The following is a 72,089-nucleotide window of genomic DNA, read 5'->3' on the forward strand; positions in this document are numbered from 1 at the left end:
TGGGTTGCTGAAGACCAAGTTAAACCGGGATCATGTTGGATGGATCCCCCCATGTAAACCAACCACGTCATGACCCAGTCTCAACATTAATATTGACGGCATATTGACAAGTACTTTCTTGTATTGGTGGATGTGATAAAACTGTATGAAACCGATTGTAGTGTCAACGAACAGCGTGTTTACATCAAATATTTATGTGTTTTAAATTAACTTGAAGTTTCAGACTGACAATTTTTCCTTTGACGTTGAAAGACATTCCTGCACATGAAGCCCTTGTGTTCACATTTCAAAACTTTAGATACAACCGAACATTTTTTTTTCTTCTTTCAAGGTATAAGCAACCATTTCATGCAAGCAAAGTTTGATAACATTTTATTTGTAAAATATAATTTTCAAGTCTGCGCTTTCTTTAGCTGGGCCGTTAACACGTAGGTGAAGCTTCTTAAAGTGTGACCTAATTTCAACTCACTTTGCTATTTTTTGAGCCAATGTGCATTCGCGCGTAGCACAGCGAGTTGGTGAGTGAGTTTACCTATATGGCGGCGGTCTGTAAATGATTGAGTCTGGACCAGACAATCCAGTGATCAACAGCAAGAGCATCGTTCTACGATGTTGGGATACGATGCGATGACATGTGTCAAGTAAGTCAGCGAGCCTGACCACTCGATCACGTTAGTCGCTTCTTACGACAAGCATGGGTTACTGAAGATCAATTCTAACCCGGATCTTCTCTGGTTTCGCGTAGTACAGTCACATATCCAATTAAAATGGGAACCTTTAGTAACATGAGAGCAGTAACACATGGCGGACACGGTTCAATTGTTTTAAAAATTTGGTTTGTGTCTTTGTTTCACACTCAGCAACTTTGTAAGGTGCAAAGAAGAAATCCTTTCAGCAATGATTTACTGGAATAAAGTGCTGATGAGGATTTCCTTTTAGCAGTAGAAAATGTTAACACCACTATTTAGAAACTTGCATTGTCGCATGTGTTATATACATTGTATATAAACTGACGAACAAGAAAGTACACACCCGGTGCTTTTGGATTACTTTCCAAAAAGCGAGGTAAATGTTTTGAAAAGAGTTTTTACAGTGATATATGAGCCACACACTTTCCTAATATGTTGCCAAAACACCCCAGATATCGTGCCCAATTGCGAAGTTGCCAGTCAAAATCACAACACTTTTCAAATAATGCCAAAACACCAGGTGGGTACTTTCTTTTGTACGTCAGTTTATAATGGATTTCTATGGCGCCTGGCATCCAACTCGAAGCTGTTCGACGGCGCATCACAAAGTCTACCCGGATAACCCAAGCTGCCTGTGAGGCGGTAGAAGGTTATACTCACATGACTTATCCCACCGGGTACCCATTTCTCCTGGGTGAACAGATACAATTTTCAACAAAGCCACTTGCCTAAGGTGAGACCACATGTATCACATGTGCTTCGTGGGGGGGACTTAAAGTCCTAGAGACTCTCAGGAGTTAAGCTGTCTATAAGGTCACCCATCCAAGGACTCTCCGCGTACATCGTTGCTGAACCTCAACTGAGTTGTGACCTGAGCTGTATGCACAGTACCACACACCACCACATATACAGCAACGTACTGCAGTATAAGTCTGCCGTACATCGCCGACGACGACCTTTTCAGCGGACAACCGTGTTATTTGGGTTTGAAGAGGTCGTCGTCGGCAATGTTCTGCAGACATATACCCCTGGTACGTTCCTGTATATAGAGAAATGTACCCTAAACAAAGTCAAAATACAGAAACGTATCCAGTACCCTAAACGGCGGACGAGTCCATATTCGTCAGAAGGAACCAACACCGTGTGTACTTGTTCCCGTTCGCCTGAGTGCGATTGGTTGCAGAGCATGATGGGGGCGCGGTGGGCGAGCTGGCTAAGGCGCCAGGCTAGTGATCCAGCGAGGTTTAGGTGTCGGGATCGAGCCCACTTAAAAGAACCCACGAATTCGTTGGTATATGACCACATGGTGGCCACATGAATACTTGCAAAAACCTAGTTGTGGGTACAGCAACGTGCAGTAAACTTGGACAAAGTACTGTGACTATGTGTCCCAGTCCACCCAGCTGTGAATGGGTACCTCGTAAGGATGAGAAAGCCACAATAACTCAGTGTGCCTAGTGGCTGCAAGTGTTGTATACTCCCCAGGGAGTTGAGAATGATAATACGATGTGCCATTGAGATTGACCTCCAATGATCGAGGGAACAAATACCAGCGCCTTGAGCATGCCAGTTGCCTGGATATGTGCGCTATATAAATATCCTATAATTATATTATAATAATAATAATGATGAATGTGTAAACATTCAGAATCATATGAAATGCAGGACTTTACCGGCATACCTTATTTCGGAATTTCATGTGCAAAATATTTGGTTTGGTTCACACTTGCATGGCGGGTGGTTATATAGCCACAAATTTAACGTTATATCTGTTCTGCTTACGCGGCTATATAACCACTACTATACCTTCCCAATTCGTCAAACACAGTACTGTTATCCCATTCTAAATTCAACTCGTTTTACGCTTTTTCGTGAAAGAAATTCATTTTTAAACCAGGTCAAAGTTCCTCTAGGTCAAAGGTATCGCCAGAAAAAGTAGTTCCCTTTTCAGACTACACACGTTTATTATGTGCACAGACTAAATCTGACAATGATGAATAGATCATAGTATTACAATTAAAATGGACGGAATTATGATGAAACCGCCCTCTAGTTACAGAAATGAGCGGCCCGCTGATTCCTCAACTACAGGTCATTTTCAGTTCTGTTGTCAAATGACGTCACAGCAGGTGACGTCACGCTCCATAATGACGTCATAAATCTTGTTACATGATCTAACGGTGTTGGGGCAACAGCCCGTTGCGAGTAAGTTGTTTGAACTTATAATTAAATTAATGATACTGTTTTGTCTTTTTTAACACAAATTCCAGCCATTTTAGCTGGATAGGGGAGTTAATTGACCAATGGCTTCTGCAAATGATGTCCAATGTGCTGCAAAAGAGCGTTACCCAAATAGTGTAGGGATACATTCAAAGGTATTGGTTAATCGGGTTTTAAATTGCGACCGTATATGCTGATTATACGGTCGGAAAAATTTATAGCATTGACCAATCAGAACTCGTATTACATGACTGTATGACGTCGCGCAGTTATACTCCTGTCATGTTGGGAATCGAACCTGGGTCTTCAGCGTGACGAGCGAACGCTTTAACCACTAAGCTACCCCACCGGCCCCGCTGGCTGGTAGACAAACCAGACAATAAAGTGACAAACCAAACGATTTTGCTTGTTTGTTGTCACCGCACTCAGGAATAGGAATAGTAATCGTAATAGTAATAGTAATAGCAATAGTAATAGCAATAGTAATAGGAATAGGAATAGTCCGCTTATATGGCGCTCATATCCAGGGAGAATACAGCCATGCTGCCGGATAGACGCAATGAACTAAACACTCACATTGCCAGAACATCCTCACGGGTACCCATGTTACAGGTGAAATGAGACAATGTGGATCTAAATATTTTGTCCAAGGATACTACACAAATGAGCCCACCTCAGGACCCGAACCTTGGTGCCTCCACCGGGGATCAACCCAAGCCTTCAGCGTGATAGGCAGACGCCTTATCTATTTTCCGTCGGTCTGTAAATAATCGAGTCGGAACAGACAATCCAGTGATCAACAGCATAAACATAGATCTACGCATTTGGGAACCGATGACATGTGTCAACCAAGCCAGCGAGACTGACATCTGGATCCCGTTAGTCGCCTCTAATGACAATCATCTTTTGCTGGAGATTTACCCGGATCTTTACGGGTGGACGAAATGATATGACACTACACACAAGTCATCGTATCCTAACTTCGTAGATCGATGCTATTTCTGTTGATCACCGGATTGTCTTGTCCAAACTCGAATATTTACAGACCGCCACCACATAGCTGGAATATTGCTGAGTGCGGCGTTAAACAACAAACCAACCAACAATCACTCGCCAAACAGACCGTTAACCAAAACAAGAAAATCAGCTGTACATTGGAAAAGTAGGTTATGAATTATTTTCATTGAATATTTAATATGATTCTCATAAACTCTTCTCTTTCAGTAATATATTATTCACACCCTGCCAATTTGGTAGAGAGCGCTATCGGCGTGTGAAATCGCCCTGGCCGTATCTCTCGTAGATTACGCTGACAAGGCAAATGGGACATTGACTCATTGATTCCACGCGAGTCTCTTGTACAGGGAATGTTATTTACTTCCAGTTGCAAACATGGCGTTAGAAAAATGGCTCATAGTTTCTGTAGTTGTTTGCATCGTACGCGGGGACTGTTACATAAGAAATACGCACCTAAAACGCATCAGAAATGGAATGTCAAACGGATCTGTGTCTTCAGCTGCATGTGGTACCGAGCTTGGCTGTTTAACAGATACTTTGACGAAGGAAGAAGGACATACATTTGTCTATGGTCATACAGTGTAACTGCCAAAAGCCTTGGCACTGATCTCTACAAGAAGACTCGATGGAAAGTGATACATGAGCATGAAGGATCTTACTCTCAGGTGAAGAATTCGGGCTAAACATGTTCGAAATAACACATGAATGTTTAGATGAAGATCTAAGTTTCAATAAGTAGGCAAATTATTGTTTTGGAAACCAAAACTCATTCTTTATAGGTTTTGTTTGTTGTTTAAAACCGCGCTCAGAAATGTTCCAGCTAGATGCTGGCGGTTTGTAAATATTCCAGCTAGATGCTGGCGGTTTGTAAATATTCCAGCTAGATGCTGGCGGTTTGTAAATATTCCAGTCAATCCAGGGGTTGACGTCATGAGCATCGACAATTGGGAGGCGAGGACATGCATCAGTCGAATCTTAAGTCGCCTCTTAGGGACAAGTAGGAGGTGAAGAAAATTAATTTTAACTCGATTTTTACGGGTCCATTATTGTCAGGTCAGTCGTCGTGTTCAGTTCGAAATAGTTTAAAACTATGAGGTCAATGTCTATTGAAACTAACCAAGCATGGTCAAGTGTTGGAAATATAAAACATATCTGTACCTAGAACACCTAAAGTTGAGGAAGGCATCGTCATCGTGTAGGAAATATAACTTTGGAACGCGGTTAAATATCTGTTAATGTCGAACCTTTGCAAAATCGAGTTCAGGAGGCCAGAAGCAAAGAATAACGTTCCCGTCAACCCAGCATAATAGGTGTGGGTGGTTCACAGTAAATAATGGTTGTCTTGTATTGCTGAACCTGTTAGAATTGGCCTTCAGTAACCGATGCTCGTCGTAAAAGGCGACTAACGGGATCAATTGGTTGACACATGTCATCGTATCCCAGTTGGGTAGATAGATGCTCATGCTGTTGGTCACTGGATTGTCTGGACTCGATTATTTACAGATTATTTCCATATAGCTGGGATATATACAGAGTTTAACAACAAACAAACAAACAAACATTTATTGCTGCCATACATGTTGCTACCGGTCATCAGTCGTAACGCATTTGCATCACTGGACCACATCCGTGGTGTAGTGGTTAGAAACGCCCGCCGGAGCGGAAGGTCGCGGGTTCGATCCTCGGCTGCGTCATACCAAAATACTTTAAAAAATATGGTACTTGTTGGTCCGTGCCTGGCGCTCGGCATTTATGGGCACGACAAGGACTGGTCGTCCTCACCGAGTCTGTATGCATGCTTAACTGCGGTGTGGTATCTCAGTGAGCTAGCACTATAAAACCAGCTTAAGTCTGGGCTAGTACAAGCAGCCACACGCATGCACGTCGCCATTTCACCTCACCTCACCCATTACACCATTGTCCACCTGATGCTATCATGGGTGTTAGGTGAGGTGAGGTGAAATGAAATTTAACGTCGTACCTGAGAATATTTCGCTCATATGACGACGTGCATGCGTGTGTATGTGTAGCTGCTTGTACTAGCCACGACTTAAGCTGGTTTTATAGTGCTAGCTCACTGAGATACCATGCCGCAGTTAAGCTTGAATACCCCATTGAGACAGAGATTATACCATACCGAGCCGACCATTAATGCCGTGTGCCAGGCAGGGACCAACTAGTACCATATTTTAACGTCTTTTGGTATGACGCGGCCGGGGATCGAACCCGCGACCTTCCGCTCTCCGGGCGGACGCTCTAACCACTACACCACGGATGCGGTCTCATTGGTGCTAACCTTGGACCTTGGATCACATGGGTGAGTGATTGTGTCAGTTATAACACCTCTTCTATCGTTATTTCCATTACATCGCGACATTGCCCACCTAAGGTGGTATTCAGGGCGACTTTATGATTGTGGCTGGATGACTTACATTTCTGTTGTAGTGGAGTATATATAATGACTCCTAAACACTTCACAAGACAAGAACTGCCATACAAACACAGAATTACACGTGGCGAGATACAAGTAAGTTGAAAAATGAAGAACAAACAACTCTCTCTCTCTGTCTCTCTCTCTCTCTCTCTCTCTCTCTCTCTATCTCTCTCTCTTTCTCTCTCTTTCTCTCTCTCACACACACACACACACGTTCATCAATGTAACCCGTTTTACAACCATGGAAAAGCATTGTCTTCTATCTTAATTCTCAGCTATACTACTATTGTCTCATGAATCATGTTCAGTAATAAATCCATTTACTTAACCGCAGGGGTCCGGGTTAGAATTGATCTTCAGCAACCCATGCTTATCATAAGAGACGACTAACGGCAACGGGGTGGTCAGACTCGCTGAAATGGTTGACACATGTCATCGTATTCCAATTGCATAGATCGGTGCTCATGATGTTTATCTCTGGATTGTCTGATCAGACTCGATTATTACAGACCGCCGCCATATAATAATAATGTCTATTTATATTGCGCTGGGCTCCATCCACAGAGGTGCATGCTCAAGGCGCTACAATAGTCACAGATGAGAAGTTCACGGGAGGAGATAGTTCATGGGGATAGAACTTTCTAAAGAGAAAGGTTTTTAGGTTGGTTTCGAATGTCTCAAAGGGTGGGGGGATTCTTTAATGTTCTGAGGTAGTGAGTTCCATAACTGAGGTGCTGCTACTTGAAACGATCTGTTGCCGTAGGATTTTAGTTTTGAGTTTGGTACTGCAAGTAGGCATTGGTTTTCAGATCTTAGACGTCGTGAAGGCTGATATGGTGAGATCAGTTCTGATAGATAACTCGGTGCTGTACCATTCAAACAGTGGTAGGCAGAACACAAGATCTTGAAGTGGATCCGGGCTTCTATTGGTAACCAGTGTAGGGACATCAATACCCGTGTTATCTGGGATCTTTTGGTGCACGACTCACAATACGAGGCTGCCCTATTTTGTACCTTCTGGAGTTTGTTCAGCAGTTCCTGACTCAAACCATACAACAGACTGTTGCTGTAGTCAATGCGGGACATCACAAGTTGTTGGACTAGTGTTTTGTTACGTCTTTGGTAATAAGATGGCGGATATTACCAATACTTCTTAGATGGAAGTAGCAGGTCTGGCACACTTGATTAACTTGGGCTTCCATTGACAAGGGAGAATCAAAGATGACACCCAGGTTCTTTGCTTTGTCGGCGAATGGTATGAAAGAGAGTCTCCCACAGCCACTGACGTGATATTCAACTGTTGGATGCGCTGTCTGGGTCCAACAGTAAAGGCCTCGGATTTTCCATCATTCAGTTTTAATCTGTTTGACATCATCCATGTTTTATTGATTTAGTGCAGTCAGTAGTTCTTGCAAGTGCATCGACTGCTTCGCTTGCTTTGAAACCTTGATATAGCTGGGTGTTCTGATATTCACGATCCTTGTGATCACAGGCAGAAGTACATCTAAATACTTCAAAAGTAACTTAGTAGGAATAGGGTCCAGCGCACATGTAGTGGGTTTTGATTTTCCAATAACCTTGACAATGTCTTCCTCAGTGACCGGTTGGAAGTGTAAATCACCTGAGATCTCCAGGCACATGGAATCTGTTGTGTCACCAGTATCACTAGCCACATTATCGGAATTCCTCTTTGATTTTGTTTATCTTGTCCGTAAAATATGGAGCTAACATGTTCATATATATTTCACTCTAATAGTATCTCTGCTGTCGTATTTGGTAGGTTGTAGCTGCTATAGGATATATCTCGGCTGGAATACTAAGGATGTAGGGAATACTCCACAAAAACAACGCAGCTCTAAAAAGGTGAGTTAAACATCATTTTCTAATATGCTTACCTGATAGCAGTGACATGTAGGCTGTAATTCTTGTTTTTAGGCAAGATCTCTATATTTGGTGCCAGGATTGTGTATTGATCGAGATTTTATGAAAATAACTGTAGTGTTTATTTTGGTCGATTCAGATCTACAAGAAAAGCATTGGTGCTTTGATTATTCTGGACTTGAAGTTTGATTATTCTTTTCACATCATTTCTCAACTGGTTTACACAATTCCTTGATTCCATGTATTAACCATTATCGGCTGTTGTGAATGTACTGGAGACTACAGAACAAGCAAACAGAAACAAATGCAATTGTGTGCTATAGATCCGACAGTTCGAAACGTCTGTGATTGGCTCCCAAATTTGTTTTGGCATTCATAAAGTACACATACATAATGTACATATACAGTGTGTTCTCGTAGATAAAGGCATCTAAAGTGACATATTAATTAGCATGCAAGATCGAAAACAGAAACATAGCAGTGGTTTTGTAAGACGAACCAGCTTTAAGTTCTTTTCAAGTTGACACAGCCGCAAGGATTGTAATAAAGAACTACCTTTTCCAATATACGAGTTGGAACTGTTATTCCGTGTATGTTAGTGCTAACCTTAACATTTCAGGAAAGGAGAAAACTGTTGCTAAAAAGGGTCCTTCCTTGTTGGTCATGGCAGCTGAAAACAAAGCTGTTTACGAGTTCCAGCTGCCAAAACAAAGCAGCGCCATCCAGATCAGTTTTCCGAAGAAGAACAAACTTGTTGCTGTCGAATTTTGCCCATTTCATAATACGCTGAAATGGGTCGGCAAAAAAAGTGTGTTTTCATCATATCTGGCGGTTAAGGCTCCGAAAAGGTTAAGGGAGGTGTCCTGGCGACGAGGTATATATTTTAAGCAGTTGTTCTGTAGGATGTCGTTTTAGATGCTTGAATTAGTCGTCACAGCTTACCAATTCCACAGACACATGTTTGTGGCATTATCGGAATCGTGGTATGGAGATTCTTTTCATAACATAAATTTATTTCTTTTATTTCTTTTTATATATATTTGAATGGCGCCAATATCCAGCTCAGCTGCTCAAAGGCGCTTTGATTTTCCCCCGAGCATTGGATGTCAAACTCACATCGTATTATCCATCTCAACTCCCTGGGGATCATACATCTCTTGCAGACATTAGGCGAACCGAGTTTATGTGGCTTTCCCATAAAATGTTTTGTAACACCTATTTGACAACAGTGAGCACGCACCCCAACCCACCAATATATATGTGGAAGCCATGTTATTTCTTAATGACCTCTCGAATGTCGCAAATGCATACGTCTGTATCAGTTGCACGTTTTAGCACGTTAGGGCCGTGAAGATCTCGGTTACAATTGACCTTCAGCAACCCATGCTTATCATAAGAGGCGACTAAAGGGATCGGGTGGTCAGGTTCGCTGACTTGGTTCACACATGTCATTGTATCCCAATTGCGTAGTTAGATGCTCATGCTGTTGATCAGTGGATTGTCTGATCCATGCCCGATTATTTACAGACCGCCACTATATCGCTGTGTTAAACAAGAAACAAGGAAACAAACGTTAACCTGTTTCAACGAATGTAAAACTGTAAAATGTTAAACAGTTCCAGAATTAAACAATTGGCATACTGTTCATTGTAATTATCGTATGATTCAAGTTCTATTCTTGGTGCCGCTGTCCACCCTACTAGCATCTGCTGACTTGGTTCCTGCCGACTTGGTTACGCCTCTTTTAGCAATATTCCAGCAATATCACGGCGTACACACATTGTACTGATGTGGGGAATCGAACCTGGGTCTTCAGCGTGACGAGCGGACGCTTTAACCATTAGGCTACCCCACCGCCAACGGCGTTAAGGAACAACCAAACAAACACTCAAGAACCGAAGTGTGACAAGTTTTTTTTAATTGATTTATTTTTTAAATTTTTAAATGTGACATTTTAATTCCCCCAATTGTCAATGTGACCAAATTCTTGCGTTTCGTTTAAGGCAAGCTCGTCACTGTAAAGTATGACAAGAAAGCAAAGCTGATTTTCTACGTGACAACAAATGGCATAAACAGGATGAAATGGAAGAGTTCTGAGAAACCTCGGATCATTGCGAACAGAATCAAGCCAATGCATGTGGAACTTGACGAAGATAAAAGGTACGTTTTATAACCAATCTGATTTTGATCCATAACCTGGTCTGCTGTCCATCAAAGGATTTAACCATAAAGTGAGTGAGTTTATGGCACTTTTAGCAATGTTCCAGCAATATCACGACGGGGACACCACAAAATGGGCTTTATACATTATACCCATGTGGGGAATCGAACCCGGGTTTTCGCGAACGCTATGGCCACTATATAGCTAGCACCGAACGCTTTAGCCTACTAGGCTACCCCACCGCCCCAGTCATCGAAAGATGTCAAATATATATATATTATCCATAAAAAGAAACGCATAGGCATTTTGTATTTTTAAAGTCCATTAATTACCTATTGAGTTCAAACAATCGTCAAAATATGTAACAAAAGTGTTCAGAACATGATTTTACACAATTTTACAAGTGAAACATCGACATGACCTGAAAATGTTGATATCTTACAAGGATTAAAAAGGAACCGCCACAACGCAACAGAAGTCACCTTCCAGTTGAAATTGTGCAGCAAAGAGCATGCACTGTCTGGCTATAAATATCCAGATTACTTTCGGAAATCGTCATTCGTTTTGAAGGGGTTTCAAGGTCAAATCACTACGCCATGTCTTGACGCTGCGACACGGAACATCGCCATTGAAAGAATCTTCTGTTGCCAGGCGTCTGAATGTTAGTCTGAGCACGATATCACGGCTTGCAGCTCGTTACAACCAAACAGGTTTAACAAATGACCGTCCCCGTACAAGCAGACCTCGAGTCACCACTTCAGCCCAAGATCGGTACTTCTGGTTACTACATTTGCGTGATCGTCCTGCCTGCTGTGAGAGCACAGCAGCCAGGGTGCCTGGACTTCGGTGGATATCCGGTCAAACTGTACGGAACAGGTTAAGAGTGATTGGACTGAGAGCCAGGAGACCCGACGTCAGGACCGTCGCCATCGCGCTCAACGTCTCCGTCAACTAAAATTATCCACTTGGTTGTATAGACATTTCCTTTTTCTAAACTGATGTAAAAAATTCATGTACTAAACTCCATTTGTGGACGAGTTGTACATGTTTGTAAATACAACATTTGCGCAACAGATTTCTGGGTTATGCGTTTCTTTTTTGGAATAGTATACTTGGTCGTTTGTCAACTAATTGCCGATACTACCCCACACAGCTAAGTTAACCTGGTAGGTTTCGTGTCGTATGATTCTCTGGGGGCGGTGGGGTAGCCTAGTGGTTAAAGCGATCGCTTGTCACGCCGAAGACTGACTGAATGACTGAGTTTGTTTTTTACGCCGCTTTTAGCAATATTCTAGCAACATCACGGCGGGGGACACCAGAAATGGGCTTCGCACATTGTACCCATGTGGGGATTCGAACCCGGGTCTTCGGCGTGACGAGCCAAAGCTTTAACCACTAGGCTACCCCACCGCCCCGTCACGCCGAAGACCCGGGTTCCATTCCCAAAATGGGTACAAGGTGTGAAGTCCATTTCTGGTGTCCCCTGCCGTGATATTGCTGAAATATTGTTAAAGGTGGCGTAAAACCAAACTCACTGACTATTGGGTTCGAATTGAAGATTCGACACAGTTATTACTCTTAAGTCGGGAATAGGTGAACCGATTGAGCTACTGTCCATTGTCACGTCCAAGAGCTCATCCAGCTTGTTTCACTTAGATACATCTACTGGTCAGAAAAAAAGAAGCCGGCTCGGTGACGTTCAGAAGAGTAGATTATGCTGGTTCCAAGGAGGAAAGGATTGCTGTACTAAAAGGAAAAGAGGTGTACAGATTTAGCATTTTTGGTAAGTGTCCATCTTTTTGTGCACTTCTAACCTACTTATAAACAGGCACACTGCTGGTTGTACGGTCATGTAAATTAACTATCTGATAAGTTAAAGCTCTGGTAAATTTATATCTATTCAATGAACGCCTATTTAAATGTATAGCTAGTTTATGGACGCCCTATTAATGTGCATCTAGTGGATGAACGCCCTGGCAAATATGGTAAATATACGACTGTTAGATGTAGATGAATGCCCATTTAAATGTGTAGCTAGTTTATGAACGCCCTGGCAAATATACTAGTGTTAGATGAACTACCTGATAAATGTACATCTATTAGATGAATGCCCATTTAAATGTACATCTAGTGGATGAACGCCCTGGCAAATATACGACTGTTAGATGAACTACCTGATAAATATACATCTATTAGATGAATGCCCATTTAAATGTACATCTAGTGGATGAACGCCCTGGCAAATATACGACTGTTAGATGAACTACCTGATAAATGTACATCTATTAGATGAATGCCCATTTAAATGTACATCTAGTGGATGAATGCCCTATACATCTAGTGGATGAACGCCCTGGCAAATAAACGACTGTTAGATGAACTACCTGATAAATGTACATCTATTAGATGAATGCCCATTTAAATATACATCTAGTGGATGAACGCCCTGGCAAATATACGACTGTAAGATGAACTTCCTGATAAATGTACATCTATTAGATGAATGCCCATTTAAATGTACATCTAGTGGATGAATGCCCTATACATCTAGTGGATGAACGCCCTGGCAAATATACGACTGTTAGATGAACTACCTGATAAATGTACATCTATTAGATGAATGCCCATTTAAATGTACATCTAGTGGATGAACGCCCTGGCAAATATACGACTGTTAGATGAACTACCTGATAAATGTACATCTATTAGATGAATGCCCATTTAGCTAGTGGATGTACATCTATACGACTGGATGAATCTATTAGATGAATGGCAACATATGAACGCCCTGGCGACGACTGTTAGATGAACTACCTGATAAATGTACATCTATTAGATGAATGCCCATTTAAATGTACATCTAGTTTATGAACGCCCTGGCAAATATACGACTGTTAGATGAACTACCTGATAAATGTACATCTATTAGATGAATGCCCATTTAAATGTACAGCTAGTGGATGAACGCCCTGGCAAATATACGACTGTTAGATGAACTACCTGATAAATGTACATCTATTAGATGAATGCCCATTTAAATGTGTATCTAGTTTATGAACGCCCTGGCAAATATACGACTGTTAGATGAACTACCTGATAAATGTACATCTATTAGATGAATGCCCATTTAAATGTGTAGCTAGTTTATGAACGCCCTGGCAAATATACGACTGTTAGATGAACTACCTGATAAATATACATCTATTAGATGAATGCCCATTTAAATGTACATCTAGTGGATGAACGCCCTGGCAAATATACGACTGTTAGATGAACTACCTGATAAATATACATCTATTAGATGAATGCCCATTTAAATGTACATCTAGCATTTGGATGAACGCCCTGGCAAATATACGACTGTTAGATGAACTACCTGATAAATATACATCTATTAGATGAATGCCCATTTAAATGTACATCTAGTGGATGAACGCCCTGGCAAATATACGACTGTTAGATGAACTACCTGATAAATATACATCTATTAGATGAATGCCCATTTAAATGTACATCTAGTGGATGAACGCCCTGGCAAATATACGACTGTTAGATGAACTACCTGATAAATAAATACATCTATTAGATGAATGCCCATTTAAATGTACATCTAGTGGATGAACGCCCTGGCAAAATATACCTGATAAATGTACATCTATTAGATGAACTGTTAGATGAACTACCTGATAAATGTACATCTATTAGATGAATGCCCATTTAAATGTACATCTAGTGGATGAACGCCCTGGCAAATATACGACTGTTAGATGAACTACCTGATAAATGTACATCTATTAGATGAATGCCCATTTAAATGTACATCTAGTGGATGAACGCCCTGGCAAATATACGACTGTTAGATGAACTACCTGATAAATATACATCTATTAGATGAATGCCCATTTTTAAATGTACTTGGCAAATATAGATCTAGTACATCTAGTGGATGAACGCCCTGGCAAAATATACGACTGTTAGATGAACTACCTGATAAAATGTACATCTATTAGATGAATGCCCATTTAAATGTACATCTAGTGGATGATGTAAATGGCAAATAGCGACTGTCGGCAGGATAAAGCCAACGGATATTTTGCATCCATTGGGGTCACTTTGTAAAATTAGAGAAATCATATGCAGATTGTAGGGACTACTTTCACAATGTAAAACAACATCGTTTCCGGATTTATGGCCTTGTTTACGGTAATGTCAGTGCTTTGATCCAAGAAAATAGGCTCGCTAAATACAAAGTTTATTCCTAGTGCAGGATATTAACCATCTGATAAAAACACACTCGCGTGATAACCTATATATCTTGTCGATGAACGTTCTGCTGATACACCCTCTGACATATGTGAGTGAGTGAGTGAGTTTGGTTTTACACCTCTTAGAGCAATATTACAGCAATATCACAGCGGTGGACACCTGAATTGGGCTTCACACATTGTACCCATGTGGGAATCGAAGTGGATGTTCGGCCCTGACGAGCGAACGCTTTAACCACTAGATGAACCACCGCCCCTAAATGTAAATAAGCGATCATACTTGACACTAGGACTAGCAGATAGAGCTTGGCAAAATAATATTGGTCAAGTTATGTATACATGCTTATTCGTTCTTAACATCTAGTGGATAAACGCCTTGGCAAATATACGACTGTTAAATGAACTACCTGATAAATATACATCTATTAGATGAATGCCCATTTAAATGTACATCTAGTGGATGAACGCCCTGGCAAATATACGACTGTTAAATGAACTACCTGATAAATATACATCTATTAGATGAATGCCCATTTAAATGTACATCTAGTGGATGAACGCCCTGGCAAATATACGACTGTTAGATGAACTACCTGATAAATATACATCTATCAGATGAATGCCCATTGAAATGTACATCTAGTGGATGAACGCCCTGGCAAATAAACGACTGTTAGATGAACTACCTGATAAATGTACATCTATTAGATGAATGCCCATTTAAATGTACATCTAGTGGATGAACGCCCTGGCAAATATACGACTGTTAGATGAACTACCTGATAAATGTACATCTATTAGATGAATGCCCATTGAAATGTATAGCTAGTTTATGAACGCCCATTTAAATCTATGGCCAGTAGATGAAACTCCCTATTAAAAGTACATTTAGTGAATGAACGCCCTGATAGATGTACTTATCATACAATGAATAGCGTTGTCGGCAGGATAAAGCCAACGGATATTTTCGGCATCCATTGGGGTCATATGCGGATAACGATGTAAATTAGAGAAATCATATGCAGATTGTAGGGACTACTTTCACAATGTAAAACAACATCGTTTCCGGATTTATGGCCTTGTTTACGGTAATGTCAGTGCTTTGATCCAAGAAAATAGGCTCGCTAAATACAAAGTTTATTCCTAGTGCAGGATATTAACCATCCCAAAACACACTCGCGTGATAACCTATATATCTTGTCGATGAACGTTCTGCTGATACACCCTCTGACATATGTGAGAGAGTGAGTGAGTGAGTGAGTTTGGTTTTGCACCTCTTAGAGCAATATTACAGCAATATCACAGCGGTGGACACCTGAATTGGGCTTCACACATTGTACCCATGTGGGGAATCGAACCCGGGTGTTCGGCGTGACGAGCGAACGCTTTAACCACTAGACTTGCCCACCGCCCCTACTGACCAAATAAGCGATCATACTTGACACTAGGACTAGCAGATAGAGCTTGGCAAAATAATATTGGTCAAGTTATGTATACATGCTTATTCGTTCTTAACATTTAGTGGATGATATTGGTCAAGTTATGTATACATGCTTATTCGTTCTTAACATCTAGTGGATAAACGCCCTGGCAAATATACGACTGTTAAATGAACTACCTGATAAATATACATCTATTAGATGAATGCCCATTGAAATGTACATCTAGTGGATGAACGCCCTGGCAAATATACGACTGTTAAATGAACTACCTGATAAATGTACATCTATAAGATGAATGCCCATTGAAATGTACATCTAGTGGATGACCGCCCTGGTAAATAGATGTTTGCATAAGCTACATACAATTTGCTGTCGGCAATCTTGGTTGATACTACATAACTACGTTACTACTGAATCGAGATGTTCTTAATTCCAATGTGTTTACTTCATCCTGATGACACGATAATAAAACAAGCAGCTAGTCATATAATGAGTGATCATCAAATATCTTTCTATGTACCTATTTAAAGTTGATTTCACATTAATTGATTTTTGCTTTTGTCGTATTGAATTTTGGGGGATTTTTTTGGTTTTTTATTTTATATTTGTTGAACGGGTGCTTGAAGAGACCTAGTCTAAATATTACCGCCCCTCTGACATATGTAAATAATGAAGATAAACGCCCTGGTTCTATTGGTACATGTAAGTTCTGGTAATTCACGCCCTGGCAAATATTGCCAAATGGAAAAATGAACATTATTCTTATTGGAAGTGGTAAATATGCCTCCGATAGATGTAGGAGTGGGCGCTTCATACAATACAACAAAGTATGTACTGTGACGTAACAACAAGAATCATAGCTTTGCGTCATTTAGTATGACGTACCAAGGAGGAGGGAACCACATACCTCCCGCTCTGTGTAGACCTCTGTCTAACAACTATTCAGTGTAGATATGGTAAGGGGCATTAATAGCTGCAAATATGATGGACATTATCATTCTAGATTAATCCTGACAACTACTTCTCCTATTTATTTGGGGACATCCCCGTCCGGCATAACCGGTTTCATTCTATTTAATGTTTTTGTTACATATGCTATATTTGGGATTACACTTTCTCAGTAAAGTACAGATTCTAGAACTTTTGTTGAGTTGAGTCCCAATTCGGGATTCGAACCCACACCCTCAGACAGGCACCTAATCGCCAGCTCACAAAGTCAGCCGCCTAACCCGCTCAGCCACCGCTGCTACATTTGACCACTTTCAAAATGGCACTTTGTATTCATGTTTTCGGTTGTTTTTTAGAGAAATATATCTATTACTGTGGGCCTACACCTCGAGCGATGCATCACGAGAAAACAATGAAAGTCATGGACCAGAAAGAGAAATGCTTTCATATCATCCGTCACAGGGCTGTCGTGTATTATGTCACACATTCATCGTAAGTGTTAAAGAACTTGTTCAGTGGAATATTAGTTAAAGAACTTGTTCAGTGGAATGTTTGTTAAAGAACTTATTCAGTGGAATGTTTGTTGAAGAACTTGTTCAGTAGAAAGTTTGTTAATGAACTTGTTCAGTGGGCAGGTTGTTAAAAAACGTGTTCAATGGGCAGGTTGTTAAAAAACGTGTTCAGTGGAATGTTTGTTAAAGAAGGTACTCAGTGGAATGTTTGTTAAATAACGTGTTCAGTGGAATGTTTGTTAAAGAAGGTACTCAGTGGAATGTTTGTTAAATAACGTGTTCAGTGGAATGTTTGTTAAAGAAAGTACTCAGTGGAATGGTTGTAAAGGAGCTTGTTCAGTGGAATGTTTGTTAAAGAACATGTTCAATGGAATGTTTGTTAAAGAACTTGTTCAGTGGAATGTTTGTTAAAGAACGTGTTCAATGGAATGTTTGTTAAAGAACTTATTCCGCGGAGGGTTTGTTAAACAAACCATTCAGTGGAATGTTTATTAAAGAATTTGTTTAGTGGAGGGTTCGCCGAGCCCCGTTGTAGAGAATGTATTATAAAACTGATAATGCAATCGATGTGAAAAATCAATATAATAAACTTATCACAACAATCGAATAATCATGAAAAATAGTTCACGAAGCAGGCACCACGTTCGATCTTCACACATTTTTTCAATGTCTGCTTGCTCTATATACTGCTGACGAACTTTCTGTATCACTATGGGATAGGGATTTTCCGATATGGATGATTATGAATGTATTGCTGGTAATATGGCTGCAAAGTATTTGCCAAAATCACTTAATCAAATTTCTGATACAGGGTTACTTCATTGCGAGAACGTATGGGTAAGAGAGTGAGTTTAGTCTAACGGCATTTCTAACAGTACTCTAGGTATGTCATGGCGTGCCCTCTTTATATAGGCAGTGTACGAACTAAGCCAAAACAACAGCCAGACATCAGGGCTAGTAACTTCCAAATGTTACCAGTCCAAAATGGATTTAACCAGACCTGACAATCCAAAGAAAAATATCTCACGTTTTTGTTACAATGAATAATGAGCCTGAGACATGTATTTACGGTCTATTCACAACAGTCATTGTCAGAGAAATCCGTCTCCGAGTTTTATGCCGCACTCTTTAGTCTTTAGTTTCGGGCCGCACTCAGCAATATTCCAGCTAAATAATCGAGTCTGGGCCAGACAATCGAGTGATCAACAGCATTAGCATCGTTCTACACAATTGGGAGACGGTGACATGTGTCAACCAAGTCAGCGAGCCTGACCACCCGATCCCGTTAGTCGCCTCTTACGACAAGCATGGGTTACTGAAGATCAATTCTAACCCGGATTTTCACGGGTATAGTCAGAGTCGAAGGGATGGAACATGTTATCTATTTTTTAACTAGACTAGCTGGCTAGCTATAAATTTAGACTGTCCGTCAGATATCTAGCCCGTCTCGGGCGGTCGGACGGGCCTTATTTCATACACTGATGTAGGATATACATTAAACATTTCAAACGTTTTCTACGAACACCATAATGGTGCTGGCAAACCTAGTAACATAATCGAGGAGAACCTCAGTTCGAAACCACGATCAGAGCTTCCTGGCGTAACAAAGGCACGCAATTCTGTTCAGCAAAATATGACTTTAACATCAATTATCATAAGAACGACATCATATGAGCAGAGGATCATAACCCCAGTTTCTTTCGTGTCGCATTTATCAAATTTTCAGAATAAAAGTATATTCCATGTTCGTCACAGGTTCGCGTAATACAAATTATGTTCAAACTGTGAATGAATGAGTGAATGAACTGTAAAATGATGGTTACGATACGAAGCCACAGAGCTTATAACATCAATATACTTTCTGAACATTTCGCTTTCTAAGTAATGCATATTTATGCCACCTAAGATAAGACCATTATTCATGATCAATGTTTATTAGCTTTTACTTTTCAGTAAAGTGATAGTTTTGAATATGAACACTAACCAAAGAGAATCGTGGTCACTACCTCGGGACATCACCACAGGTCATCTTCACGTGAGTACACGTTAAATATTGAATATTCTTAAAATTATAATTTTAAGAAATGTCACTGCTTCCATAAAGGACGGTAGGGTAGCCTAGTGGTTAAAGCGTTCGCTTGTCACACCGAAAACCCGGGTTCGATTCTGAAAGGTATTGGCAGTTTCAGCTATACTACTAATGTCTTGAACATGATTCATGTTTAGTAATAAAACCCATTTACTTAACCGCAGGGTCAGGGTTAGAATTGATCTTCAGCAACCCATGCTTGTCGTAAGAGACGACTAACGGGATCGGGTGGTCAGACTCGCTGATTTGGTTGACACGTGTCGTCGTATCCCAATAGCGTAGATCGATGCTCATGATGTTGATCAATGGACTGTCTGGTCCAGACTCGATAATTTACAGACCGCCATCATATAGCTTGACGAGTACTGAGTGCGGCGTGAAACAAAAATAGTCATTAAAATATGACTCTTTTTTATTACACATGATCGTGACTTGTATTGCTCGCAAATTGCAATTCATTAATAGGGGAGACAAAACCCTTTCCATCATCCATAAGAAATCTTAGTCAGTTTCCGTCTATACTAGGAAATGAACATGTGTTTTTGCTGAGTGTTTAATGTCCCTAAACTCCAATTTACTTTCATGCATGTCAGATAGTGATGTTTAAAGCTATGGCCAAATCACCAACCAATTTACCTTCATGTCTGATAGTGATGCTTAAAGCTATGGCCAAAACGCCAACCAATTTACCTTCATGTCAGATAGTGATGCTTAAAGCTATGGCCAAATCACCAACCAATATACTTACATGTCTGATAGTGATGCTTAAAGCTATGGTCAAATCACCAACCAATATACTTACATGTCTGATAGTGATGCTTAAAGCTATGGCCAAAACACCAACCAATTTACCTTCATGTCAGATAGTGATGCTTAAAGCTATGGCCAAAACACCAACCAATATACCTTCATGTCTGATAGTGATGCTTAAAGCTATGGCCAAATCACCAACCGACTTACCTACAGGTCAGATAGTGATGCTTAAAGCTATGGCCAAATCACCAACCGATATACTTACATGTCTGATAGTGATGTTTAAAGCTATGGCCAAAACACCAACCAATTTACCTTCATGTCTGATAGTGATGTTTAAAGCTATGGCCAAAACACCAACCAATTTACTTACATGTCTGATAGTGATGCTTAAAGCTATGGCCAAAACACCAACCAATTTACCTTCATGTCTGATAGTGATGTTTAAAGCTATGGCCAAAACACCAACCAATTTACCTTCATGTCTGATAGTGATGTTTAAAGCTATGGCAAAAACACCAACCAATATACTTACATGTCTGATAGTGATGCTTAAAGCTATGGCCAAAACACCAACCAATTTACCTTCATGTCAGATAGTGATGCTTAAAGCTATGGCCAAAACACCAACCAATATACCTTCATGTCAGATAGTGATGCTTAAAGCTATGGCCAAAACACCAACCAATTTACCTACATGTCTGATAGTGATGCTTAAAGCTATGGGTAAATCACCAACCAATTTACCTTCATGTCAGATAGTGATGCTTAAAGCTATGGCCAAAACACCAACCAATTTACCTTCATGTCTGATAGTGATGCTTAAAGCTATGGCCAAATCACCAACCGACTTACCTACAGGTCAGATAGTGATGCTTAAAGCTATGGCCAAATCACCAACCGATATACTTACATGTCTGATAGTGATGTTTAAAGCTATGGCCAAAACACCAACCAATTTACCTTCATGTCTGATAGTGATGTTTAAAGCTATGGCCAAAACACCAACCAATTTACTTGCATGTCTGATAGTGATGCTTAAAGCTATGGCCAAAACACCAACCAATTTACCTTCATGTCTGATAGTGATGTTTAAAGCTATGGCCAAATCACCAACCAATTTACCTTCATGTCTGATAGTGATGTTTAAAGCTATGGCAAAAACACCAACCAATATACTTACATGTCTGATAGTGATGCTTAAAGCTATGGCCAAAACACCAACCAATTTACCTTCATGTCAGATAGTGATGCTTAAAGCTATGGCCAAAACACCAACCAATATACCTTCATGTCAGATAGTGATTCTTAAAGCTATGGCCAAAACACCAACCAATTTACCTACATGTCTGATAGTGATGCTTAAAGCTATGGGTAAATCACCAACCAATTTACCTTCATGTCAGATAGTGATGCTTAAAGCTATGGCCAAATCACCAACCAATATACCTTCATGTCTGATAGTGATGCTTAAAGCTATGGCCAAATCACCAACCAATATACTTACATGTCTGATAGTGATGCTTAAAGCTATGGCCAAATCACCAACCAATATACTTACATGTCTGATAGTGATGCTTAAAGCTATGGCCAAATCACCAACCAATTTACCTTCATGTCTGATAGTGATGCCTAAAGCAATTGCCAAAACGCCAACCAATTTACCTACATGTCTGATAGTGATGTTTAAAGCTATGGCCAAAACACCAACCAATTTACCTTCATGTCAGATAGTGATGCTTAAAGCTATGGCCAAAACACTGGCTAACATACTTACATGTGAGACAGTGTCCCCAAGCTCCCAAAATACGAAGAACTTGTGAAATAAAATTGAAGGTACAATGACTATAAATTTGTATTTTGAATATGTTGATTTATTTGCGTCTAGTAGCCCTTGTTATTTCCCACCATTGCGCCAGAAGATCTCGCTCAAGCTGGACCATGTTGCCTACTGTTATGTCTATGGCGCACACATTCCGCCCTAGAACATCACATAAATGCACTGTTAGGAAAGTGTCAATGGATGTTGTGGGTCTGTTAAATGTCCGTATTACTTCCTATCGGAAAAAAACTGGGGCAAAACCTGGGCTCGATGTGGTTTGACATTGTCATCAAGCATTTGAAACTTCCAGCCTATAATATGTAACGACATTTCGTAAACATGTCTTCTGTCCGTCAGTTGTCCACCATAATAACACACTCAGTTCCAAATGTGTGATCCCCCTCTAAACAATGACCCTCCCTCCTCCATACCGATCATATGCATGCATTGTTGACCTGGCCAACCAACTACCGCTACATCGCCGACAAAATGTTCTGTCATCTGAGAATCGGAGGCAAAACCTTGGTTTGTGTGTTTGCTTGACCTTCAGCCCGTGCCTGGCGATGGCGAGTTCATCATAAGCTTTGCTGCCTATGTTTTGGTCACATCATTCACAGGACGCCTTCTTTTCAGGGAGGTTGCATAGAACCGGTAGATGTTGAAAAATATCCTTGCAGATATTGTACGGAAATCTCTATTAATAACATGAAGATTTGAATCTTTTTCTCAGTGTAATTAATAAAATGAGACGGTCTTGTGTAGGTGACGGTTTAAGGCCCTGCATTTCTTTGTCTCACTGCAATCCCACCCATTTGGTCTTCACGTTTAGATAATGTCTGAGAGGCATTTTAAGCATGGACTTAGTCCAACTGAATTAGTGATTGTGGGTTCCTCTTAAGCGTCTGTGTGCACGTCTAGTCCATGCATGATGTGAGTGAGTTTGGTTTTACGCCGCTTTTAGCAATATTCCAGCAATATCACGGCGGGGAACACCAGAAATGGGCTTCACACATTGTACCCATGTAGGGAATCGAACTCGGGTCTTCGGAGTGACGAGCAAACGCTTTAACCACTAGGCTACCCTACCGTTCCTGCATGATGTGAAGTTTCGTCGCTATAAAAAAGTGTTCAGATGTAATAGCCAATTGTAACTCGTTAATTTCCTTAATTTTGGTCTGTAGAATATAAACTGACGATCAAAAGAAAGTAACGCTAACGAACGCTCAAGTTATGTTGATGTAAGCAAATAATTATATTTCATAAATGTGTTATCAATCTTGCACAATATCGAGGTGATGTCGTTTGTTTCACACAACCTGGAAAAGCAACTGTGTCCAATAGTTAGTGAACCCTGTGACTGGGGACTTGAGAGACACCATCAATACCTCGTGGGACTTCCTCTGGCAAAGACTGCATGCTCCACAACGCTTTCTCATGGATGACGTCAGATGACGTAAGCCGGTATGCGTTGCCAAGTATCATTTAAGGCCTGAAGATTAGTTGGCTGGGGACGTCTCCTCAGCTCTCTACAAAGATGATCCGATAGGTGTTCTGTGGGAGACTTGTTGTGGAGAACGTGAGGGCCATGACAAGACGGCTACATTGACGTTAATGAGAAAGTTCTGAGTGATCCTTGCTGTGTTGGGACGTGCATAGTCTTATTGCAACAGGGTCCCCCTTGGTTGTTGCTGCAAAAATGGCACTATATTTACCGTTGTGCATTCAGGTTGCCACGGATAACAACCTGTTCCGTCTTTTGGTTTTCGACACAAGTTGGAGCCAGTCTTTCGTTTCTACGGCAGTACACACGAACTCTCCCGTCTGCATGGACCATATTAAATCTACTCTCATCAGTGGACAGAATACGTTGCCGTTCTCGCCGCTGCCACCGTCGTACACCTCGGGCCCATTGTAGTCTGGCGAGGCGTTGTTGGGCGATCAGCGCCATCCCGCGTGAGGGTCGGTAGGCCCTGATACCGACATGACGCAATCGTCTCCTCAGTGTTTGTCGCCTTACCCGGTCACCCAATGCCATTGCTGCAGATTCCGTCACTGTCAGGAACCGATTGCGTAGATATCTATCTTGTCCGGGTGTTGTGACGTGTGGTCTGCCACTCCGAGGTCTGTCACACGTTCTGCCAGTCTGGTGCTACCGCTGGAACAACTTAGTGATGGTCTGACGTGAGCATCCAAAGGTTCTTTGGCGTCCCCGTCATGGCCATGCCAATGGCTCTCTCCCTCTCTTCTGCACTTAAACGTGGCATCGCTCTGATGTTTTTTTTGGTTGATGTGACAGTGTGTGACCATTTGGATTGAAATATATAGTGGTATCTGCATGGAGATTCCATGGAAAAACGAAACACGTATTTTTGGTTTTAGGGTCGCAGCACGTGCATTGACGGGTGCATGAGCTGGGTTGTTTGCAAATTGTGTTCGCATGCAGTGTTTCCATAAGTGACTAACATGTGTTATAACCCGTTTTGGGATTATTCGCAATTTTAAGGTGACAACTTTCTTTTGATCGTCAGTTTATGTGGGCCTGTAAAGGTCCTTTCCTTATGCATTTGTATTTCTATGTAATGTACAAAAAAGACGATATTTGTACAACTTTACTGGACTTCTAAATGTACAGTTCGTTGGAGACAAAACGCAAAAGGCAAAAAGCAAACCGAAGGACAGACATAAACCGACCACGAAGACGTCAAGAAAAAAGAAACCGAAAAGAGACTCGTCCAGAAGATCCAAAGATTCACGTTCCAGCAGCTATGGTGGTTCTAGCAGCTCGAGAGGGTCACGTTCCAACAGCTATGGTGGGTCTAGCAGCTCGAGAGCGTCACGTCTCAACAACTATGATCGTTCTGGCAGGTCGAGAGGGTCACGTTCCAACAGCTATGGTGGGTCTAGCAGCTCGAGAGCGTCACGTCTCAACAACTATGATCGTTCTAGCAGGTCGAGAGGGTCACGTTCCAACAGCTATGGTGGGTCTAGCAGGTCGACAGCGTCACGTCCCAACAACTATGATCGTTCTAGGTCGAGAGCGTCACGTCCCAACAACTATGATCGTTCTAGCAGTTCCAGAGCGTCAGTTCCCAGCAGCTACGATGATTATGGGTGGACCACATGGTCACGTGCCAGTAGCTCCGGTATGTTACCCACAAAAAGTGTCCATATGAAAAATCGCTTTATATGTGTCATGTGTAAATCGCAACCAGGAATATATACTGAATGCTCCCCTTTGTAGATTAGATAGTGTATATTGTTACAAGTGAACCCTTTATCCACTTCGCCATCTTGTCGCCTTAACAGATTTTGTTTTTTATAGACAATTTGACAAGTAAACGTGTATGTATATGTGTGTATGTTACTGTCTGTATTATTATATACTCATAAAAACGAATAAGGGAACACATGAAAGTGCAAGCGTTCCTTTCATTCTTTTACAGATTTCTTCACCAGGTATGTATTAATGAGTGAAATTCTGGAAATGAATAAAGGAACACTTGTACTTTCATGTGTTCCCTTATTCGTTTCTATGAGTATATATAGAAATGAAGTCGTACCATCTATTTTATTAGAATTTAATGCATTCTAAATAAATCATACAAGGGAAACTGCAGATCACGGATTTCTTTCGGATATATTATGGAAGTATGTGAATAGACATTGCCAGCCACTGACAGATTATAGGATCAGAGTAAATCCCAAAATTACGCAGTTCAAGGATGTTTACCACTTTGTGGAACTACTGACTGACTGACTGAGTTTAGTTTTACGCCGCATTTAGCAATATTCCAGCAACATCACGGCGGGGGACACCAGAAATGGGCTTCACACATTGTACCCATGTGGGGAATCGAACCCGGGTCTTCGGCGTGACGAGCCAACGCTTTAACCATTAGGCTACTCCACCGCCCCTTTGTGGAACTAACAAGCACATCCTGGTGGTGACTTGCAGTCAAGCCGAATCTGACAGACCAAACTGAAAACTACAGGATCCTGGTTCACCTTAGCGAGGCAACCTTGACAACAAACTGTGGCGTATTAGACAACCCAGACCCATTTCGATCCCTGACGATTTTACATGTATCATAAGATTCACTGGGCAAATTATGATTAAATTTGCTCCATGTTATTTTGTTTACCAGAGCACCTGTTGGTGATGGACCCGAACAACAGATTGGTGTGGAAGATAAATCTGTTAGACTTCAATCTAAAGTACGAAATACGCCTACCCGGAGACGATCTGATAAGGGACATTGAATATTCTGAGTCAGAGTGGAAATTGCTGTGGATACGTTCATTTCAGATCATAAAAACACCTCTAAAGAGACTTCGGAAGTCAGACATGTCCATAACGCCGTGGGTGAAAAGTGGTAAGGAGCATGTGGAAAAAGTATAACTTGCAGACTCCGTAAGGAGTATAAGTACGAGATATGGTATTTTACAGCATTAAAGATGAGCAATGTTTCAGCCCCTATTGAATTGCTGAAATGAAAGCTATCGGAGATAAGCAATATTTCAGCCCCTATTGAAATGCTGAAATGAAAGCTATCGGAGATGAGCAATGATTTAGCCCCTATTGCATTGCTGAAATGAAAGCTATCGGAGATGAGCAATGTTTCATCCCCTATTGAAATGCTGAAATGAAAGCTATCGGAGATGAGCAATGTTTCATCCCCTATTGAATATCTGAAATGAAAGCTATCGGAGATGAGCAATATTTCAATCCCTACTGAATTACTAAAATAAAGCTATTGAAGATGAGCAATGTTTCAGTCCCTACTGAATTACTAAACTATAGGTATTGGAGATTTGCAATGTTTCAGTCCCTATTGAATTACTAAAATTAAAGCTATCGGAGATGAGCAATGTTTCAGTCCCTACTGAATTGCTGCAATGGAAGCTATCGGAGATGAGCAATATTTCAGCCCCTATTGAATTACTAAAATAAAGCTATCGGAGATGAGCAAAGTTTCAGCCCCTACTGAATAACTAAAATGAAAGCTATCGGAGATGAGCAATGTTTCAGCCCCTATTGAATTGCTGAAATGAAAGGTATCGGAGATGAGCAATGTTTCAATCCCTACTGAATTACTAAAATAAAGCTATTGAAGATGAGCAATGTTTCAGTCCCTACTGAATTACTAAACTATAGGTATTGGAGATTTGCAATGTTTCAGTCCCTACTGAATTACTAAAATAGAGCTATTGGAGATGATCAATGTTTCAATCCCTACTGAATTACTAAAACAAAGCTATCGGAGATGAGCAATGTTTCAGTCCCTATTGAATTACTAAAATGAAAGCTATCGGAGATGAGCAATGTTTCAGTCCCTACTGAATTGCTGCAATGGAAGTTATCGGAGATGAGCAATATTTCAGCCCCTATTGAATTACTAAAATAAAGCTATCGGAGATGAGCAAAGTTTCAGCCCCTACTGAATTACTAAAATGAAAGCTATCGGAGATGAGCAATGTTTCAGCCCCTATTGAATTGCTGAAATGAAAGGTATCGGAGATGAGCAATGTTTCAATCCCTACTGAATTACTAAAATAAAGCTATTGAAGATGAGCAATGTTTCAGTCCCTACTGAATTACTAAACTATAGGTATTGGAGATTTGCAATGTTTCAGTCCCTACTGAATTACTAAAATAGAGCTATTGGAGATGATCAATGTTTCAATCCCTACTGAATTACTAAAACAAAGCTATCGGAGATGAGCAATGTTTCAGTCCCTATTGAATTACTAAAATGAAAGCTATCGGAGATGAGCAATGTTTCAGTCCCTACTGAATTGCTGCAATGGAAGTTATCGGAGATGAGCAATATTTCAGCCCCTATTGAATTACTAAAATAAAGCTATCGGAGATGAGCAAAGTTTCAGCCCCTACTGAATTACTAAAATGAAAGCTATCGGAGATGAGCAATGTTTCAGCCCCTATTGAATTGCTGAAATGAAAGGTATCGGAGATGAGCAATGTTTCAATCCCTACTGAATTACTAAAATAAAGCTATTGAAGATGAGCAATGTTTCAGTCCCTACTGAATTACTAAACTATAGGTATTGGAGATTTGCAATGTTTCAGTCCCTACTGAATTACTAAAATAGAGCTATTGGAGATGATCAATGTTTCAATCCCTACTGAATTACTAAAACAAAGCTATCGGAGATGAGCAATGTTTCAGTCCCTATTGAATTACTAAAATGAAAGCTATCGGAGATGATCAATGTTTCAGTCCCTACTGAATTGCTGCAATGGAAGTTATCGGAGATGAGCAATGTTTCAGCCCCTACTGAATTACTAAAATGAAAGCTATCGGAGATGAGCAATGTTTCAGTCCCAATTGAATTACTCATACGAAAGCTATCGGAATTGTACATATACAGTATGACCAGAAATTATTAAGAATTTTAGGAATATGTTTAATTGGATTTCTAGTATAAGACAACCTTGACCAGCTATCAAGTGTTTGGTTTCATTCTAGAAAGACATCTCCCTTAATCCTTTTTCATTAGTTTGTGAAGAGTTATCCCCCTTTGTTTACTTGCTAGCAGACGACATTTTCAGTTATCCTCAGTATGGATGATTTAGAGAAGAGGAAGTTGATTTTAGAGTATAATAACAAGGACATCAGATCAGCTAAACTGATTTCAAGTAGAACGGGCATCCCTTTGTCTACTGTTTATCGTGTTTTGCAAAATATTGAAAATGGATATGGCATTGAGCACCAGGGAGGCGCAGGTAGGTCCAGACAATTGACTGTCGGTGACAGGAGGCGGCTTGGTATTCTTGTTTCTAAAAACAAACGAAGGAGTTTAGAAAACTTAAGGCTTGATATGACTGATATAGGAACTGTGGCTGTCTGTAATTAGAACTGAGCTGAATGCAATGGGCTGGCAGAAAAGTCGAGGAATTCCTTCACCGATCATGAAACCTGAACAAAAGGAGCGAAGGTTGAACTGGTGCTTACAGCATAGAAATATTAACTGGGACAATGTGATTTTCTCAGATGAAAGTTCTGTGTGGCTGTTTCCTAATACACTGAAATTCTGGACCAAACAAACTGAAAAACCTTTGTATCAGCGCCCAAAGTACAGTCCGAAATTTAACGTGTGGGGTGGCATATCTGTGTTAGGGGCAACGCTTCTCCGTGTATTTGAAGGGGATATGAACAGTGCGAGGTACACATATATTCTCGAGGGACATTTACTTCCATCTGCTCACGTGCTCAATGGAAATGTTTGGATTTTCCAGCAGGACAACGACCCATAACATTATTCAAAGCATTCACAGGCCTGGTTTTGGACCCAAAATATGACATTATTATATTGGCCAAGCTATAGCCCTGACCTAAAATCCAAATCCAATAGAAAATGTTTGGGGACTTGCGAAGGAAAGTGTCAATAAGAAAAATCTGACAAATATTGCTGAAATGAAAGAAGAGGTGGTCCGATATTTTCTGAAATAAGCCACCAATTTCTAATGAGGGAAAAATACGTTTTTTACTCATGATAAGACATAATTATGACCATCTTCTTCTGACATCTTCGTTCAGCTTGTGCCAGCACTGTCAGAAATAATTCAGTCTATACTTTTCATTTACAACATTATTTGAGCCCCTAAAGGCTCTTTGCTTGTCGTAAGAGGTGGCTAACGGGATCAGGTGGTCAGGCTCGCTGGCTTGGTTGTAAATCGATGCTCAAGCTGTTCATCACTGGATTGTCTGGTCCGGTCTCGATTATTTACAGACCGAACATTAGCTGGGTTTAAACTTTCAGTGATTATGGCATTAATCAGAGTACGTCACACTTATCATGTGTGATACGTGTTCATTTTAATCTGGTTCCTTGATTTGCAGAGAAGCTCCTGAAAGTTAAAACTGACAACCGTCGGATATTTTTCATTACGGTCAAGAACATATACAAGGCATACATTCCATTCAATAAGAAGTCTCACGTGCAGCGCGTTACCAGAGTCCATTTGCCTACAGATGCTACACTGGACACAAAAAACGAGCAAGTATATCTGTATCTTCAATGCATGTTTAATCCAAAGTCTAAAATGTTGACGCATAGTGAAATAATTATATTTTTTAAAAACTGGCGTTATGTCATGTTTTGCTTTAGACGTGATTTTTTGCCAAATTTCGATATGTTTGTCTCGTCAAGTAGTTTGTTACATTTTGATTAGTATATGTTTATTTCAATTTTGTTTTTAAAAAAAAAGTTTTTAGAGAAAATACTTGAAGTGTGAAACAGTATGCCACCAAGGTGCTGATATACCACACCGCTGCTATAATCAACGGTTTCTTTTTCCTGTATATGAACGCCAACAAGATACGAATTTTGTGCATTCCTTAAGTTCATGGAAGGTGTACTGGAAACATGAAATAGGTTATCTGAATCTTACATTATTTCTGTCGGTTTTAAGTCAGATGTCACACTACAGAAGTCATATCTCATATTTGTAAAAATGAAGTTTCAAGGTTGAACAGTTTTTCACACAATCCCGCATTTTTTAAGTGAAAGAATTTGAGCAATTGTGAAGGGTCGTGGGGCTGTAGGTGGCTGTTAAGAAGCTGCGTACTTCTATTTCTGTGATGCTTCATCTTTGAGGTATGACTTCATGAATCATGTGTCTATCATTGAGTGAGACGCACAGTGGCTCGGAACCGTGAAGATCTGGTTTAGAATTGATCTTCAGCAACCTATGCTTGTCCTAAGAGGCGACTAAAGGCATCGGGTGTCAGGCTCGCTGACTTGGTTGACACATGTCATCGTATCCCAATTGCGTAGATCGATACTCATGATGACGATCACTGGATAAGATTTGATTATTTACAGACCGCTGCCATATAACTGGAATATTGCTGAGTGTGGATCTCAACAACACAGAAACCAAATAAAACCGTGTTACTCTATTTTGTAGGTGTGTGCTTTGGATTGAACTGAGCCGTGAACTCTACTCTGTTAACCGGGTTCCGTATTCTGGTGGCAACAGCGTAGCGGTCGCGCACTTCAAAGCTTTGACTGGTTTTACTATTGGTCCAAACGGTAAGGACGCTTGACAAACATGTGAAGGACAGCTTTGGTAAACTATCAGAAATGATTGTTCAATGATATGAAAACATGACTTAATTTCCTTTTAAGACTTCTGTTTCGGGTAATTTCGTGTTGAGAACCTACGATGGTCGTAAAAGGCGACTTTATGTATGGGATGACCTTGTCGGGCTGGATGCCTGCCACCCCAAAGGCATTGCTCGTTTCCTCATTTGTCTGATGAAGACTGAATATTTTCCCCGACATGTAGCTAAAATGTTGTTAAGTGCAGAGTTGAAACTATGAATTGAGGGCAATGATTGTTCGTTCACAATGATCAGTGGTGTTCATTGCTGCCACAAATTCCTCCTGAACGCTACCTGCCGCTGTTTGTTCTCCCCATCGGTGCTTAACACGCTGGTTTTCCATCAGCTATTAACCGACGGAACCTGATTTAGTCAGTGAAGACAACCTTCTACCAGTCACGTCGCTGCCCGTCTCAATGTCAGACGACGATACTGCACTGTCAAAATAGTTCCTCTGCATGCCATAATTCCTTCAGCCTTGAGTCGCTTGAGCACTTTCTGACGACTAGAGACAAGCCATAATCGCAAGAATGGGTAGCAAGAATGGGTTACTGTAGATTAATCTTTAGCAACCCATGCTCCCATTTTGGTATACCCATACGGTATTTCGTACCACACGAGTTATGGCGTGGTGGCCGAGCTGTCTAAGGCGCCAGGCTAGTGATCCAGCGAACTTGAGGTGTCGGGATCGAGCCCACCTGTGACCGGGTGTAAAACCTTGGAGTCAACTTTGTGTGCAGACTCTTTCAGTGTTGTCACAACCCCTAGTGTACAGTACACAACCCTGTGCACTTAAAAGAACCCACGAATCCGTTGGTATATGACCAGATGGTGGCCACATGAATACATGCAAACACCTAGTTGCGGGTACAGCAACATGCAGTAAACTTGGACAAAGTACTGTGTCCCAGTCCACCCAGCTGTTAATGGGTACCTCGTAAGGATGGGAAAGCCATATTAACTCTATGCGTCTAGTCGCTGCAAGAGTTGTATACTCCCCAGGGAGTTCAGATTGATAATACGAAGTGCCATTGAGATTGACATCCTATGATCGAGGGAAAAACAAAGCGCCTGGAACTCGGCACTATATCAATACATTATAATAATAATAAGAAGAAGAATAATGATGATGACGTTTGTTTGATCTTTTGGCAGGAATTATGTACCTGTGTTCACCATATCCGGCTAAATTAGTCATGAAATCAAATTCAAGGCCAGAGTATTTAGGGAGTCGAAACAAATGCAGTGATATCGCTTCGGATGGTGACAAAGTCTACATCTTGGAGCCAGCAGCGTAAGTATCACTATGTTTAGGTGTAGATAATAACACAAACTTCGAAACTTCGGAAAAACAATATAAAAACAAAACGGCCCATCTATCGTGTTGCATCTAGTATGTATGTGTGTGTGGATGTATGTATGTATGCATGCATGCATGAATGCATGTGTGTGGATGTATGTATGTATGCATGCATGCATGTATCTATGTGTGTGGATGTATGTATATATGTACATGTATGTATGTATGTGCGTGTGCGTGCGTGTGTGTGCTTGCGTGCGTGCGTGTGCGCGTGTGTGTGAGATGGAGAGTATGTATGAGTGTCGTTAAACTGCGCATTCAGCATTATTTCATAATCGATGGGTCAGACAATCTAGTCACTGACATCGACCTACGCATTCGGGGAACTATGACATGCATCAACCATGTCAGGGAGTCTGATCACCCGATCATGTCTGTCATTCGTTACGACAAGCATGGGTTGCTGAAGACAATTCCAACCATTATCTTCACATGCAGCGACTCCATAAGTCAGGTAGGGGCAAAAGGGTAGCCTAGAGGTTAATGCGTTCACTCGTCACGCCGAAGACCCGGGTTCGATTCCCTACATGGGTACAATGTGGAAGCCCATTTCTGGTGTCCCCCGCCGTGATATTGCTGGAATATTTCTATACTCACTCACTCATGAATCAGATGTTAACGTAGTATGTGTCCCTGTGGTTTTGTATTAATCCATAGCCTGGTCTAGACTGGTTCATTTACATGTCTTGTCATATAGCTGGAACCCGTGACGATCCGGGTTAGAATTGATCTTAAGTAACTCATACTTGTCGTAAGAGGCGACTAACGGGATCGGGTAATCAGGCTCGCTGAATTGGTTGACACATGTCATCGTGATCCAGTTGCGTAGATCGATGCTCCTGCTTTTGATCACTGGATTGTCTGGTCCAGACTCGATTACTTACAGACCGCCGCCATATAGCTGGAATATTGCTGAGTACGGCGTAAAACTAAAGTCACTCACTCACTCATCAAGCTTCCATATCATGTTTTCAGTTTCTTCAGCACAGCGACGAAATTATTGTTATATTCTGTATCGTGGACATGTAACCAAATTCTTTAATCAGTACTCCTGAATGTTTGAATGTTTTTCAAATGCAGAGCAATAGTCGTGGCCCGGGCAAACGGAGACAACCCGACCAATAGAAGGCGTTATGATTTGGATAGTAACATCTACAGAGGTTTCCTTAAAGTGAGTTCAGAACATGGCCTCATCTCGATTGGATCTAAAACGTTGATTCTATATTAAGATCAAGACACTCTTGAAGATACGGGTTAGAATTGATCTGCGTCGTAAGAGGCGACTAACGGGATCGCTGACTTGATGGATTTGTGTCGTCGTATCCCGGTTGATCAATGCTCATGATGTCAGTTACTTGTCTGTATCGGATTAGATAATTTACAGACAGGCATCCGAATGCTGAATGCGGCGGTGAGCAAAAAAGATAACACAAAACAACGATCCAACGGTATAAAACGCTTTGGCATCATGTTACGTCAATACCGTATAAATTCTCAAAACGTAAGGGGATAATATTTAAATGCGGTGATAAAACACTTGACCTTCTCTGCTAATATTCTTGAATAGAGAGTATCAATGTACACCATTAACTTTTGTCTCGCTTGTCATCGCTTAACGTATTTTTTTTCTTCTCTGATTTTTCAGATCATTTATTGAGACTCCACCACACTTCATCCGTCATAAATGCAGATGTATTATAACATACAAAGGGATGCATTTTTACGAACTCTTTATTACTTAAGAATGTAGGACACTTGCCAAGGTGATCAGTCAGCGCTGCCGGGCCAAATAAGAGATACCCCCATGTTTAACATTGGCTGATGCTGAATCACACAAGGAATACTTTCGATGATGATGCATTTGGTACTTGTGTCAATGTTATACTTCAAACTTTAAGTTTACATATGTTGATAACATTATTAACTTTTTGGTCACATCCAATGTTAAAGCATATGCTTTCTTTTGTCTGACATTTTACACATGTAATGCATTCTATATAACAATATAAATAACAAGTCAGCTTGGATCTTTTATAAATAATTTGTATCATAATAACACAAATCAAGCGGTTCAGGTTTAGCTTTATTTGTTGATATTAATGGTATATTGTATTCGATACATTAGGAAGTGAAATTTATTAGGCATTTTCCAGAATGGAGACATATTTGTTTCCGCATTTTCATTGCGGAAATGTCATATGATAAGATTTTTCTCATTAATCTCCTTATCGTCAGCTTTCTTCAAGAAATCAAAACGGGTATAATAAAAACTCATTTAGCCCGGTGAGATAGTGTTTAGTTTGACGTTTTATATCAGATTGAACACAAGAAGTGCGGGAAAGTTTATGATGCCAACTACAATGTATGGTGTGTGTTCAACCTGCCAATGAATGTTTAATTTCGGATCAATGTTCATGTTGGTACTACTGAATGTTTAATTTCGGATCTATCTTCAACTTGTGCTAATGAATGGTTAATTTCGGATCAATGTTCATCTTGTACTAATGAATGTTTAATTTCGGATCAATGTTCAGCTTGGTACTACTGAATGTTTAATTTCGGATCTATCTTCAACTTGGTACTTATGAATGTTCAACTTCAGGTCAATAATGCTATATATCAATGCACAATTTCGTATATGGGTTCAACTTTGTTTCGATGTTAAATTTCGTATCAGTGTTTGATTTCGTAATAACGATAAGTCTAATTATTTGGCACTGTTTTCTACAGACAGTAAGACAGAATACCTTATTTCAAAGATACATCTTGAGTTTGGCATTAGTAACAGAAAGGGAATGAGAAGGGTTTAGTTCAGGCGACAGAGTGTCACACACGAAAAGGGCACAATGAGGCAAAGGCTTGTGACCTGACATTTGGAGGAGAGGTCAGTTATTGGATTTCATGATTTCCCTTTCTTCTATATACATCTTTCAACATAAACCGTGTCAATAAAGCCGTTGCTGCTCTACAGGTGATATGTCGTCATTGTTTGGAACACCGCGTTTGACGTTTGGATTATGCCCTCCCAACAGATGTCCATCTAAACTGCAGGTCAAAGAAAGTACCATGTACACACTGAAAAATGAGAAACAATCCAAACAATCCAGTGATCAACATCATGATAATCGATCTGCGCAATTGGGATACGATGACATGTGTCAACCAAGTCAGCGAGCCTGAGCCGCCTCGTACGACAAGCATGGGTTGCTGAAGACCAATTGTAACCCGGATCTTCACAGGTCTTGCCAGAAAGTAATCATTCATTCATGCTAGTTGTAACCACTCATATTCTTATTGAGGAAAGTAAAGGTGGGTTAGCAAATGAGGTCAAGAAGCAGATTGGATGCTGTAGTCAGATGTGTACAGGGAATGAACGTATTTGAGTGTATGGCATTGTGTACATGAATACTTCCTTGAGGAGGTAAGTAGAACAAATAGAAGCGGCAAAACCCTTTCCAAATCCACAAGACATTTCTGCTCAAAGCAGAGTCGATTGTACAGTTGTGACTATATCATGAGATCATATTTGTTTCAGCAGTATTACAGCTGTACGATGTTGTTTATAAACAAATCGAGTCTAAACCAGACAATCCAGTGATTGTCACCATGCGATACGATGACTGAGCACGTTTTTGAATCACTATGAAATAGATACCAGGTGTTCGCGAAAAGGTGAGCGTATCCTGCCCCACCGGTGGCACCCGTCATACACATATGCTAAGTCTAGTCATTTGTTCACCTTAAATAATTCGGGAACGTGTGGTATAAGTCAAAACAGGAAATTGCATCGGACATAATTTTTTGTCACTGATGCATCAAGTTTGGAAATTCCACATGTTTAACCGTTACGCTAAATTTGACTGATCTACTGAAGTAGAAGTAAAACTAGTCGTCTGGAAGGTATGACTCAGATTTGGCACCAGAATAAAAATAACGGTATGTTTTAACGGTAAAGTATTAATAAAATATATTATTTGAAACGTAATCCCATAAGAACCTACGCCTATGGATCATGGTCATTTCAAAGATTTGAAGCAAATAGTTTTCAACATTAAGCCATGTATGTTCAAATCAGAGGTATATTACTGCGACCAGTTTCCCTGTATCATATATTATAAATAGCCAGAAAGTCTTCAAATCCATCGGAGGATTCTAGTATAGGTTTAATTTGCATGCACGATAAGGGCATTTATGATCGAGTGAGTCTCAGTTGACGACAGAAACGGTTATAATATGGTGTGTGGAAAATTTAAGTAGAGAACCGGTTAATATTGCTGCTAAATCCAAATTTAGCAACAATAAACGAACAGATTAGTATTTGAATAAATTCCATTGAGACGAACATTACAGATTTTGAATGAAACAGAACTACCAAAAAGTGCATTGTCAGTTTAGGCGGAATATAGGAAACATTCTCCATGAATAAAATTCGTACAGACCAGCTCAGAAGACGAAGCATGAATGCAAATATTGTTAGCACTGTGTACCTCGTCATGCTTATAAGACACTGGATGTATGCAAGAAAATGTAAGTAGAACCCTTCTAGATATGTTTCCCGATGAGTTATTAAATTTAGAACATAATTTGAAATGGCGTGCATGAAAATTGCCAACTTCAAATTTGTATAATTTATCCAATTAATTTCCCGTCGCCTGTGTTTTTAATGCCTTAAAAATCAATTTTATCACCATGTCTCAATTACTAGTATTCTGTTTTCCTTCCATGGTCATTGGCTTTGAAATTTTGAAAATGAATATTATCATTACTATTTCTAAAGTACATAATGCACACTGTTTATGTCATTAAGCCTTATGAAACATGTTTTGCATAAATGAGAAAATTCACCTTAGATATTCAACACCGAAACTATTTTGAACCCAAGAAATTGGAAAGGAAAAATGGACTACAATGTTTTTAACGGTTTCTAACATTTCATGAATGACTGGAACGTAAGCACATTTTTGTGCAAAAGAATACTTTGTTTCTTTTAAAGATGTAATTATAAGCCACGTCGCTCAAGCAACTGGAATATTAGGATGTGAGGAGCAGTGCCTGTTACACGTGGACTGTGTTGGTGTCAGCATGTACGACGTTCCGACGTTACGTTGTGTGTTGCACCTGGAGGCGGGCGTACACCCTGTCCGTGACGGCATCAAGCTCTTTACTTACCGGTCCGACTTTCAAATGGTATGTTTTATTGGTATGTTTTATTGGTGTGTTTTATTGGTATGTTTTCTCTGATAGGCTGCTTGTACAGAAACAGACCATGTATACCTTTTAAATGTCGATACTTGAGTGAGTGAGTGAGATAGTGAGTGAGTTCATGGGCTTCACACATTGTATGTGGGGGAATCGATCCCGGGTCTCACTTACACTGACACGGTTAACGTTCGTTAAACATGTATGTGTGAATGTTAAACCTGTGTGTGTGCGTGCGTGCGTTTGCGTACGTGCGTGCGTGCGTGCGTGCGTGCGTGCGTGCGTGCGTGCGAATTTTCAGTGATTCATTCATTTGGGTGCCAGCAGCACCTTCCTGGTAGTGTTTCCTTCAATGTTTTCTAAGTGACAGTTATATATACGATCTATTTCAATTTTCCACAATGTATGTCAATTGCAACTGTGCAATTGTGAGCTTTTGAACACAGGTCTTCGTGTCTTAATGATTTAAAAAAATGTTTTTGAGATTACCCCTTACTCGAAATGCTTCCCATAATTTATTGTACGGGGAAGCATTTCCAGTCAGGGGTCATCTGTTTTGGATTTTCTTTAATCTTTAATCCTCGCAAAGACACTAGGGTCTTTGCTTTGGGGCGGCACGTTCAAATTAACTCATTTCGTTATTTTCGAACCCAGTCAATGAAACGGTCACAAATCGTCGACCAAATTGTCCCGGAATGACGTTCACGAATGGAACAGCACCGTTATAAGAGTCAACATAAAGTGTCCATTGGACGCTAATTAAATTAAGAATAGTGAATATTTCCTTGCCAACAAAACTTTCCCATAATAATTGCAGTCTTGAACAAACATTTACTGATGGTGCTAAATTGTGTTTTCAGACCCTAACCGAACCTTGCCGTTCTACAGTATGTGATGCATCCAAAAGATGTCTCACTGATAGGCATGGAAGGCCTTGTTGCGTGACGCATGGTAGGTGTTTCACGGTTTACGCCGTGAATAACTCTCTGGTTTCACGATAAACGTCTGTAGGGCTGGCTATCGATATAGATAATAGACATCGATAATCGTTAACTAAATATCGATCAATTTTGATAAATATCGATAAAATAAGAACCTGAATGAAACTGATATGCTTCACATCACTGGTGAGTGGTGGCCTGTTTACACATAGGTTACTAACAAAAAGTCCTTAACATATTTTAGAAGTATTAAATTTTAATAATTGTTTAACTTTATGTATTGTTTGAGTAAATTAAAGCTTGATTCTGTCACAAAAGTTTATGAACGATATTATGGATGTCACTATTTTCATATCAATAATGATTAATACTTTTATCTATCGACGATGTTTCCGATTATCCATCTTATCAGCCAGTCCGAAACGCCTGAGACATCAGGGGTGGTGATATAGCCTCGTGGGAAAAGCGCTCTCTCATGGCGCCTAATGTCTGGGTTCGATACACAGTAACACAGCACATGGGTAAAATGTTTTAAATGCTATCTATAGAATTCCCTGTAATATTCCCTGTAACCCACTAATACCTTCATCACTTGGTGTTTCTGAGGAGCAGCAAGCTGTGGCGCTTTGACAAATCTGAAACTGTTCCATACGACGTTTAATCCAATTAAAATAATTCAATACATATTACTATTTCATCTATATAGACACCTTGCAATTTTATTCTCACCTTATTTAACTTTCATTTGAATAGCATTTTAAAAAGTAAGTATAACAGTAAAGATAAGAGCATTTTTTATCGATGGCAATTCTTTTGTTGTATTATGATGCGACGTTATACGACCCGTGAAGATCTGGGTTAGAATTGGTCTTCAGCGCCTAACTGGATCGGGAGGTCAGGCTCGCCGACTTGGTGACACATGTCATTGTATCCCAATTGCGTAGATTTATTCTCATGCTGTTGATCACTGGATTGTCTGGTCCAGAATAGCTGGATTGCTGGGTGCGGCGTTAAACAACAAACCAAGCCTGCATTCTTGTAGCGTTACCACTAGATGGACGAGGGCTTGCTGCTCACTGGATGTCATTGGGGACACTTCACAACAAGAGCCTAAAGGCGTTGTCTACTAAATCAGTTATGACTGCGGCAACGCCTAAGTAGGTGAAACTTTCCGACACATAAACGTCAGAATAAATTAACGTTAAACATCTAATTGGCGAGTGTTTATCGCTGTCAACTATATTATTTCGAGGAACATACTTATATAACCATCTATTTTTATTCATTAATTTTGATTTTGATTTATATATTTTTTTGTGGTGGTGGTGGGGTAGCCTTGTGGTTAAGGCGTTCGCTCGTCACGCTGAAGACCCGGATTCGATTCCCCGCATGGGCACAATGTGTGAAGCCCATTTCTGGTGTCCCCCCGCCGTGATATTGCTGGAATATTGCTCAAATATTGCGTAAAACTAAACTCACTCACTCAATCCATGAAACCTGACCTTGTTTATCGTTATCTGATAATGCGATAATACCGAGTGGAGGATCATTCGATATTTTGGGAATGGTCCAAGTATATGACCGTCGTTTTGACAGTTTTGTAACGTCATTGAGCGATGAGACGATGACGAAAAGAAGAAGTGAAAGGAAGGACGAAGGAAAGGGATGAGGTGAGCGAAACCATGAAGCTGAAGGATACGATGAAACAATGAAGCGAAGATATGATCCAGTGGAAGGATGAAGTGATGCTTTGGAACATTAAAAAAGAGTGATGTGATACTTTGGCGAAATGACGTGATGCAATGGAGCGCTGGCCTCATGCGGATGGACCATTGAAATGCAATGATACAATACCATGGAACAACGACACGATGCATAGGAGCGCTGACCTTTTCGGATAGACCATTAGCTTTTGACCATTAAAGATTCAGTGATGGGATATGAAGGAGCTCTGACCTTTTGCTATAGACCATTAAAATTTCAGTGATGGGATATGAAGGAGCTCTGACCTTTTGCTATAGATCATTACAAATTCAGTGATGGGATATGAAGGAGCTCTGACCTTTTGCTATAGATCATTAAATATTCAGTGATGGGATATGAAGGAGCTCTGACCTTTTAGCTATAGATCATTACAAATTCAGTGATGGGATATGAAGGAGCTCTGACCTTTAGCTATAGATCATTACAAATTCAGTGATGGGATATGAAGGAGCTCTGACCATTTGCTATAGATCATTACAAATTCAGTGATGGGATATGAAGGAGCTCTGACCTTTTGCTATAGATCATTACAAATTCAGTGATGGGATATGAAGGAGCTCTGACCTTTTGCTATAGACAATAGAAAGGGCAGTGATGGGATATGAAGGAGCTCTGACCTTTGCTATAGATCATTAAAAATTCAGTGATGGGATATGAAGGAGCTCTGACCTTTAGCTATAGATCATTAAAAATTCAGTGATGGGATATGAAGGAGCTCTGACCTTTTGCTATAGATCATTAAAAATTCAGTAATGGGATATGAAGGAGCTCTGACCTTTAGCTATAGACAATAAAAAGGCAGTGATGGGATATGAAGGAGCTCTGACCTTTTGCTATAGATCATTACAAATTCAGTGATGGGATCTGAAGGAGCTCTGACCTTTGCTATAGACAATAGAAAGGGCAGTGATGGGATATGAAGGAGCTCTGACCTTTTGCTATAGATCATTAAAAATTCAGTGATGGGATATGAAGGAGCTCTGACCTTTAGCTATAGACCATTAAAAATTCAGTGATGGGATATGAAGGAGCTCTGACCTTTTGCTATAGATCATTAAAAATTCAGTGATGGGATATGAAGGAGCTCTGACCTTTTGCTATAGATCATTAAAAATTCAGTGATGGGATATGAAGGAGCTCTGACCTTTTGCTATAGACCATTAAAAATTCAGTGATGGGATATGAAGGAGCTCTGACCTTTAGCTATAGATCATTAAAAATTCAGTGATTGGATATGAAGGAGCTCTGACCTTTGCTATAGATCATTAAAAATTCAGTGATGGGATATGAAGGAGCTCTGACCTTTGCTATAGACCATTAAGAATTCAGTGATGGGATATGAAGGAGCTCTGACCTTTTGCTATAGATCATTAAATATTCAGTGATGGGATATGAAGGAGCTCTGACCTTTTGCTATAGATCATTAAAAATTCAGTGATGGGATATGAAGGAGCTCTGACCTTTGCTATAGACCATTAAAATTCAGTGATGGGATATGAAGGAGCTCTGACCTTTTGCTATAGATCATTAAAAATTCAGTGATGGGATATGGAGCAGCTCTGATTTTTAGCTATAGATCATTAAAACTTCAGTGATGGGATATGAAGGAGCTCTTACCTTAAGCGATAGACCATTAAAAATATAGCAGTGATTGGATATGAAGAAGCTCTGACCTTTTGCTGTAGACCATTAAAAATTCAGTGATGGGATATGAAGGAGCTCTGACCTTTTGCTATAGACCATTAAGAATTCAGTGATGGGATATGAAGGAGCTCTGAACCTTTTGCTATAGATCATAAATATTCAGTGATGGGATATGAAGGAGCTCTGACCTCTTTGCTATATATCATTACAAATTCAGTGATAGGATATGAAGGAGCTCTGACCTTTTGCTATAGATCATTAAAAATTCAGTGATGGGATATGAAGGAGCTCTGACCTTTTGCTATAGATCATTAGAAATTCAGTGATTGGATTTGAAGGAGCTCTGACCTTTGCTATAGAACATTAAAATTCAGTGATGGATATGAAGGAGCTCTGACCTTTGCTAAGATCATATAACAGCGATGGAGCTATGGTGGGATATGACCAATTCATTGTAGCTCTTACCTTAAGCGATAGACCATTGAAAAGGGAGTGGTGGGATATGAAGGAGCTTTGACCTTTTGCTCTATACCACTAAAGAGGCAGTGATGGGATATGAAGGAGCTCTAACCTTTTGCTCTATACCATTAAAGAGGCAGTGATGGGACATGGAGGAGCTCTGAGCTTTTGCCATAGACCATTAACAAGTCAGTGAAACGCTAACATGAAGCAATGACGCTATGTAACATTGAAACCATGCGATGGAGCACTGACGCCATGTTAGAGCGTTGAAGTGATATAACGCGATGGAGCTATGAAGCAATAACCAATGGATTGTACTCTTTAATAAACACTGGAACCTCAGAAGCAATGTTTTTGTCTTTTATTTCTTTACAATGACCACATTTGTGAATACATTTTAATAGTTTTCAAACTGAATTTTAGTCGAACGTTACATTTTCTTGTTAAAATATAACAATATAGTGTAGAAAGTTATTTTTAACTGTTTGAGGAAGAAAAAGATGAAAAAGGTACTTACAGTGTTTGTATCGAACCCACGCAATTGTAATTTATATTACAAAATACCTATTAAATTGGATCTTAAAAATCTTGCTGGTATTCTCTTAGGATCAACATTTCGAGTGAGTGGGGACATTAAACACAGCGTTGGCAATATTAAGTCTAGGTTTCTTCATGTACTCCATGCACCCGTTCAATAAATATAAAATTTACAAAACCAAAGTCAATATGACAAAGCAAAGATCAATTAATGTAAAATCAACTTTAAAAAGATACATAGATTAATATTTGATGATCAGTCTTTATATGAGTAGCTACTTGTTTTATTATCGTGTCATAAGGAACAGGATGAAGTAAACACATTTGAATTAAGAACTTCTCGATGCAGCAGTATCGTAGTCATGGAGTATCAACCAACATTGCCCACAGCAAATTGTATGGAGCTTATGCAAACACGTCCGTAAATGTTAAGAACAGCTTATAAAACAAATTGTATGTAGCTTATGCAAACACGTCCGTAAATGTTAAGAACGATAAAACGTGCAAACACGTCAGTAAATGTTAAGAACGATAAAACAAATTGTATGTAGCTTATGCAAACACGTCCGTAAATGTTAAGAACGATAAAACAAATTGTATGTAGCTTATGCAAACACGTCCGTAAATGTTAAGAACGATAAAACAAATTGTATGTAGCTTATGCAAACACGTCCGTAAATGTTAAGAACGATAAAACAAATTGTATGTAGCTTATGCAAACACGTCCGTAAATGTTAAGAACGAATAAGCATGTATACATAACTTGACAAATATTATTTTGCCATGCTCTATCTGCTAGTCCTAGTGTCAAGTATGATCGCTTATTTGGTCAGTAGGGGCGGTGGGGTAGCCTAGTGGTTAAAGCGTTCGCTCGTCACGCCGAACACCCGGGTTCGATTCCCAAAATGGGTACAATGTGTGAAGTTCATATGTTTGCTTTTCTAGCGATATTATAGCCATATTAAAAGACCTACGGTCCAGGCATACTCTGGAAAATCTTTCCCGACTCAGGGATATTCTAGGCCATCCGGCTCAATGGTATTATAGGAAGGACACCCTAACCAGGAACATGCAATAGAAAGAGCCTCCGGTTCACTGATATGCTAGAAAGGACCTAGGGTCCAGGCATTTTCTACCGCCGCCAAAGTATTCCCGACTCAGGGATATTCTAGGGCAGCCGGCTCAATGGTATTATAGGAAGGACACCCTAACCAGGAACATGCAATAGAAAGAGCCTCCGGTTCACTGATATGCTAGAAAGGACCTAGGGTCCAGGCATATTCTATAAAGTATTCCCGACTCAGGGATATTCTAGGGCAGCCGGCTCAATGGTATTATAGAAAGGACATCCAGACTACGAATATGCAATAGAAAGGGCCTCTGGTATGCTGGAAAGGACCTACGTTCCAGGGATATTTATTAAAGTACTCCTGACTCAGGATGTTCCAAGAAGGACCTCCGGCACGGGGATATTCTAGACGAGACCTCAGGACCCGAAATATGTAATAGAAAGGACGTCCGGGTCACGGATATTCTAAAAAGGATCACGGGCTCACGGATATTCTGGAAAGGACCTTCGATTCAGAAGCATTCTAGGAAATACCTACTGCTCAGAGATGTTCCAGAAAGTACCTCCGAACCGGGGATCTTCTGAAGACATTACAGTGGAATCTGTCAAATCCAGACTCTTTGTAAACCGTTTTTCGCGATAATCTGGACTACTCTCTTAGTCCCGGCAAAATCATTCTATATTTATGATTAATCAATATCATCAGTGTACGAAATAAGGCCCGTCCGACCGCCCGAGACGGGCTAGATATCTGACGGACGGTCTATATTTACAGCTAGCCAGCCCGTTGATCTGGTAAGAATTTAAGATATGTTCCATCCCTTCGACTCTGATTATACCCGTGAAGATCCGGGCTAGAACTGATCTTCAGTAACCCATGCTTGTCGTAAGAAGGCGACTAACGGGATCGGGTGGTCAGGCTCGCTGACTTGGTTGACACATGTCATCGGACCTCAGTTGCGTAGATCGATGCTCATGCTGTTAATCACTGGATTGTCTTGTCCAGACTCGATTATTTACAGACCGCCGCCATATAGCTGGGATATATTGAGTGCGCCGTAAATCGTAACTAACTTACTCACTCACGTACTTCTTTGAAGATCTATTTTCGATAACATGTTCGCCAGCAAGACATATTTTACGTCCGTTTCCTTAGGGTCATGCATGTGCGTTGTTAGTTTTTTGGTTTTACATTTGGTTTATTTGAGGAAGAAAACACGTTCTCTCTGGTTCGTGAACATGAGATATATCATCTTTATCCTCAGGAATTAGATTTTAGATCCCATAAAATCCTCAGAGGACGTATCTTTCCCTGCACGTAATCAGTGTAGAGCACCTCACCTAAAGTCACCTCACTACAGCGTGTCACATCCATGCTAATTGCTTGCATGTTTGTTTAACTGGCTCGCATCTAAATGGGACATCTCTCATACTTTACATCTCTTCCTTGCATCACTCCGCTAGACACTCTGCCCGTTAAGATCCGGGTTAGAATTGATCTTCAGTAACCCATGCTTGTCGTTAGAGGCGACAAACGGGATCGGGTGGTCAGGCTGCTGACTTGGTTCACACATGTCATCGTATCCCAGTTGCGTAGAACGATGCTCATGCTGTTGATCGCTGCATTGTCTGGTCCAGACTCGATTATTTTTACAGACCGCCGCCATATATTGGAATATTGCTGCTTGCGGCGTAAAACTAAACTCACGCGCCGCTGGACACTCATAAGTGTACACCGGGGAAAACAATATCATCCTTCTCGGCGATAGGTCGGTTTGGGGTAGGGGTGTGGGTCGCCGAGGGGGTGGGGCTGGGTGGATCGGTGTGAATTTTGGAATTTGGTTGTGTTAGGGAAGAGTGTGAGGATTTGGGTGTCGTTGTTTTGATAAATGTGGTGTGGGGTAAGGATATCCAAGGCCTGGGTCGGGGTGGCTTCGTTTCTTATTCGCTGTTGTTTTGTTGTTGTTGTTTTTGTTTTGTTTGTGTTTTTTTTGTGTTTTGTTTTTGGGGGGTGTGTTTTTGGTGTGTGTTTTGTTTTTTGGGTGGTTTTTTTTCTTTAGTTGTTTTGTGAGCGTGCTCTGTCTGTGTGTCTATGTGTGTATGTGTGTGTTTAGGTGTGTGTGTGTAAAAGTGTGTATGTCTGTGTGAGTGTGGTGTGTGTGTCTGTGTCTGAGTGTGTATATATCTCTCTCTATCTATCTGTTTATATATATCTCTCTCTCTGTGTTGCGTGGAGGGGGAGATGGCATATTATGAATATATACTTATATTTCAGGTGTAACAGGTTGCTTACCACTGCGATTTGACAATGTGAACTTTATATTCGGAACAACAAGATCAACGACTCACATGGCATGCCAGATAATCTCAGTGGCTCTCGTTTACATCACTCGCCCAACAATTCACACCATGACGTGCAACGGAGGACGCTGGAGTAAAGATGTGCGCGTGTGCAAGTTTGTCCGAGCAGTCGACATCCAGGTGTGTTGAAACCCGCGAAGATCCGGGTTATAATTGGTCTTCAGCAACCCATGCTTGTCGTAAGAGGCGACTAACGGGATCGGGTGGTCAGGCTTGCTGACTTGGTTGACATATATCATCGTATCCCAATTGTGTAGATCGATGCTCATGCTGTTGACCACTGGTCTAGACGTATTTACAGACCGCCGCCATATAGCTGGAATATTGGCTGAGAACTGTGTTAACAATAACCAAACCAGGTGTGTTGTTCAGGCACCTGCTTCCCCATTTAAACAATATGGCTGCTGGACCGGTAACTTGTCCAACAGCTGCAGGAATGTTATTGTGTTGTTTATGTTAACGTCAAGAAATGAGGTCACCACACCATTGTGAGAGAGTGAGTGAGTTTAAGTTAACGCCACTTTGAACAATATTCCAGCAATATCACGGTGGGGAACACCACATTGTACCTATGTGGGGAATCGAACCCGGGTCTTTGGCGTGACCAGCGAACGCTTTAACCACTAGACTAGCCCAACCGTAGTATGTACATACATGTATAAAGTTTCCATGTGACTGATTCATCTGATAAGAGGGGCGGTGGGGTACCCTAGTGGTTAAAGCGTTCGCTTATCACACCGAAGACCCGAGTTCTTTTTCCCACATGGGTACAATGTGTGAAGCCCATTTCTGGTATCGCCCGCCGTGATATTGCTGGAATTGTGCTAAAAGCGGCGTCAAACTAAACTCACTCACTCATCTGAAAACACGTTAAATGTGTCCCATTTTACTTCAGGAAATGAAGACTCCAGAATTCGGTGCTCTTTTACCTCTTCCATTCGAAATAGACCGTACAATCATCCTCGAGGGTCAGCAAATCTCCGAATTCCAGTAAGTTTATTTGCTGCTATGTTTAGATTAACGCCGCCCTCAGCACTATTCCAGGTGGCGAATACATGTAAGTATACTGAACCACAAAACAAATGTCGCACCGATAGCGGTTTCTTAAAGCACACACTTTAATTCACTCTAATTAACAATCAAAACGGAGGATTGAGTCCAAACTTGACAATTATGGTTAACACATTTTCGGGAATCACATTTAGAGTTCACACAAACAAAATCACCAAAAATGGTACCATTAAGATACCCCAAAGTCAGTATTGTGTGTGACCTCTATGGGCATCGATGAAAGCGTTGCGTCGTCTGTACATGGAATGAACTAGCCGGTCGATGAAGGCCATAGGCACTTAGGTTCCATACTCTGTGAAATGCCTGATCGAGTCCAGCAACAGTTGTCGGCCTTGGGTGGCGGTCATTCAGTCTTCTTTGAATCTCGTCTCAAAGATGTTCTATTGGACTCAAATCAAGAATGAGTGCAGGCTATTGTAGAGTTTGGATGCCATGTTGTTTTAGGAAATTCAATGTTACTCAGGCAGTGTGGGCACGAGCGTTGTCTTGCTGGAAGATGTGATTTCTGTAACGTCCAAAATGTGGTACAACGTGGGGTCTTATGACTTGGTCAAAATAGCGAGCAGCTGTCGAGTCATGTCCTCATCCTGGACCGAGATTCCGGAACACCACGGTGCCAACTATCTGGTTCAGACCGATTGCACCTCACACCATGATGCTTGGACCACCCCACGAGTCTCTTTCAACAATAAACTCACTGGAAAACAGTTTACCACGCCTTCACCATACTCTCACTCTGCCATCGACTGTTGAAACACAATATCGGCTTTCATGAGAAAAAGCACAGTTCTCCATTGTCGATAACGCCAATTTCGATGCTGAGTTGCCCATTTTGCAGTCGGTTTTGATCAACCCGGCGATCAACAGAGATCAAGGTTATTACATCCCCAAGCCTAATCAAGAATAACCCACCCTTTGTCTACTGGCTTCAATCATTTCTTATCACAACAAGTCTCATGTCACACACCGTACATCAACCTCCTCTGTTTATAAACACAATACCCACCATGTAAAAAATTTATATATTTCTCCTTGTGCAAATGTTGAGTATCATTTGCTTGATAACGGTGTTAGGGTCTACACCGAAACGTCGCAATTACTGCATCAAAGAAGTTGTCTATCCATAAAAAGTGTTCCACTTCATCATACCAGCTTATAAATGCCACTTAAGGAAGTTTTGTGGTTCAGTATAGTAAGAAGCATCTCATGAATAGACAAAGGCTTCAGGCCTTGTTTTGGGTTGGGTTTGTTTTCTTTAATTTTGTTTTTGTTTGTTTTTATTTGGTGTGTTTGGTTTTGATATTTTTGTTTTCTTTTTCATTCTTCTAAACTTTGTTACACTCATCTATTACGACCACTTAGCCATAAATCCAAGTCGTTTGAGTGTACTATGGAGATAAAACCAATCATATAATACCTACTTGTAATTTCATCCTCTGCAAGAAAAGCTGTCTGAGTGAGTGAGTTTAGTTTTACGCCGCAAGCAGCAATATTCCAGCTATATGGCGGCGATCTGCGCAATTGGGAACCGATGACATGTCTCAACCAAGTCAGCGAGCCTGACCACCCGATCCCGTTAGTCGCCTCTTACGACAAGCATGGGTTACTGAAGGCCAATATTTTAACCCGGACTTTCACGGGTAACAAAAGCTGTCTGCTAGCCATTTGCTTTTATTTTATAAAAAAAATTCTCATACAAACTGATAATGTGCATGTAAGTCTTAATTAATTAAACAATACAAAACTCCATTACAACAGGCATTATTTTCTTGTAAAAACAATGGTTTAAGTGTTATTAAATATATTTTAAGAATACCTCATGTCATTAGCTTTGCTTTGATTCCCCACATGGGTACAATGTGTGAAGCCCATTTCTGGTGTCCCCCGCTGTGTGATATTGCTGGAATATTGCTAAAAGCGGCGTAAACACAAACTCACTCACTCAGTCATAAGCTTTATCATACAATGGATAGTGTTTTCGACAGGATAAAGTCAACGGATATTTTTGGTATAATCAGTTGGGGTCATATACGGATATCGATGCAAATTAGAGAGGTCATATGCAAATTTCAGGGACTACTTTCACAGTGTAAACAAACATGGCGTCAAGGGTCGGCGGTCGTGTCCGGATTAACGGCCGTGGTTACGGTACTGTCAGTGCTTTGTTCCCAGAAAATCCATGCCTGGTTATGATAGATGGAGTAGATTACAAAGCGAAGATAGAAATTCACAGGCTTACGAAGATACCAACATCAGTTCCCCGACCGACTGTCAGTGTTAGCGAAAGAACGGCATAGGAATCCAGGTGCACAATGTCACGCGAACATTAAAGCGTATTTTGTTGTTCAAAAGGTTAATTGAAGGTTTCTGAAGTTCCGCGCGAGTTTGTTGTTATTTTTCAAACGTAAGCTAAGATTTGTTGACAACAATACGTGCTTTAGCATAAACGATTACTGGGAACTAGATGACCTAACGCAGTCAGCGGAGTGATCAGGAGAAAATTATGTCACCGGGCTTGTGACGTAACGTATTACTCCGCACATATTTGTGACGTCGTAGACATTTCACGAAGTTTAGTTTCATGATTTATGGCATTTGAAATCGCATTTTTCAAATTATAAATCAAAAATGACATTGTATGATAAATAGGTTAATACACTCGTGTGTTTTGGGATGGTTAATATCCTGCATTAGGAATAAACACTATGTATTCAGCTCGCCAAAGCATCGCTAAATACAATGTTTATTCCTAATGCAGGATATTAACCATCCCAAAACACACTCGCGTGATAACCTATATTTATGTGTTAACATTCAGTTCAGATAATTATTCATTATTTGTGTCTGATGTCATGCATAAACCACTTCTACTATAACAACTGGAGCTCAAATTTGATATTTTGGACACTTTTCGTCACTTTTGGCCACCCAGTTACTCAGAGCCTTTTCATGAAACAGCTGCACTCCACAGAAGTCTATCTCAACATGTCGCACTAGTAGGTTGACCTACATAGAATATATCATGATGTCAGGTCCCTCTAGGTGATACACTGCCCCCTTTTGGCCCACGGACTATATATGGCATATTCGAGACTTATTATTCTACCTTTTGAGAGTATATACTTTTACGTGTTGATTCCCAGTGATCAACAGCATGAGCACCGATCTACGCAAATGAGATACGATGACATGTGCCAATCAAGTCAGCCTGCCTGACCAATAGACCAATACCTGGAATATTGCTGAGTGCGGCGTTAAAAAACAAAACAACGCATGTTCTATCTGGGACTTCACTTTCTCAGTAAAGTACAGATTCTAGTACTTTTTGGGTTGAGTCCCATCCGGGATTCGATCCCACACCCTCAGAGTCAGGCACCTTATCGCCAGCGCACAAAGTCAGACGCCTAGACCGCTCAGCCACCGCGGCTTCTGTACTTTACTAAGAAAGTGTAATCCCAGATAGAACATATGTTACATTGACCACTTTCTAAAATGGCATTGTGTTTTTCATTAAAAACAAACAATGTATTTCTGTACTTAACGAACACAAACAAACTTACTCTCTTTCAAGGTTCGGCTTCAGCCTACTGGCGATGAATGACACGATGTTATACTTCAACCCTCGGTCCAAGGTGAAGGACAGACAGGGGAAGTTACACGATGAAGTGCTTTTGTTGCACAAGATCCAAGGCCACAATATGACTTCAATCACATACAAGAACAATCCTTTCACCTTTATGGGTCAGTTTGTCCTAAAGGTGGTCCACGATGAAGACAGATATACGGTAAGACTTAACGGTGTGTCTTAAATGTGTTTGGGGCAGAAAATATATGTGGGACTATGCTTAGACGTCTTGTCACCACATTCTTTTTTAGCGCCACACTCGGCGATATTCCAGGAGTAAAACAAATCCAGTCAGGCGCAGACAATCCAGTGATTAGCATCATGAGCATCGATCTTCGCAGTTAGGATATATAAAAGTACATTAACCAAGTGAGCAAGCCTGACCACCCATCCCGTTAGTGGTCCCTTATGATAGGCATGAGTTGCATGGTTGGTTATTTGGTTGGTTAATATTTTACGCCGCACTCAGCAGTTTTGCATCTGTATGGCGGCGGTCTTCAAATAATCGAGTCTGGATCAGACTATCCAGTGATCAACAGCTTGAGCATCGATTTACACAGCTGGGATACGATGACATTTGTCAACCAAGTCAGCGAGCCTCACCACCCGATCCCGTTAGTCGCCTCTTATGACAAGCATGGGTTACGGAAGACCAATACTAAACAGCGTCTTCAGAGAACGAAATACATTCTCTGACCCATACCAGGCCTGTATGCATTGATCGTGACTTCAGATCAGATTACAATCTGAAGTCGCCTATTTCTCAGCAAATGTCTAATAGAGAGAGTTATAAATTAAAATAAATACAAAATCACTGGATGGCTTGGTCCAGACTCGATTATCTACAGAACGCAGGAAAATAGCTCAGTGCGATCAAACAGCAAACAAACAATGCATATTACAAACATAAAGAAACGTTTAACACAAGTCTCACATGTTTTCAGTTTGACACATATTTTAGTTCTTGACACCGATGTTGTTTTTCAGGTATCGTCGGGGAAATTCAACTGGACTTTAAGAGACGTCACCGGATTACCTCCAATGCAGATATTCATGTTTGGTGTCAATATGACCTCGATCGTGACCTATTAGGACGAGAAAAACGAGTCCTATGTCCTAAAACTATACACTGTACTTGAACACACTCATTGTACGAGAGTGTGAGAGATAGTTTAAGTTTTACGCCGGTTTTTGCAATATTCCAGCAATATCACAGCGGTGAACACCAGAAATGGGCTTCAGACATTGTACCCATGTGGGGAATCGAACCCGGGTATTCAGCGTGACGAGCGAACGCTTTAACCACTGGGCTACCCCGCCGTCCCTCACTGTACGAGAACACACATAGCTCAAAACGACTATTTTACGAAAGACAACTTAACTCCATGAACAATAAAGATTGCTTTCCATCATGTGAAATGTTTAATCCAGGTTTATATTTTTTCTTTTAGTTTCTCCTTTCTCAGCTTACACATCTTGGGATAAAAGTACGTGTTAAGAGCAGATAACTCGAACGATACAATTCGCGGTAATTGACCCAAGTTAGCCCTAAACTAATCTTACCACTTCCACATCAAATACTAACTACTTGTAAATATGCATATTATATGATAGATCACTGTGTGAAATCTTAGGAAATCACTAAAACATAGATTCTGAAAAGCGCCCATTTTCCCAAACGATGAACAAAACTGTTGAAAATTGGAACTTGATTAAAAACAAACCAAGTTGAATTAAAATTATATTTTAATTAAACCTTACAGCTCTTCAAAGTTGACATTTTGTATTTATCAGACCTTGCGAGATTTATGGATGGTCTTCTTTACTGTGAATAACACGACGCCTATGCTTGATCCTTCATTAGGTGGATTTCTTATGCATTCCACTTCTAAACGCCCTTCAAAGATTTTATGAGAACTTCTTTTTTTTCTACCGTAATTCAGACGTTTCGGTAAATACCCAAATACAGTTGCCCTGGAAACGCCCCTATCACAATGTAACAAAGAAGTTTATATCCATAAACTCTTGTCTCCTTGTCATCCGTTGACGTCAAAGAAACCAACCACGTCACACCTCCAATAAACATGGTATGTTACTTCTAATGACAATTTTAGTCCCCGAGAAAAGAATATCAAAACAGCGGCCAATGAATACTTCCGTGTGACGTTAAATTTTCTCGAGAAACCACTAATTATTTCTCTGTACTTGGATCTGTCACGAATTTTAATTTGTTTGTTGCTTTCTGTTAGATGGTTGGTTGTTAAATAACGCCGCACTCAACAGTATTCCTGCTATGTGGCGGCGGTCTGTAAATAATCGAGTCTGGACCAGACAAACAAGTGATGAGCATCGACGCAATTGGGATACGACGACATGTGTCAATCAAGTCAGCTAGCCTGACCACCCGATCCCGTTAGTGGCTCTTACGACAAGCATGGGTCACTGAAGACAAATTCTAACCCAGATCTTCACTGGCATTTTCTGTTAGAAATGTGACTTGTCCATATGCATGTGTACCCAATAGTTAGGATACATTTTCAGTTATTTTTTTAGCATGTACAGCTGGTTATATTTTTCTGACATGTGATATATCAATAAACTATTATTTTAGTTTCACGCCGCTTTTCCAGCAATATCACGGTGGGGGACACCAGAAATGGGTTTCACACATTGTACCGTTGTGGGGAATCGAACCCGGGTCTTCGGCGTTAAGAGCAAACGCTTTAACCACTGGGCTACCCCCGAATGTCGAATGGTGATGTATAAATAAAACTATACAGTAATTAAAGGTAACAATTTGTGTACCTGTTTTGTATAAAAATGAAACATACAACTTTATGGATGACAACTTCTTATTTATTGCATAAAGTTGTATGTTTCATTTTTGAGTCACCAACTTCTAGAATGCCCATCAAACAACTGTTTTGTATAGTAAAATCTAGTAATTGTAAATATATGGTAAGTCTAGTAGTTGGCGTGTTTGCTTGTTTGTTGAATGCGGTACTCAGCAAACAAACAATGTAGTGATTCATCATGACCCCATCAATATCTGCAATTGGGATGCGCTGAGACGCTTTAACAAAGTCAGCGCGACTGATCCTTTCACGTTAGTTGCCTGTTACAAGTAACACATGTACTTACTTATATGACTATAGTAGTAGCAGTGGTAGTAGTAGTAGTAGTAGTAGTAGTAGTAGGTAGTAGTAGCAGATAACAGTAGCAGTAGCAGTAGTAGTAGTAGAAGTGGCAGTGGTAGTAGTAGTAGTAGTAGTAGCAGCATGCATGCAGCAGAAATAGCAGTAGTAGTAGTAGTAGTAGAAGTGGCAGTAGTAGTAGTAGTAGTAGTAGCAGCAGCAGCATGCATGCAGAAATAGCAGTAGCAGTAGCAGTAGTAGTAGTAGTAGTAGTAGCAGGTAGTAGCAGATAAGCAGTAGCAGTGGCAGTAGTAGTGGCAGTGGTAGCAGCAGCAGTAGCAGCAGTAACAGTAGTAGTAGTAGTAGTAGTAGTAGCAGCATGCATGCAGCAGAAAGCAGCAGTAGTAGTAGTAGAAGTAGTAGTAGGTAGTAGTAGTAGTAATGCAGCAGCAGCAGTAGTAGTAGTAGTAGTAGTAGCAGGTAGTAGTAGCAGATAACAGTAGCAGTAGCAGTAGTAGAAGTGGCAGTGGTAGTAGTAGTAGCAGCAGCATGCATGCAGCAGAAGTAGCAGTAGTAGTAGTAGTAGTAGTAGTAGTAGTAGTAGCAGTAGCAGATAGCAGTAGTAGTAGTAGTAGTAGTAGTAGTAGTAGTAGTAGTAGTAGCAGCAGCATGCATGCAGCAGAAATAGCAGTAGCAGTAGTAGTAGTGAGTGAGTGAGTGAGGAGTGAGTAGGGTTTTACGACACTGTTAGCAGTATTCCAGCAACATCACGACGGGGGACACCAGAAATGGGATTCACACATTGTACCCACGTGGGGAATCGAACCCGGGTCTTCGGCGTGTATTAGTGAGGTGAGGTGAGGTGAAATTGGGTTTTACGTCGTGCTTGAGAATATTTCGCTCGATCCCCGACCGCGTCATACCAAAAAGACGTTAAAATATGGTACTTGTTGGTCCCTGCCTGGCGCTCGACATTACTGGGTACAACAAGGACTGGTCGGCTCGGAGTCAGTATAATGTGTCTGAGTTGGGTATTCATGCTTCACTGCGGCATGGTATCTCAGTGGGCTAGCACTATAAAACCAGCTTCAGTCTGGGCTAGTACAAGCAGCCGCACATACACATACACACGCATGCACGTCGTCATATGAGCGAAATATTCTCAAGTACGACGTTTCACCTCACCTCACCTTATCGTTGAGGCCTGTGCACTGATTAACTTGTTTGGGAGCATTCAGTGCTTTGAACTCACTCTGTCCTTTATATTGCCCATGTACTGTTGTTTTAACACATTTAACGTAAAACAATCGTCCATAGAACACACAGTACAACACTCCTTGAACCCAATAACTCATAACTCATAAAGGTAGTAATTTCTACAGACACACCGTCTTACGTTCCTCGCATGCCAACGACCATTACACCAAAGGCAGCCTTAATCCTCGCAGACAGTAACATAAAATGTACTCCGTGTCCTTCACATTCGTCATTCCGCCACGAAATATACCGTTTTCACACCAGAAGCCACGGTTTTATAACCTGGTTGGTGTATCAAGGACTTTTGTTGCGACCTTTAAAATTTGAAACAGTAGATTTTTCAAAGAGTCTTGGTAAGATTACAAAGTAAGATTTCGATCAGTGTATTGTCTGAAGTGTATTATTTATGAAGAGTTTATTAAATATACCTAATTTCATAAAGAATGTGCACATGGTTACTATATACTACGCTAAATGTGTAGAGAATGCCAGGGGTTAACACTTGCCCTCTATTCACCAATAAAAGCTATAAATTGTCTATATTTAAGCTGTAGGTCACAACCAAGAAAAGGCTGTAATTGTGTCTTGGCTTCTGAACCAGGGGGCGGTGGGGGTAGCCTAGCAGTTAAAGCGTTCGCTCGTCACACCGAAGTCCCGGGTTCGATTCCCCACATTGGTACAATGTGTGAAGTCAATTTCTGATGTCCCCTGCCGTGATATTGCTGGAATATTGCTAAAAGCGGCGTAAAACTAAACTCATTCACTCTTCTGAACCTATACAAGTTCCCAGCTCGGGATTGGTTTTCAGTAGATGTGCTTCCTGTGTCAGCAGATTGTGCAGTGTTTAAAACTTAACTTTGAAACTTAAATCATATATGCAATGTCGGTTTTATGTGAAATTTGAATTTTGTTCTTCAAATGGATTGTGTAGGATGTATGTGGCGTGGTAAATTCAATGGATTTTTTGCGGACGTTGGATATTTCAGCAAGTTTTTTTTTTTTTTTAATGTATTTGTTTGTATTTACTTAGTTTATGGAGTGTCATATGATGATTGTTAGTCCGCTCGAATTAAACTTTTCATAAATTGTTGAGTGATCTCTCTTCGTAAACGTTTTAAACATAGAAATATCTTATACCTTCGACCTGAAGGGCTGGAATATATAGTTATACAAATAAATTTCATAAAAAACTCTCAAATTCATTCCAAAGTATCTTTAAACTGCATGTAAACCAACTTTCAACTGTGATCCAAGAAAGGATCAGTCAGAGAATAGAGCTGCAAGCAGGTTTAACACATGTTATATTTGGGATCACACTCTCTCAGTAAAGTACAGGTTCTAGTAACCTTGTTGGGTTAAATCCCATCCTGGATTCGAACCCACACCCATGTGGAAGCCGCGGTGGCTGAGCGGGTAAGGCGGTTGGCTTTGTGAGATGACGACTAGGTGCCTGACTCTGAGGGTGTGGGTTCGAATCCCGAATGGGACCCAACCGAACAAAAGTACTAGAATCTGTACTTTACAGAGAAAGTGTAATCTCAAACATAAAGTGTGACATTTGACTATTTTCTAAATTGCATTGTGTATTCATGACGACCAGGCCACCAATTTCAAATGGAGTAATCTTGACCAAACCATGGTATTGTGTCAGACTGTGCGTGGTGCGTATATTCTAAAAGGCATGTTGTTTCTCATGACATAATCACCATCATCCTTTGACAGAACTAACTGAACTTGTTCACGTCTTCAGAATAATGTAATCAGTGACAGCGTTCTTATCCTTTTCAGTGAGTGAGTGAGTTTAGTTTTTCGTTGCACTCAGCAATATTCCAGCTATATGGCGGCGGTCTTTAAATAATCGAGTCTGGACCAGACAATCCAGTGATCAACAGCATGAGCATCGATCTGCGCAATTAGGAACCGATGACATATATATATATGTCAACCAAGTCAGCGAGCCTGACCACCCGATTCCGTTAGTCGCCTCTTACGACAAGCATGGGTTACTGAAGACCAATTCTAACCCGGATCTTCACGGGTCTTATCCTTTTCAGAGAATAAGGAGCTGTTTATCTGATATATGAGAAGCTCTCGTCAGTGACAGCCTTCATATCATTTTGTGAGAGTTTAGCAGTTACCTGCTTGATGTATGAGAAACTATATCAAGGTCAGCCTTGTTATGAGTAGCCCAGTGACCCTTTCGTCGTAGAATAGTAACCCACACCAGTGACATGTGCCACGTAGGGTAGGATTCCAGCTAACACACAACGTTTTCGCAACGTTGTGGGAAGGTTGTAGATTGGTAACGTCATTTTTAACGTTGACACAACGTTAGTATTACGTCATTTTTAACGTTATGTCACAACGTAATAACAACGTTGCAAATTTACGTTGAGGAAACGTTATGCTTTGGGCTCCTCACAACGTTATAACAATGTTTCGTATAACTTGTCATGATAGAGTTTTCTGTAAAACTTTTCACTTTGAGATTCTTTCTTCACTATTCAGCTACAGCTTCAGAAAAGGCACGACCAAAGCAACATGCAAGTAGACGAATATACATTGAAGTTATTTTCTGTTCACTACTGGGAAAACTATTCAACTATTAACGGTTAATAGAAGGTTAAGACAACGTATAATACGTTAGCATGACGTAACTTTTACTTGTGGCGACATACAAAATGACGTATCATAACGTTGTGACAACGTAAATGGGAGTCCACAGAATAACGTTGTGACAACGTAAATGGGAGTCCACAGAATAACGTTGTGACAACGTAAATGGGAGTCCACAGAATAACGTTGTGACAACGAAAGCATAACGTTGGACAACGAGAAATTGTAAGCTGGGATCAAGACTTGTATGTCAAATTCCAGAGGTCAGAGGATTTGTTATTCAGAAAATGTCAGGTCATGTGAAAAAAATAAATACATTAGACCTCAGGTGTTTTTTATGAAGCATGGCCTAACTGACAATGGCTGAAACTACTTTTTTTTCAAGCAAAAGAGTTAAGATTTGTTCTAACTCTAATTCGCTTTAAATACTGGACACAAATTTGCTGTTTTGTCATTGTAATAGTTCAATGGTTGAAATCCACAACATTGTAATTGGTGGCAAAATTTGCGCGAAGAAGAAGGTCTGAAGGCCTTAGGGATGGCCAGCAAGTCCAAACGTGACGCACAGAAGGAAGCAAGCTACAAAGACATATTTTATATCAGTGGAAAGATCTCGAGGAGATTAATCAAAATGAATAATGTCCCAGTGTGTTCACGTGTTCATAAGCTCACTAATTGACTCTGAAAATGCATTTCTGCAGACATTTATGGCATAATTCTTTCTGCAGAAATTTCTGGCAGAATTGTTACTTAAGGTTTTACCAGTTCAACAGTAATACGTGTAGTCAAAGGCGAATGTAACTGGTCTAGAATCACCGACATGCCCAGGTAACACTTTGTTGTGGACGAAGAAGTAGCACTTGTACGACTTGGACGTTTGCGCAGACCTTGGACGGTGGGGATGTCCTTTCCCCTCTTCTTTATCCCCCCGTATAGCATACTTTTTACTCTGGTGTTCAGTTCGCTTGAAGTCTGCTATATTTAGTTTAGTTGTTTAACACTGTGCAGTCAGCAATATTCCAGCTATATGACGGCGGTCGCTAAATAATCGCGTCTGGACCAGGCAATCAAGTGATTGAGATCATGAGTTTCGGTCTACGCAATTGGGATACGAGAACCACGTAAGCGAGCCTGACCATCCGATCCCGTTAGTCACCTCTCACAAGAAAACATATGCTGAATTCAGCAAGATTCTAGCTACATGGCAGCAGTCTGTAAATAATCGAGTCTGGACCAGACAATCCAGTGACCGCCGCCATATAGCGGAAATATTGCTGAGTGTAAACCACAAACCAATCTTTGCTTAACACCAGCATCACGAGGAAAGGACAAGGGAAAGAGGCGCTGCTCTAAGGCTACTCTTACATCTCGAATGTCCAAATGATCTTTCTAATTATCAATAACCCTGAGAAAGAATGCCGTTCGACAGGGAAGCTAGTTTAGTCTGTAAACCTAGGAGCAGGTAGGTTCACATTAACACGCTCGCGATACATACTTTCCTTCGGTATTAAACTAATGACAACGATCTAAAGGCCCCTTTACACCAGTGTTTGCAATACTTTTATTTGCCAGTTGGCATAAAGCTAAATTCATTCACTCATTCTGACCGCCAACGATCTCTTTGAAGCGCCTGGCCAAGTTCAGCCAACGTGGTCCATGACGTTCACGAACATGTTTCCATACCATGTCATCGGGAAAAGCACGGTTGTGGTCGTCCAAGAAGACAAAACGCCTTGCAAACAGGATAGCAAAGGGTGACGGTATGTTGTCCAGAGTGTACTATCCTCAAACAGCAACTTAGCAGTGGCAATCACAATGATGAAGAGCATATTTGTACTTTGTCTACCCCATAAGTTAGAGATGACACTGCCACTCATCACTCACACGAAGTAGGCATGCCGTGCATTTGGCTTACAGCATGAACTGTACGTGGTGATAGGTCAGAGTGTCTGACAACTCGACAGTCAAATACGTTACTATCATCAGTAGAGTGGAGAACCATCTTCACTTTGTAAATAAATATCATTCTGCTGCTTCCTTGTTTACATGGAGTTAGTAGGCCCAGTAAATAAACAATAAAGCACTTTGGGAAGACTTTACTTGCCCACATGATGAACTGATGAACTCGGTATCAGTTAACTAACTGATTTGACTGACTTTGATTCACTACCAACACGTTGGAGCTATGACTCACTGCTAACGTGAAGCAACTATGACAACATTGCCAACACGTTTTAACGAAGACTCACAGCTAACAGGAAGCAGCTATGACACATTGCCAACACGTTTTAACGAAGACTCACTGCTGGCGTGAAGCAACTACGACACATTGCCAACACGTTTTAACGAAGACTCACAGCTAACGTGAAGCAACTATGACACATTGCCAACACGTTTTAACGAAGACTCACAGCTAACGTGAAGCAACTATGACACATTGCCAACACGTTTTAACGAAGACTCACTGCTAACGTGAAGCAACTATGACACATTGCCAACACGTTTTAACGAAGACTCACAGCTAACGTGAAGCAACTATGACACATTGCCAACAAATGTTTACGAAGACTCACTGCTAACGTGAAGCAACTATGACACATTGCCAACACGTTTTAACGAAGACTCACAGCTAACGTGAAGCAACTATGAAACATTGCCACACGTTTTAACGAAGACTCACTGCCAACGTGAAGCAACTATGACTCACACTCAATGCGTTGTAACTATGACTCACCGTTAATACGTTGTAATTATGACTCACCGACAACATATGATTGTACATGATAATGCATAACCCAGAAGGACCAAGGGCTTTAGAAAAATTACTGGACAAATATTTGCCCAAGCATCTCCAAATAATACCTGTTGACGTTCATCAGGTTACTTAGATTCTGAATAATTGAAATATGTATTTAAAACTAAAAAAGCTTGTTCCCTTTACCATTTACATGATATTATGAATACTGTTTCGTAGATATTATCACGAAATTATGTATTTGGAAGAAACACCATAATTTATCAACTTTGGTGAGCTGCATACTCAGTGTAATTCCCAATACAGGATAGTTAGCTAAAACAAACACAAGTTTGATATCCATTTAATCATTTAATGTCATCATTAAATTCTGCCTTTGAAAAACCTGTTCTCATCTCTTTATCTAAACGTTGCTAGTTTTTTTTGGAATGTTCTCACTTGTACATCATGACGGAAGATCAGCGATGTGTCAGTCGGACTCTGACAACAGCCCTTCATCAATGGGAAGCTACTCTGACCCTAGTCTACGAGGCGTCACGTTTGTTTAGATTCTACGTAACCTGTGCTCAACTGGTTAAACCTTAGATAGTGAGGAGTGGGATGTACACACAGAACTAAATGAATTCAAAGTGACAAGGTAACGTCGGAAAGACCCTTGCCCCACAGGGGCCGGCTCATAGCAGATCCCGTTAGGCTTGCTTGCTCACTAATTGCTTCATTGTGTCCAAAGTTCCCAAATTTGTCAAATGTGTTAGCAACGTTCCACGACCCTGATTTTCAGTATTTTCAACTATTTGGAAAATACTGATTACAATTAATCCAATAGGTTCACCAAATTCTGCCTTGACCGCCGATTGAGAAAGGCGACGTCATGCAGGTTTGCTAACAAAGAATTACATATCTGCACTTTCTTTTTGTGGGTGATCATTATCCTTCAAATGATGTCGACAAACATGCACACTAAATAACACATATTACAAGTTTCGTATGTTAGATTTAGAATTGCAGTTGGTCTATGTATTTGTCTGTATTTTCTCATACTTCATGTTTAAACTGTCGTTTGAAAAAGCGAGGTTAATTTTCTTAAGCTGGAGCTGATAGGGAATACATAGATGTGTGGTTCTCCCAACATAGTATACAGATATTGAAGGAGGGGCCTGTTGGAGTTGGAGTTGTTCCTTGAACACGCAAGAAACCTATAATTGTGGGTTCGAATCCCGGTTAACCCGCGTTGAGGTTGTAGGTTTGTCTGTACCATGCCCATGCTCGGGGGATAAACATCTGTGAGCTGCATCATTTAGGGCTTTCCTTCCGACATGACATGACACAATACAACTGGAACGTTGTCCTGGCCTAAACTCCCTCATACCATCATGTCGGTTATATGATCGACCAGTGGTTGAAAGTTCTCAACAAGAAATCTCAATGGGCGAACTTTTTGAATTTATCTTCCCTTCACCAATCCGCTAGGTGCGCTGACGGGCCAAGCTTAAACTGACAGCGCATTTCCTATGCGCGATGAGAACTGTACGTGTTACTAGATAGTTAACTAGTATAGCCTTCACCTTCACCGGTTAACGTTCACGCTGGTGCATTGACAGTATATCTTTTCCTTTTTACGATGATATATCAAGTGTTATGTCCTGAAATATTTGTTCCTTGATTCAGTGATACACCGGGGATAGCCATGACTGTTTGTATTGCAAAAATGAATCGGGAAATGTCCGTTCAAAGCGAGGCGGTGGAATCAGCTGATCGTTTTCAGGTCATGCCTTGTCGTTTTGTTGACGTTTTGCAATGGGTAATTTAAGTCTGGCACTAGATATCTGACGATCACACTTTTAAACCTGCAGTGTATTTTTATCAAATCTCTTTCGTTTTATGGCCGATTAGGCTGCATTCATGTAATTCAGTACGGTGGGGAGCTGATGCAGTGCGCGAAATGAGAAAGTCTTGTTACGCAACGTGTGAATTTCGTCGGGTCGTTTTTATGGGATTTTTGACAACACAAATATAGTGTAAATATTTCACAGGCGTTGTCCAGAAAGCATTCTTCCTGTCAAAACAAACGCCACATCGTGAGGCGTTCTTCACGGTGTGCTTGAATCACGTGAAATTATTTAGCCCAGGTTCCAGAGAAAACATAAGGCTAGAAACGTGTTTGTATTACGGTTCGCGAGAGCTAAACCTGAACAAGCACATCATGGTTGATCTCCAGCTAACGCCCTGTCTATGTTAATATAGTATGTCAAGTGTCAGAACTATTTATCGGTGACCCATTCCAGAAGTTCACGCCTGTTTTGCCTTATGCCCCCTGAGGATTTTGTTCTGTGGATGGTCTAAATCCTCTGGCGCTGATGTTTTGTGTTTTTCGGAAAATCAGCAACTCATTCAGAATGAGTAGACTGTAATAGTGAGTGAATGAGTGAGTTCCACGCTTTAGTGAGAGCAGCACCGATTTCATTGACTGTGGTGTGGTTGATTTTGACGTTAACGTTCACGTCTCCCAATGACATCCAGGACGTGTTCACCAGAGATGGGTCATGACTGAGTGATGTCAATTCATGACAACGGCATATAGGTCTGACTATACTATTACATCAGGTACTTATTTCAACCGATTCCTTGTCTGGCAGGAGTTTGCGAGAATTATTTTAGGGCCGTCGTTATTTTAATGCCATTTGACTATTCTGTCCTGAAATGTTCACCTGATGAAGGAGGAAGAATATACTCCGAAACGTCGCGTCCCTCATAATAATACAAAGTTTCATATTTTATGTGTATCACTTCTAAATGCCGTTCAAAGACGTTTTTCTGTCATGGACTGGAGATGCTCTTTTGCATCCCGAGCGTCGTCGATCATGGACGTAGTATGTCGCTTACGGACCCACACTCTACTGATGACCGATTTATGACCGTTTGGCAACTCTGTACCAAAGTGTTTACTTTCCTGTAGGGGCGGTGGGGTAGCCTAGTGGTTCAAGCGTTTGCTCGTCTCTCCGAAGACCCTGGCTTGATTCCCTAATTGGGTACAGTCCGGGAAGCCCATTTCTGATGTCCCCCGCCATGATATTGCTGGAATATTGCTGAAAGCGGAGTAAAACCTTATTCATTCGCGAACCCCTTCCTGTTCGTATGGTTCGTGAACGTCCAGTCCTTTGCTAACGTCGATTCATCAATGTTTGCGGAAACGTGCCTGTCACATAAATCACATACTTTCAGTGGCATTTGTGTATGTACTAGTATACTTTCGGCTAACAACAAAATGCCATCTACTTCTTGTATACTATGATAAACATAACCAGTCATTGCTAATACCATATCAGGAGCATAGTTGATGATACCAGAAATTCGCGAATGAAATTAGACTTCCTGAGCCATCTGTGGTCCAGAAACACAAAGGCAAGTTAACCGAACAAAAACACAGGATATACATTCATGTTAACATAGCGAACGGCATTTGACATCATTTCGGTGTCATCAATGTGGAATGTCGGAATGCGTCACTTTGTTGTCATTATGTCATCATAACGTTGACTATGGAATCCGAGAAGGGACATTGTCGCGTTGTCGCATTGTTGCGTTGGCGCCCTCTCAAAAACAAGCAAAATGAGGCAAAATTAACCAAAGCGCGACAATGCGACAACGCGACATTTCGCCCATTTGTCGCATTGTCGCGATGTCGCATGTCGCGTTTTTCGCGGCGACATATTAAATATGTCGCTTTGTCGCATGGTCGCCCTTTGGAGGAATAGAAAAATATTATTCAAAACGCGACATGCGACATCGCGACAATGCGACAAATGGGCAAAATGTCGCGTTGTCGCATTGTCTCGTTGTCGCGCTTTGGTTAATTTTGCCTCATGTTGCTTGTTTTTGAGAGGGCGACAACGCGACAATGTCCATTCTCGGATTCCATAGTTGACCGTCCGTCAAGCATGACGGAAATTCTCTACAAAGCCAACTTGAACAAACACCAGGCTTATACATCACACAGGCGCCACTAAACCAATTCGTACATCAGAGATGCATATCAAGCGTCATCGTATATTTCTATTGCGGCAGACTGTTTTAATCGTTAAAGCCCGTTATATAACCCGTGAACCTTCTTTAAAGGCCAGTTTGTATATATACACAGATACCATTCTTCAAGCGTGAGAACACATACGGGAACTTAAGGTATGCGACAGGGACAATGTAGCAATTTGGGCGCTGTCACTGTGTTCGTGATTATTCTTCGTTATTTATGTATGTCACGACACAAGACCTGTGACGTATCAATGACGTATGTGAGCGTGTGGTCAACAAAGACATTGTATCCTCTTACTAAATATAACTAATTATAGCGACATAAATTTGTCTTAACTTATCTCGAAACGAAAAAGCAACGGCTAAGAACTGTATCAGCTGAGGTCACATGCGGGTGAATAATTATGTAAATATGAAAGGTCATGTTGGTGCTTCTGTCAGTGTTTACAAACAAACATTGCGCCGTCTTTGCCTAATGTCGACAAAGAATAAACAGAGTTTTAAGAGTATCAGGCAAAATAGTGGTAGGGGAGACATGAATCGATCACTCTAAATCTGTGATCAAATCGATGTTTTTGATATGCCAACAGTCGACATCAACACCTACCACCTTCGCGAACACCTGGTGTCATCTTTGAATTTTGGCTATTCCCTTGGTTGGTTGGTTGGTTATATATTTTTAGGACGACGTGGGCCAATAAGAGGCCTATTTGCGCCCAACACATTGACTTGAGTTAATAAACAATCATAGGTAATTTCATCGCCGAAAGGAATCGTTTAGTTAAGATAAAAGAAACGACAACACTATTAATTTGGATAGATGTATACGTATGTCGAATAACCTCTGCTTTGTGTTACGGATTAAAAACCTTAAGTAATCACTTCCATTTCTGAAACATGAAATACTCATTCATTAAAAAGCAGTAGGTTCAGATGACAGAGTGTTAAAATGATTTAAAACCACAGAACTAAATCTGTCTAAGCCATTCGAGAGCCTGTCTAGATAACATCATATTTTCCAGATGGCGAGACAAATTCTTACACTGCCCGTTGCACAGACCCATAAATGATATTGGGGCCCAAAACTGTTTCTAAGGAAAATACATCCTCAACCTCAAGTACAGCACTTCTGAGATTATGTCTTATGTTGTTATGCCCAGGGCATGTAATTAGATAATGTTCAATATTTTCAAATTGCAATGGCCACATTTAGAAGAGACCGTTTTATCTATAATACTCCTGTAAGCATTTAGCCCACAGTGTCCAAGTCTGAGACGTGAAAGAATAACCTCATCACGCCTTTCACGACGACGAATTTTATGACCAGATTTCAGTGATGGTCTAAGTTTGTACATATGTCGGCCGGTAGTACCTGTATCCCACAACTGTTGCCAACTCCTTGTAACAGATTTCGATAAAACATATTCAAAATATTTAGGGATTGGTTGAAATTGAAATAAATCAACTTCAGGAAAGTGTAATCCGGATTTGGCCAAATTATCTGCAGTCTCATTCCCAGGTATTCCAACATGTGCTGGGACCCACACAATGTCGCATGCAATGTACTTCATGTTTAAAGATGTATCCAACTTTAATATCTCATGAACAATGCCATCTCTAGATCCATTTGCGCCAGCTTCTATAGCTTTGATTGCTGCCATGGAATCTGTAAAGATAATTGCTTCATGGTCATGTTCATCTACCCATCTCAATGCTTGCAAAATGGACAAAAGTCTAGCTGCAAAAACAGAAAGACAATCAGGGAATCTGAACACCTTAGGGTATCCAAAAAGCCCCAGCAGTGCGATCATTGGATGGTTCCTTTCGATGCCTCAGTGTATATATGTGTGAAATTTGAATAATCACTTTTATTATGTTTTGGTCCATTCACTTATTCACGATTAAACTAAGTTTAATGACATATTCCAACACAGTCATTAACAATATCAGTGACTGCCATGGTGTTTGTTCTTGGTTTCATTTTTAAGAAATATTTCGAAGATACCTGTTGTCTTCGAAGGTGAATGGGCATTTCTGAACACTCAACTTGAAGCGCTGAATTTGAGTTGTAGAATGGGTCCCAGTGCATATTCTCAAAGCTTTAGACTGAATTCGATCAAGCTTATTAAGATGACATTTAGCCGTGGACATATACACCTGGACCCAGTTGTATCATACTTTAATGAAGCATTAACTTGCCATTAAACGTTCACTAAGTAATGTATCATTAAATTATGTTGTACTAACGTTTTAATGACGTCGTGTTGTCATTAGCGCGTCATTAACTTAATGAAGGTCCTGGGGTATCATCAGAGCGTCATTACACTTACTGGAAAAGTGAACATTGCGCCAGAATTTCGTTTGCGCCGCACTGGATCTACCTACAAAGATAAAATTACACAGAAACGTAGAGTATTAAATGTCCTATCTCATGGTATAAACTCAGTTTGAAAAGTAGACACTGCTAAATGTTACTCCTAATTTTGTTATGCGTTAAAAACAGTAAATTTCTCTGCTTTTTATCCTGCACTGATAAAAGTACAGTGATACTATATTTTCAATTTGGCATCTTTACGGTAAGTGTGAGCGAACAAAATTCTGCCTGATACCTGAATGACATAGGTATGTATTAAATTAGTTTGTGTGCTTATGTATAACGTTATACACTCAATCTTAAAAGTGACTCGCAATAATATGTGTTGAAAATGGATTTTCCCCTATGACGCCAAATGGCTACATAAAGGTCACACGCTTATAAAGATAAGGGGGCCTCACTCCGGTATGCTTCATACTAAGTCATTGTAACTCAGATCACTTTGCGAGAATTTGCTGTGAATAAGGACACAATATTTTCGTGATGTTTTGTTCTCGGAATTATCGAAAACGTGTGTAATCCACAGGACAGTGTGATTGTGTTTACTCTTATTCAACCGACCTTCACCTCAAAGAAATTGCCACATATGTCCAACAATGTTGATGTATGACATCACTACCGATGACCGATTTCTCATGAAATGGCGGCTTCGTGGATATGGGTGCCCACGATTTTGCGAGGGAACCTTTGTCCATAAATGTATGATGTAAGTAATCGGAAACATTCTGACTATCTGCGTATGGTTGTTTGTTTTTATTGTTTACATTGAAAAAGTCAGAAATGCCGATAATTGCCTATGTCGTTTTCCATGATTTTGCGTCTCGCATGGCGTCACGCTGCACAGAACTTTCGTATGAATATAGCAAATTTCAGTATTGTATCTGTTTTAAGTTTTCTAGTTCTTGCTGCTATACTCTTTCCGTGCATATTCTAAAAATATTGAGCTCATGCATGCTATGAATAGACGAATTGATGTCTAAAAACTTGAGAAAATGCTGCACAGTATATAATCTGATTTTTGCTTTGTTTATATTTCTAGCAAGCGCTGTGTAATGAGCACAACGTCCCGTTTTCACACCCAATATGTTTCGTTTTTTCCATTTGGAATTTGATTCTAAAGTGTATGAGGAATTCAGCGATGCATTTGTCACAACTGAATATGAAATATACATGATGTAATAGGCGTCCTATGACTGGCCTTAGCGAAACTTGATTTTGTAAACACTATCCAATATGGCGGAAAGCTCACTTCGGCGTTCGTGTTCGTGTATTTTCCAAAACATCCCAACCGATTCTAGGTTTATCGGCGACGTTTCAGAATTATTTAGACGTGTTTCTTCACGGCAGTCGAAATGTTTGTTTTTGTTCCGAGGTTTAGCCCTAAAGATGCCATTTTGACAGACGACCGAGAGTAACACTTACATGTTTACAGCGCGGAATTGTGGGAATAGATTAGGGGAATCCCCGGATTTAATGAAAATATTTACATTAGGACGTCATTAGATAATGATACGCTAATAAGTGTTTGATACAACCGTTTTTAATGATGCCATTAACTAATGATGCATTAAGGATTTAATGTATCATTAGGGTTTAATGTTGACATTAGTTTATGATGCAATGATACAACCGGATCCTGGCAACCATAGTCAAGTCTGGACAAGATAAGGGCCTTGTACAGCAATAACATAGTTGACTTATTAGCACCCCACTTTGTTTTTGAAATACACTTTAATAGATTGATGATCTTGTTACATGTGTTATACAAATGTGTTATATGGTGAGACCATGTTCATCTTTGATCAAAATACACTCCAAGAAATTTTAACACTGACACCATTTCCAGTTTATGGTGTCCAAGAGTTAGATTGATATCATGGGGGATCTTACGTCTTGTGATCATCATTGCCATCGATTTTCAAGTTCGCATAATCAAGAACTGTCAGGCGTGCATATGATTGAAAATGGTACCCCACAAGGAAGTGTAATAAGTCCAGTTTTATTCAATATCATGATCAATGTCATTTTCGAGGACCTGCCTCTAAACATAAATGCAGCACAGTTTGCAGATGACGGATCGTTTTGGAGACGCTTTGGTAATTTTCAGTTTGTCTTAGAATCTATACAAAACTGCTTAAGTAAAGTCAGTACATGGTGTTCAAAATGGGGTTTTAAAAATCAAAATCAGTGGCTATTCCCTTTGGGCAACGCTGAGTTGCCATTACTGAGGTGGACTGAGTCAGCCAGTCACTCAGCCAGCCAGCCAGCCAACCAGCCAGTCAGTCAGTCACGCTGATCCAAGTTGCCGTTACAGGTGGACCAGCCAGGTGGCCAGCCAGCCAGCCTGCCAGTCAGCCAGATCCCAGTTGCCATTACTGGAGGTGGACTCAGCCAGCCAGCCAGCCAGCCAGCCAGCCAGCCAGTCAGTCCAGTCAGTCAGTCACGCTGATCCCATGAGTTGCCGTTACTGAGGTGGACTGAGTCAGCCAGTCACTCAGCCAGCCAGCCAGCCAGCCAGCCAGTCAGCCAGTCAGCCAACCAGCCATACAGTCACGCTGATCCCATGAGTTGCCGTTACTGAGGTGGACTGAGTCAGCCAGTCACTCAGCCAGCCAGCCAGCCAGCCAGCCAACCAGCCAGTCAGTCACGCTGATCCCATGAGTTGCCGTTACTGAGGTGGACTGAGTCAGCCAGTCACTCAGCCAGCCAGCCGGGCAGTCAGTCAGTCAGTCAGTCAGTAACATTTATACATTTTTGAGACACGTGTAAAAAAGGCAATATTTCGTAACCGTTTCAGAACTGTTAAATATTGAATAAAATCAAATAGCACGAAAGGAATCAAGCATATTATACCGCGTAATTGAAGTCCGAGAACCATTTAATTTAGCTCATCGACCTAAAATAATTGTTGCATAATGACCCCAAAGGCAAAAGAAATCGTTGTTTCTATTTCAAATTCAAAGCCAGATTAATCAGTTCTTAATTCATGTAGCAGCAAAAATAGATGCAACAAGAAAACCAGCACAACACGCCCTTCTTCACGATGTTTATTTTGGAATGTACCAGAGCAATGTAACCCTTTGTTTGTATGTGTCAGTGGAGGTATACATGGGAAACACCTTATATGTTAAAGGTCTTCGTTGTTGTCACGACAGCGGTGTTAAATATGGTGATCTCAAGGTTTAAGTTGACAGGTACGCAAATACGATGTTACACCTGCATTCACATACGTCAGACAAACAAAGGTGATATTGTACATCACATGGTAGATATGCAAGGGCGATATTGCATCTGTATAACCAGATGTAAGATAGAGCAGGGCGCTGTTACACCTGCATTCACATACGTCAGGCAGGCAAAAGTCACACATGGTAGATATGCAAGGGCGATATTGCATCTATATAACCAGATGTTACATAGAGTACGCTTGTGTTTTCAAAGGTCACACATGGTAGATAAGCAAGGGCGATTTTTCATATGAGTGATCTGCAAGGATGATAAAACACCTACATTGTCACACGATAAATAGATGCGATGTAACACATACGGTATTACTCCTGCACTATCATATCACAGATATATAATGTTATATTACACATGCATTATCACATTGTAGATATGCAATTGCGTTATTACACCTGTAGTATTACATGGTGCACATTATAATGCTGTGTTACACCGTCATTGCCATATAATATGTAGATTACTCATACATTTTATTGGGGGCGCGGTTGGCGAGCTGTCTAAGTCGCCAGGCTAGTAATCCAGCGAGCTTGGAGGTGCCAGGATCGAGCCCACCTGTGACCGGGTGTAAAAACCTTGGAGTCAACTTTGTGTGCAGACTCTTTCAGCGTTGTCACAACCCCTAGTGTACAGTACACAACCCTGTGCAGTTAATAGAACCCACGAATCCGTTGGCAGATGACCAGATGGTTGCAACGTGCAGTAACGTCCCAGTGCACCCAGCTGTGAATGGGTACCTCGTACATGTAAGGATGGAAAAGCCACATTAACTCGGTGCGCCTAGTAGGCAGCAAGAGTTGTATGATCCCCAGGGAGTTGAGATTGAAAAATACGGTGTGCCGTTGTGATGGATATCCAATGATGGAGGGAAAACAAAGCGCCTTTGAGCAGTTGTACTGGATATCGGCGCTATACCAATGTTTGTATGTATGTATTATGATATAATAAATAAACAAATAACATATTACACCCTCATTAGCATATAATAGATATACAAATGCGTTATTACATTTGTATAATCACATGATAGACATTCTAATGTAATATTACACCCTCATTATCATATAATAGATATACAAATGCGTTATTACATTTGTATAATCACATGATAGACATTCTAATGTAATATTACACCCTCATTATCATATAATAGATATACAAATGCGTTATTACATTTGTATAATCACATGATAGACATTCTAATGTAATATTACACCTTCATTATCATATAATAGATCTACAAATGCGTTATTACAGTTGTATGATCACATGATAGACATTCTAATG

At 40.6% G+C, this 72,089-nt stretch overlaps 2 protein-coding genes across 2 annotated transcripts; both read left to right on the forward strand.

The window, feature by feature from the left end:
* The first annotated feature begins 8,871 nt into the window (after window positions 1–8,871).
* LOC124270082 lies at window positions 8,872–12,184 on the forward strand. Its single transcript, XM_046705103.1, has 3 exons — window positions 8,872–9,115; window positions 10,245–10,401; window positions 12,059–12,184. Exons 1-3 carry the CDS (start codon window positions 8,905–8,907, stop codon window positions 12,096–12,098), a joined length of 408 nt encoding a protein of 135 aa, XP_046561059.1. The 5' UTR covers window positions 8,872–8,904; the 3' UTR covers window positions 12,099–12,184.
* Window positions 12,185–19,537: 7,353 nt separating this feature from the next.
* LOC124270081 (keratin, type I cytoskeletal 9-like) lies at window positions 19,538–26,325 on the forward strand. Its single transcript, XM_046705102.1, has 3 exons — window positions 19,538–19,604; window positions 24,866–25,376; window positions 26,189–26,325. The coding sequence occupies exons 1-3, from the start codon at window positions 19,542–19,544 to the stop codon at window positions 26,323–26,325; spliced, it is 711 nt and encodes a 236-aa protein (XP_046561058.1). The 5' UTR covers window positions 19,538–19,541.
* Window positions 26,326–72,089: the final 45,764 nt, after the last annotated feature.

This window comes from Haliotis rubra, unplaced genomic scaffold, assembly GCF_003918875.1.
Source record: "Haliotis rubra isolate DU_JTF1 unplaced genomic scaffold, ASM391887v1 Scf1499, whole genome shotgun sequence".
In the NCBI taxonomy this organism is placed as follows: Eukaryota; Metazoa; Mollusca; class Gastropoda; order Lepetellida; family Haliotidae; genus Haliotis; species Haliotis rubra.

Excerpts from the sequence above, each read along its gene's own strand:
- LOC124270082 (XM_046705103.1), top strand. The coding sequence starts at position 8,905 with ATGGCAGCTGAAAACAAAGCTGTTTACGAGTTCCAGCTGCCAAAACAA. Across the intron at positions 9,116-10,244 it reads GGAGGTGTCCTGGCGACGAG|GCAAGCTCGTCACTGTAAAG; the intron begins GTATATATTTTA and ends GTTTCGTTTAAG. Across the intron at positions 10,402-12,058 it reads GAACTTGACGAAGATAAAAG|ATACATCTACTGGTCAGAAA; the intron begins GTACGTTTTATA and ends TGTTTCACTTAG.
- LOC124270081 (XM_046705102.1), top strand. The coding sequence starts at position 19,542 with ATGAACACTAACCAAAGAGAATCGTGGTCACTACCTCGGGACATCACC. Across the intron at positions 19,605-24,865 it reads TCACCACAGGTCATCTTCAC|TTCGTTGGAGACAAAACGCA; the intron begins GTGAGTACACGT and ends CTAAATGTACAG. Across the intron at positions 25,377-26,188 it reads GTCACGTGCCAGTAGCTCCG|TCAAGCCGAATCTGACAGAC; the intron begins GTATGTTACCCA and ends GGTGACTTGCAG.